The 72,089-nt window shown below is 47.4% G+C and overlaps 2 protein-coding genes across 2 annotated transcripts; both read right to left on the minus strand.

Moving 5' to 3' along the window:
• Positions 1–3,963: 3,963 nt before the first annotated feature.
• Positions 3,964–17,233, minus strand: LOC118777147 (integral membrane protein DGCR2/IDD-like). Its single transcript, XM_036527906.1, has 11 exons — positions 16,841–17,233; positions 14,050–14,082; positions 12,252–12,374; positions 10,429–10,515; positions 9,863–10,073; positions 7,275–7,351; positions 6,979–7,161; positions 6,112–6,315; positions 5,209–5,361; positions 4,889–5,125; positions 3,964–4,399 (listed from the first exon to the last, which is right to left on the minus strand). Exons 1-11 carry the CDS (start codon positions 16,920–16,922, stop codon positions 4,134–4,136), a joined length of 1,656 nt encoding a protein of 551 aa, XP_036383799.1. The 5' UTR covers positions 16,923–17,233; the 3' UTR covers positions 3,964–4,133.
• A 19,325-nt stretch (positions 17,234–36,558) lies between these two features.
• Positions 36,559–38,379, minus strand: LOC118777150 (apelin receptor A). The gene has a single exon (XM_036527909.1). It carries the CDS (start codon positions 38,168–38,170, stop codon positions 37,091–37,093), a length of 1,080 nt encoding a protein of 359 aa, XP_036383802.1. The 5' UTR covers positions 38,171–38,379; the 3' UTR covers positions 36,559–37,090.
• Between the last annotated feature and the right edge of the window lie 33,710 nt (positions 38,380–72,089).

Here is a 72,089-nt window from a genome sequence, read left to right on the forward strand (position 1 = left end):
TATCAATTGTTGTGCCAGATTTGCACCCTTCCTCTAATTCACACCAAGTCTGAGTATTGGTGTGGTGCAGTTTTCCTTTTGTTTTCCACGCTCTTTGAAGTGGCTGTTGAAGATTTATCCATGTACAAAATCCGCTGCTGCTAAATTTGCTCCCTCTTTCAAACAGCACATAACAAAAACAAAACACAGAATCACATCATCCTGCAGCTGGAGACTGCTTCCCATTCAGGTGCTCATAAAAAAGTGAAACACGGACAGGAAGAGGAAGAGAGACAACCGTCTCTGGGCCTGTTTCCAGCCTTAACTCAGGGTAGGATTTTGTGGTCCTGCCTGTTCTTTTGTTTTCCCTTTCAATGGACACCACGCAGGTAGCTGGACATTTGCCATGGTTTGCTATAAGTTACAGTGTACCAAACTGCAAACAACTTGTGGCGGAGGCTCTGGTGGCTGTTGGAGCTGGGAAGACAGAGCTGGCCCAAGAGGAGATGCCAAGAATGGGTATGTAATTTGCTGCCTTAGATTTAGGAGGTCTGCTTCATGCAAGTGCATCCAATGTATCACTGGTAAAGACAATGCCTTTGCCAAACACACATTATCTACACCCTGAGATGATGAACTTATAAGAAGAAATTCCAATGAATAGGGAGTCATTGTGTTGTGGGGCAGCAGTGTAGCATAGTGGTTAAGAAGCAGGACTTGTAACCAAAAGGTTGTCAGTTTGATTCCCCATGCTGCTGTACCCTTGGGCAAGGTTGATTCCCCACTGCTGCTGTACCCTTGGGCAAGGTACTTAACCCAAATTTTCCTCAGTAAATTATCCAGCTGCATAAATGGATAACATTGTACCCAACCTGTACCCAGAGCATCTGCTAAATACCAATAATGTAATGTGTTGTGAATTGTGGCACAGTAATGTTGCTATGGTAGCACTCTTCTGAGAATGATGCAGACATAGCCAAAAAAAGGTTAAGTTAAAACAGCAAAAAGCAAAGTCTTTCTCATTGTTTGTAGCAGTGTGTACATTGTCACAGATTGAGTGTAGCCAACTTCTACTTCATGCAAATAGGTCACTGTTCAGAAAACTGTTCCTATGTCGCCACCTTGTGGTATAAAATGAGTACAGCATCTGCCTGTATCAGTAGAATCCTTGTCAGAATGTTTGTACCAATATGTACCACATTACAGGTTCAGTTTAACTGCTTTATACCTGATGCAAATATGTTGACTGTTCACAAAACTGTTCCTATGGCGACACTCTGTAGCACTGAATGAGGAGAGCATCTGTCTGTATCAGTATTTAACTCCTCACCTGTAAGAGCCGAGGCATCATGAAATTAGCCCTGTGCACTGAGCCTCCTACTGGTTGCGCTGCCTTTGAATAAGACAGCTGAAAAAGTTCATTATGAGGCTTAGCCAAATATTACCTGTGGGGAAAGACATTGTTGACTTTCAGCACTGCTCTGGCAACCTGGGCATGGTGGAGACATGCATTCTGTCAAGTGCTACTGTGCTTCAGTGATGAATAAAAAAATATTTTTTATTGTTAAATCATCATAATTTATAATAATATATAATAAAAATATAATAATATTATTTATAATTATGTATTAATTATAGACTAAATATTTAACCTGGAGAAAACTTTCACCCATGTTTATTTAAATCCCCAAATCGAAAAAAATACATTTGAGTTTACATTCCCAGTTTTCTGTATTTTCCTTGACTTACACTCATAAATGCGCTCTGGCAACACTGAATATCAAAGCCTTCCCAAATCAATTTTTGCAGTGGCCAGTCTGTATCAACCTGAGAGCCGAGTAAACCCAAACCGGTGTTGTTCTTCATAAAATTTATTTGGCATTTGATTACATGTACAGCTACTTCAACAGAAAAAAAAACAATGCAGTACTTCCATGGGAGAAGCAGTAGTAATAACGATAATGGAAACAGAATGAGAAGAGTCTAATTCACAGAGACAGATTAAAATGCATCAAATGTTGATTTATACATAGAACTTAATATCAAAATCGTTTATTTGTACACAACCACAGCTTATGTTCATCACAAATTAACTACTTATAAAACTTTTTTTTTTTTTTGAAAATCCAGCAGTTGGGGGGAGTGGAGCATCAGTTTAACATCTACAGAAACCGTTAGACAAGCAGCAGTGGCTAAAACCCAGGTAGACGTGACCCTCTGAAAGGTGTCATTTGAAGCAACCGGCAAGTGTCTTTCTGTTATAAAAATGCTGGTTCTGCCTGTCCAAATGACAACATGCAAACGACTTGAGACCACAAAAACAGACACCTCCCCCCCCAATCCAAAACAAAACGCATGAACCTCCCCCCAAAGACATACCCACAATAACAATACTGTATGATTTTTTTTCTTTTTCATTTAATGATTCTTGAGTGAACGTGACTGTCCTGCTGCTCTACAGAATGGCTATATGCAGAAAAATTGAAATCGAGCAAACCGAAAAGCCTGATAGATATCTGAGAAGCGCTATCGTGAAGAGGACATGTTCTGCTATGCAGCCGTACACAGCCACAGTACACAGCAGGGCTCCTCTGAGGGCCAGTGAATCACAGTGAGCGCTGCAAGCATCCCATGAGCTGACAAGGCCTACTGTGTGACCAAAAAAAAAGAAATAAGAAAAAAAAGCCTTCCTTTCCCAGTAGTCTTTGAACTACCCATTCCATTGAAGCACTACAACTTCAAAGTTCAATCACACCTTTTAAAGGGATGTGGTGTGAAAGCACTCAAAAGTAAAGCTTTAAGCAAGTATGCCCTATGCAAGCAGGTGTAGAAACCATGTAGAAAAACCAAACACTGATATGGTAGAAGTGCAATAGTTATAGTGATGCATTTGATGTTGAGTTCTTAGTGTTATACATTTATATTTTTCTTGTACATAATCAGTTCTAAAAGGTGTTAATGTCCATTTATTTCAAGACAAACAAGAAACACTGAGAATCCACAGTCATGTGCAAAATGTGTTTACATTTGCCATGAAAATGAAACCCTAAAACAGATAAAGCAAACAAATTCTGTGCAAAAACAGGAAAAAAAGGACCCATGGAAACAAAACAACTGATATTGACCCACCTTTCCAAATAAATACTAACAATTCATACAATGGGAAAATTTCACAAAATGGATTATTTTTACGCTGATTCAATTAAATTCCATTAGGGGTATAAAAATATTGAGATGGAAACACTCCTATATTCAACAAAAGGTTCTTCCATACTTGTTTTTTTTCATTATTTTCTATCCCTGACATTTAGATGGCAAGCATATTGTGCATAACATTTTACTTAGGTGTCTCTCACCACACAGAGCAAATATAATGTTCAACTTCCAAACATCTGCATTACCATCGGTACCATTTAATAGTTCTGTAGAGTGTGACTTCTTTCTCCAAAAACATCTAGGTGGACAAAAAGCTCATGACGGTACTGTTGGTGCTGGAGAGATCTGAAATTAAAAAGAGTTATTCACTGTAATTCAGTGAATTTGACAAAGAGAGACAGAGAAACACTGAAACTATTTTGCCCATCAGCTTGGTTTGCGACCTTGAATGCAGGAAGTTAAGTGCAGAGCAAAGACCCCATGTTTGTAGAAAGAAAAAAGCATTGTTGCTCCCTGACTTCAGAGCTTCAAAACCTTCCTCAAACGAGGGGTTTGAAGTACTCTGAATTTTGAGCCCTAATACAATTTTCTATCAAGTCTTCTATCGAGGCTCGAGTTAACCTTACTTTTACCGCATCAAGACGATCTGGTCTTTGATGCCAGCGTTTGCTTATATACATACATTAACAAGATAGTCGCTCGCCTCGATAGTCGCTCTGCCGGCCCCCTCTAAAGATAAAATAACGCCTGATAAAATATTTACACGAGGACAAACGTGAAAATGATGTTCAAGTCAAACAAAAGAATGACCAACAAAAACAGTGTTGCTTTTTTTTTTTTTTTTTAAACCAAAGCTTCTTTAAACTTGTCTAGTGTACAGCGTAGTGCCAGCAGCTCCTCCCACTTTTTTTTTTTTCCTGTTGGACTGTTAAAAAAAAAAAAAGAAAGAAAAAAGCACGCTGTGTAACTTCTCCTCCCCCACGCCGCCCGTGTTTGCTCTATACAATGGTGCTGAGTGAGGAGCTGCTGGTGCAGCCTGCCACAGTAGTCTCTGTCATGGTGCTGTCGGTGGGCGTGTCCGGGGCCACCAGGAGCGTGGTACTGTCGATGGAGTCTTCGTGCTCCACCGAGGACTGCTCCAGCGGGGCCTCCTCTTCCTCCTCATCCTCCTCATCCTCTTCCTCCTCCGGGACCGGCTGCTGGGGGGGGCCGCCCTCCTGCGTGACCGGCTGGCCGCTGTCTGTCGTCAGAGAGCTGTTCCTTCCTTTGGAGGGATGGAGAGCACGGGGTAGGGGGTTAAGTGAAAACAGAAACAGAAAAAAAACAAAAAAAAAAAAAGAACACAAATGGTAAAACTGAAAGGCGCAAGGATTCTCAAAAGTGCTAAATGGGAAAATTTCTCAACATCTGTATTTTATAGTACTGTTACAGGGCATTTATTACATTACATTTAGCAGACAGTCTTATTCAGAACAACTTACGTAGGTTACAATTTTTATGTTTTCCATATATACAGCTGGATATTTACTTTGGTGATTCAGGGTTAAGTACCTGGCCCCAGGGTACAAGAGCAGTGCCCCAGCCAGGAATCAAACCAGCAACCTTCTCGTTACAAGCCCTGGTCTTTACCTATATGCTACACTGCTGCTTTTTTCATTTCATAAATACATGCCATGGCTGACCAGAGAAATTATTATAATTATTATCATCATCATCATCATCATCAACATACACTCTTTAACTTGTGACATACCTAAGTCCACATAGAGGATGGTGTCTGGGTTGATAGAGGCCTCGTATGGGGGCGGAGGGTCGTCGGGGTGGTGGATATCTGGGTACTTGTAGGCGGCGTAGGGAGGAGGGGGCTCGTGGAAATGGAACGCTCCGCCTTCTCCGTCATCGGACAGGTGCAGGGGGGTCAGGCCCGTGCCGAATCCGTCCGGCCCGTAGTCGAACCCGGGCACCCTGCGGCCCAGGTTGAAGTGGTGCACTGCGGAGGAGAAAGAGGAGCGAACGGTAACGCCGAGCGAGCGCAGAGGACCCGATTGCGTGACTCTGCGGGTGAGCGCTTACGGTTGCCGCCGATGAGGGTCTCGATGCGCTCGCGCCGCCGCTGCCTCAGCCGGTGCACCATGAACAGCAGCAGCGACAGGATGAGGAAGGAAGAGATGCAGCTGACGATCAGACGCATCCCACTGGCCATGGAGTCAAACAGGGTGTTCCCATCTGAGAGGAAGCACCATAGATATCAGCACAAGGACATCGGCACCACAGACATCCGCACAATGCAAGAACAGATCAGACCTGCAACTGTTCTCATCTCAGAGAAAGCACCATAGACATCAGCACAAGGACATGAGCACCACAGACATCCGCACAATGCAAGAACAGACCAGACCTACAACTGTTCTCATCTGAGAGAAAGCACCATAGACATCCGCACAATGCAAGAACAGATCAGACCTACAACTGTTCTCATCTCAGAGAAAGCACCATAGACATCAGCACAAGGACATCAGCACCACAGACATCCGCACAATGCAAGAACAGACCTACAGCTGTTCCCATTTAAGAGAAAGCACCATAGACATCAGCACAATGCAAGAACAGACCAGGCCTACGGCTGTCTGAAAGGAAACACCCCACACCCCACCACACTACAAGAACAGACAAGGCTGTCTTAGAGAAAATACCAAAGATATCATCATTCTGCAAAAACAGACATGCTCGGTGTCACAGAGCTGCGTCAGAGCTTTCTGAGAATGTGTAAATTTTATCCCCCAAAGGCAAAGCCACTTAGCAAGGTCAGGGAATTGTGACAAGCATTAAAAACACTGAGTCACATTCAATTCCACACTGAAATGTGGAGTGGGGTGAAGTTAAGTCCTATCCATAATAAAAAAAAAAAAAGAAATGAAATCCCGGTGAGCCGGCCTGAGGGGGCGCTGTGGGAGCGGAGCGGGGCAGGTCCCGTACCTGGGTCCAGGCAGGTGAACTTGCAGCACTCTTTGGGGTCCTTGCGGAAGTGCTGGCACCCCTGCGGCCTCTCGCACAGCGCCGCCACGCACATCTCCGGCTCGCCGTCGTGGCACGTGCAGCTCAGGCAGGGGTCGTCGCCCTTCGGGGTGAAGTAGTACCCCTCGTTCACCACGTTGTCCTTGATGTCCACGCATGTCTGCCCTGCGGTGCCGAGGAGGGGTTGCATTACAATACGGGATTACAGGAGCCTTCATGTGCATGCATGCAAACACGTGTGTACACTCTCACACTCACACACACACACACACACACACACACACACACACACACACTCACACTCACACTCACACTCACACTCACACTCACACTCACACTCACACTCACACAGATGCATGCGCACACGTACACACACGCACACACACTCACACACACACGCATGCACGCGCACACGTACCTACACACACACTCACACACTCTCACACACACACACATGAACGCGCACACGTACACACACACTCCCACACACAAACACACACACACACACACACTCACACACATGCATGCACGTGCACATGTATACACACACACAAACACACACACACACGTACACATGTACACACACGCGCACACACACACACACACACACACACACACACATACCAGCAGGAGGTAAATCTGCCAGTAAGTCAAGCATTGTAAACGGTACACATTGTTGTGTGATGTGCTAAGGGTTTGGACCTGCCCCCCAAAAAGGCTGCAGGTTAATGCAAGACTAAGTAAGACAACGTAAATTGCACATCAGCTCAAGTAAGATATGGGCGTCTACTAAACACACATAAAGCAGACTGGAGTGACAGAACATACTTCTTTTGCAGAGGAAGGGAAACTTCTTGTAGCAGTTCTCTGCGTGCCAGCTGTGAAGGCCGCGCTCGTTCATGGTCTTAATCTGAAATCGCTGCAGCTGAGCGCAGAAGACGTTCTCCTGGGTGGGCATGGCTTCCCCGAAGTTCGTCAGGCCCTCCGGGGGCAGGAACACCTGCATGGATCCTGTTCAGGAGAAAAGTGAAGAGCCTTCGGCTTACACACGGGTCAGCCTTTCTTCTTTAGGACTGAAGCGGCTCGGCCACTGTTCGCATCCAGGACGGCGTATAATCACTCACCTTTATAGGCCACCTCCCACCTGCCTTCCAGGGAATGGTTCTGATTGGTTATAACGTACTGATAGCCAACCCAGAACCTGCAAAAAAAAAAAAATAAATAAACATCACACATCATTACACAGTGTTTGTATGTTATGAAATTCAATATGACATTTAATATGACATCGTGCTCACTAGGATTTTCTCATATTATTAAAAATTATATGTAAATCATTATTATAAATTGCACAGTGGTTGTGGTTGGTTGGTTGAAAACCTCAATAACTTTTCAAAACTATATGTAAGTGCTAATAGTCCATTTATTTCGGTTTTGGATGTAACCCAAGAGGATTGGGACTTCGCGACTGTCCTGTATATTTTAATGTATCTGGAGTAAAATACATGCAGCAAACTGTAAACTTCACAGTTCCTCGATAGTTAGACTGCCTAAATGACAATAACATCTCTGTTATCAAGCCTAGATACAAAGACACAGAAGAAGAACAATGCTGAAGTGATAAGGAAGTTTCCGTGCTATTGTAATTTGAAGGCCAAGTACTTCCTTAAATTCAGCTTCCACGGAGATGATGAACTCTACATGCTAAACTTCTGCGCGATTACACGCAATGCTTTGAGGGAACTAAGTCAGTAAATGGCAAATGGAAAATGGCAATTGTAAAAATCTACAGGCATCAACACCAGGCCCAAAAAACACAAATGTTTTAAATAACTGTCCTGTAATTCTGTTCTATTCTACATTACAGTCTTACTTTAAAGCAATTCACACCCATTACTTATGAGTCAGACATGCAGCGAAGCCAAAGGGGGGGGGGGGGGGGGGGGGGGTGAATACACAGTTTGTTTTCACTGTTCATGTCACATTTCCTCTGTACTCGAAGGATGTTTTTGCAGAACTACTTGCTGGGTTTCTCGAAGGAGCTTGTTCCTTATGACAAAAACATCTTCATCTAGAGCCTACTCTATGGCCATACGGGGCAGCTTGTTTAGGTTAAAATATCTGCAGCGAAACTCTTAATTCGGCAGAATTTATTTTTGAAGGGCCTAGCACAGCCAACATATCTCTTAGCTCATTCAGAGTGAGGCTGTTTGAAGTCTGCTGAAGTCCTAAATACGGTTGAAGCGTAAGGTATTTCAATGTTTCCCTGGCTAACATGAATTTGAGTTTGTTTCTAGGAGATCTTGAACTTTAAAAAAAATACACCAGTATGACTCTACAACTGCTTCTTCGTGCCAATAAATTATGATTTTTTTTTAGATCAACGCGCAAGACAAGGCATGCTCAAGGAGTCAGCTTTAAGCTGGAATATCTTTGCTGTTGTGTTCACTGCAGGACTACATTCAGGCAAAAGTAAGGACCGTGGTGCAGGCTCTGATAAGGAGCATGTAGTGTTGTTTTGGGCGTAATAACATGACATAACAGGAACTATCTCAGGTGTGATCTCAGTTCAGGTCTGCAGGTGAAATTACTGGCAGTCCTTTCAATTATTATCGCTTGCATTTTTCCTCTCCTGTGCTGACTGACTCTAAAAACGCTTCCAGGAGTGTGTCTTGATCAGTATGGAAATGCATTACTTGCTACGTTTCAAAGCCTTCTGGGACTCGCCACTAATCGCAGCATTTAATGCGTTAAGAATGGGAAAACTTCATAAAGGCGGCTGGCCGAGTCAAGCGCTGGGCACATGCGGACGCTGCCGTTCCACGGAATTACAACGAACACACGACCTTCTGTTGACTGAAAAGCGCGATCTGAAACCGCGTCATCCACTCCTGTGCGTCTGCTGAATCTGCAGGACGAGATGTCCGCACACAGCCGCCGTGTAATCCTCCCCTGAACAGCGCTTCAGATGACCCGCACCGAGACCCCGAGCAGACTCAAACAGGGAATGATAATGTTCTTAAACACAGGAAAAGCTCGTTTGAAACAGGATGTATCCCGGATGCCGCGCGCGCGCACACACACACACACACACACACACACACACACACTCACACGCACGCACGCACGCACACACACACACTCACACTCACACACACACACACACACACACACACACACACACACACACACACACACACACACTCACACACTCACACACACACACACACACTCACACACACACTCGCACACACACGCACACACACACTCACACACACACACACACACACACACACACACACACACACTCACACACTCACACACTCACACACACACACACACACACACACACACACACACTCGCACACACACTCGCACACACACTCGCACACACACACTCACACACACTCACACACACTCGCACACACACTCGCACACACACTCGCACACACACACACACACACACACACACACACACACTCACACACACACACACACACACACACACACTCGCACACACACTCGCACACACACTCGCACACACACACTCACACACACACTCACACACACACACACACACACACACACACACACACACACACACACACACTCACTCACACACTCACACACTCACACACTCACTCACACACACACACACACACACACACTCACACACACACACACACTCACACACACACTCACACACACTCACTTGCACTGGTCTTTGCGCTCGCACACTTTCTCGTCAAAGTCCACCTCGATCTTCAGGATGAACTGGAGCTCCTCGTTGGTGACGAAGGTGGCCAGGGAGCCGTTGACCCTCTGGCACGTCTCCACCGCCTGCCAGTAGTCCTCGTTGTTCAGGTACACCTTGTAGCAGCTGGCCGTCTTCTCGTAGTGATGCCACCCAGTGGGGCACTTCTCTGAGGAGAGGACAGGGAGCGATAAGGGATTAGTTCTCTAACTCTTAGCTTAACCACTGTGTGACACTTCTGAGTACAGTCTGAGAGGAGCAGAGAGAGGAGCAAAGAGAGGAGCAGGGAGAGGAGCAGAGAGAGGAGCAGAGAGAGGAGCAGGGAGAGGAGCAGGGAGAGGAGCAGAGAGAGGAGCAGGGAGAGGAGCAGAGAGAGGAGCAGGGAGAGGAACAGAGAGAGGAGCAGAGAGAGGAGCAGAGAGAGGAGCAGAGAGAGGAGCAGGGAGAGGAACAGAGAGAGGAGCAGGGAGAGGAGCAGAGAGAGGAGCAGAGAGAGGAACAGAGAGAGGAGCGGTCCGTCTTACTGTTGAAGCGCACAGGCTGAGCCACACCCATGATGTCCTCCACCTGATCAAAGCCGTTGCCGTAGTGAAACCTCTCCTCCTTCATGGCTGTGGCAGGGCCAGAGGAGACAGCGCGTTAACGTTGAGAAAGAAAAACAAAAAACAGCCTGTTCTCTAATCTCACGTCACCTCTGCAACGGGGACCGTGTACCAGAGAGGTGCAGTCTCTGTGATGAACACTCACGTTTAACTCTTTCGTATTACAGTGTAACGGTATTAATGCACCGAGACTTTAGTCATGACACTGACACTTTCCTTAATGTAGCACCTCTGTATTTTCAATATGGCACTGCATATTGTAGGACTGAGGGATGCACTGGCACCTTCCTGCAGACGTGCTGACATCTTCTGTAGTTTCATATGGTCCTATTATGTTCATATATGCACATCAGTATACAAGGTGCTCTGCGTAATGGTGTCTGAAGTGCTGTTTCACCTGCATTACGGACGATCTTTGTACCACCGCTTATGTTCCTCCACCTGATTAAATGCAGTCTGTGAGTCACTCTGTGTTCGAACATCTACTGAATGACTGAATAGAAGTGAACTGAAACTGGAAACACACTGCAGATGGCTAATGGAAATGGAGATCCATCTCTGATAGATGATTAAGATTTTCTATTTATCAGTTATGTTTACAGCTCTAAGACATTTCTGCATCTTATACCGAACTTAGTTTGGGATTATTTTGCTCACCCCACTATATTATTTTTTAAATGTTAATTACTGTCAACAAAAACGTCATGTCTCACTACGCACCAGTAAGCACTGCGTGACAGTTTACCCCGTCTGAAAATGCTATCATTACCCATGTCCCTGTCTGGCGCATAACAGGCGCCTGTAATATTACTCCATTTGTTTAGCGGGTTGAGATACACATATAATCAAGGCAGGTGTGGGAGTGCGTGAGCAAATGCCTGCCGGGGTGCGTGCCATTTAAGGGCTTCCCCGGGTCCTAATGACCGATGACAGACACAGCAGATTACCCTTAATGACCTTACCGCAGACATTTATTCTGATTGATCGCCGTGGCTCAGGCTAAAATAAATTAAAGGCTCTTACGCAACGGCTTTCATCAAAGACCCGATGTTAACGCCTGCTCGCTCCTTATCGCCGCGTTACTGTCCTGCTCGACTGCGAACCTGGTCCCGCAGCCACAATCGTTCACGCATCTGGTTTGTTTGCTGAAATATCTGCATGTCCTTGGGAGAGGCAGAAGCTTGCTGATAAGGCCGAGCTGTTTTACAAGAGCAGCAATGCAATGCATTCTAAATCAGCGGGGCTGTCAAAAATGATTAAGCAGCATTACGCTCTCAATCACAGGGGCTGGCAGGGATTATTGAACAGCACTACCGTCGCTCAGTGGTATTAATACTGGTGACTCCTTATATGGGTTTTTTTTTTTTTTTGCTTGTGTTGTACTCTGCCTCACTTGTAAGTCGCTTTGGACAAAAGCGTCTGCCAAATGAATAAATGTAAATACTCAGGGAGCAGGTGTCTGCACTGTCGGACGATCGGTTGGAAATTTGAGAACGGCAAAAGCCCTGCGGTGGCAGTGCAGTTTGACCCCTGTGGCCTGCAGAAAAGTGAAGGTAAAGGGGGGGAGGTGAAGGTGTGGCGTGGCATGGGGCAGCGTGGCGTGGGGCAGCTTGGCGTGGGGCAGCGTGGGGCAGCGTGGCATGGCGTGATGTGGCGTGCCGTGGGGCAGCATGGCGTGATGTGGCGTGCCGCGGGGCAGCATGGCGTGATGTGCCGTGCTGCGGGGCGGCGTGGCGGTTACTCACGGGGGCAGTCCATCTCGTCGCTCTTGTCTTCGCAGGCGGTCCAGCCGTCGCACTGCCAGGACATGGGGATGCACTGCATCTTCCCGCTGCGGCATGCGAACTGCCCCGGGTTACACCGCAGCTCTGAAACGCAGCACGGTACAGGAAATGAGCGCCTTGAAGGGGGCCATTCACAGTGTTTCTGCTCTGCCTTTCACCCGACTGCCAGTGCTGCTGCGTGGCATAAACCTGCCTCGTGGCAGCTCTGTTTGGAGAGGGTCGTGCTGTTAATGTTCAACCTTCTGCACCTCACTTTTATATTACCCACCAGATGTCTGACTGGTTAATGTCCTGTCCACTTCACATGCCTCTGGGTAAAGGCAGACAGCAAAGCAGACAATGGAGACATATAGGCATCGTGATTGGACTGTGAGGGGTCATCCAATCATGGGCGTGCGATTACTATTGTGACACAGGGAATTCCCTTCCAGATGGAGAGAATGTATATGTCTGCTGGAGGTCTGCTTTGACTGGTTAAGATGCTGTGCAGCGCGCAGATGCCCTCCCCCCTCCATCAGCACCCTGTGCAGCAGAGACTTCCACGACTCAAAGCCTGTGAGAGCACACACATCTACCAGACCGCTCTCACACTGCCACACAATGCACTGATCCTCTGCTTCAGACGCACAAACTCAGGGCCTGTCTGACAAGCACGAACACGCTTGCGAAATATCTTCCTCGTGGTGGCAAACTGTTTTACACCAGGGCTCTGTTATTCTGTAACTCCAAGCAGCAGAAACTCAAGATTCTATCATAAGAGAAACCTTTGCATAACAGGAGCAGTACAATAAATAAAAAAGAGGTTTCAGGCAAGCACACGGCTTTCAAGCTGACCGGTTGATGACTTGGCGCTATGGTCCAGAGCACATCCAGAGTCAGCATTTGAAAGGTGCAAAACATTAACTGAATGGGTAAACGCTGATTCAATTTTCACACAAATCTTTTTTTGAAAATGAAATAGTTGCAGTTGTGGACAAGGAGTTACAAATGGAAAAAGAGAACCAAGAAAAAAAGGAAGTCATTTCTGCTGTTTCAGCCATTCTGGCTTGCGATGATCATAAAATACTTTGTTCAAGTCATAAAAAAACCACCAGTCATAGCTGTACACCAACTACTTATAAGATGACGACTTGTCATAATTTCGTTTAAAATATTAACACAGACATGTTATAAACACAAATCACACAAACCACTAATACTATGGGGTACAAGAAGTGTTTTCATATGACACCACAAATGTCGACCTGGTGTGTAGATAAAAAGTTGGTGGTTCATATGTGTGTTTGTATAACACAGAAGAAAAAACTCTCCCAAACTTCAACTGCCACAAGCATTCAGGAATTAAGACATCTACATGGAAGGGTAAATCTATCTGACTCTTACTTCACTTCGGAAAATGAAACATATAATTCACTCCAACTTAAAAAAAAAAACATTAGTTTCTTTTATGTAGAAATGTATCTGTAATATTATGTAAGAAACACTTTTCTTACATTTTCTTGTGTGTAGCCTTATGAAAACAGAGGAGTAAGGTGTGTATGTTTTGTGTGATAGAGTGTCCGCATGTGACATTTTGAAACTGCGACCTTCGTTCACTCTGGTGAGTGAGGTAAGCGTCAGAAAACTTGCAAGTGCAAAAGGAGGAAACGCGTTGGAGTTGAGATGGATCAAAGCACAACGTGGGTTTGCTTTACATAACGGGGCCTCTGATTCACATTCAAGTGCCTTCGGCCTCAAACAGTGAAGAGACAGTGCTTACCTGACAGCAATCGTGCCAGAGCTAGCCTTGGACCTGAAACGATAGGAGATACACCCTGTGTGATTTACAATACGTAAACCCCCGAGTACATACAAAGATTAGTCTCAATGCCATCCACCTGTGTCCCACTGCCACAGCTGACAGCTGAAGAAAGCAAATGCTTTATAAAGTATAACCAGTGTGAAATCCCAGCTAAAAGACAAACATCTATTTAATGTAAGACCATTATGGTAATACCTTTCAAACACACCTGAAATTTCAGTTTACCGAATGAAACAAAGAGCATTTTCTCAAAGAGAAAAAAACCCTACTAACTTAAAATGGAGGCTACAGAAACTGAGTTGGCACTGTCTACAGAGCCTGTTTTTACACTCTGAAGCTTGGGTAGGGTTCTGCAATGTTTCTGTGCATTAAGGGGCACCTATCTGCCATCTGTATGGAATACATGGAAAAAAAGAATAACAAAGAAATAAAAAGAATGTCCCGCATAATGATGTAAGTGGGCCCTTATGTGAGCTCAGAGTCACAGTTCTGCTTTGACAGTTCTCCCAAAGAAGGAAGCAGTCCATGGCCAGCAAATAACTCCGTTTACATTACACTACTGCTTAGCAGACACGCTCATCCATAGCTCACAACTTTTACATGTTGTCCATGTGAGGTTACCGCTGCCTAAAGGCACATGAGCAGTGGCCCATCAGGGAATCAAATCAGCAAACTTTGGGTTACAAGCAATGCTCCTTACCACTGCACCACACTGTTGCCCTGCTACACAGGAGCCAAGGAGACCAACAGGCCATGACAGCAGGAGGGATGGACAACTAACACATAAGCCCAATTTGCTGCTAGCCTGCAGAATCCCAGAAGGCTGTCAGCATAAAAAGAGCAAGAACAACACACTAAAAAACTAAAAAACCCACAGCTAGAAAAAAAATCCCCTTTTTCACTCCAACACCACTTGACACTGCTGTCCTTGCTCTCATGAACATATATCTGTGCCTGGTATTTCAGCGTTATATAACCATCTGCACATGCTGCATGCTTCATATCACGAGCTACTGTTTAGAACCGTGACAGAAGTGGAGCAAAGTAAATGTTGTAGATGTACAAGAAAAGGCCATGAGTAAAAAACAAAAATAACCGTGCAAGAAAACGTAAATGAATTCCACACTGCAACTGGAGAAGCCCCTGTGTCTCTCTAATGCTGACACTGCTGGAGATTTACTCTCTCCAAACGGCTAGACGCTAAAACCTGCAGACCGTGGCCTTTTGACATGCCAACACCTGTTACCACGCCAGGCCTAATCTATCTGAGGCCAGAGGGGAGAGAATCCCCCTGGTTGAACAAGCCTCTAACTACGCTGTTTTGTTTTAACAACAGACAACTCAAAGAAATGGGTTCCTTTAAAAATGGGTCAGAATAACTTCCTCATTTAGGACAATAATTTCAACGCATTTGGTTTACTCTATTATCTTGCCCTTTGGAATTTGTCTAACGTTACGCACCGTCCCCAAAATATCAATCACACCGGAAAAGACAGCTACCGTTAAAATGCATAAACTAAGCATAAAAATGCATAAAATACACATAAATGTCGCATCATTCAAACATCTGCTTTGTGGAAAATACATTTTACATGCGTCTTTTCAACCAGCATGAGAAACGTCAAACTCGCTAGTGGTTGACTATGGTGGTTTCTGTTTGTGCGGATCAACAAATCATTGGCCTTTAGGCGTATCATTGGCTGTAGGTATCAATGTCAACAGACTCGCCCCTTCCTCACAAAGTTGTTTTGATCTAGCAAGGCGGCTAGAATTATGTTCAATCAACTCCAAACCCTACCTTCGAGGACTGCATGAATTATTGCTTCGATCCTCGTCCTCAGCGTTATTAGTATGAAGGCTTGCCGTGATCACTGCTGGTTAATCACCTGCACAAAAACGCTAGCTAGGTAATATCTGGGGGAAATCAAATATATAAATATTAGCTTGCACGGGTGTCAAAAGCACCAGATTCAGCAGCTAGCTAGCTGCTGAACTGAAGTTAGCCAAGTGGATAACTAGCTGTCTATGCTATACATAACGATGGATAGAACTGGGTTAACTAGCCAACAACTGTCCACAGCACATATCTCTATCCAAAAAGAGACAGCTAGTAAGAGCAAAATTTGCAACATACCACCATTAACACTACAAAACTTTTCGTTATGCTTAGGGGCCTGACCAAAGTATCTGAGCTTGCAAATCGAAAAGTAGCTAAGTAACGTTAAGATACATGTAGTAATCTTAGTTTTCTGTCTAGCTATAGATACCCAAATCACCTAGTCCATATAAACAGCCAGTTAGCAAAGATAGTACATGACAGTAATGTGCAAAGGATGGGAACAAATTCACTCTCTGACAACTTTACCGCTACGACTAGCTGAAAGGCTAGACATTAGAGCTAACGTTAACCGCAGCTGTTGTCGGCCGGGGCCGGGTAAAGGCCTTCGTGCTGCGATTTCGCCTCCGCCGGTCACCCAAACTAGCACCACAGCTAGCCGGCTAGCTAAAGCTAATCCTCTCAACATTTCACTTCCGACCTGACATACTGTTGTGTTTAGCAAGCCCACCCCATAGCCAGCTAACACGGTCACAATCTGGGCACGCCGCAAGACAAATAAAACGCACTGATATCTGAACTTAACTGGGAGTCTGGCCACTCTGCACAGATTGACTCAGAAACGTTAGACTGCAAAAAATATGAATAATGTTTTTTTTTTAGCCACGCAGTAATGCTCTCCTCTTCACGTACCTGTCCGTGGTGGGTCTGTCAGAGTCAAGGCGAAGAGAAGAGAGAGAAAGGCGAAACTGCTGCTGTCAGCTTTCGGCAACATTTATCAGCCATTCATCATAACCCTAACGTTATGTAGAAATAAAACAAACTGGCCCAGAGTCGAAACCAACCCTCTCCTCTGTCTCAAAACGGGAAACAGTCCGTATTTTTAGGAGGCAGAAATGTAGCTAGCGCAGTAATTTGTCGCGTCGAAATATCATATCCACTTGCTACATAGCTATGCTAGCTAGAATTCTGTAAATTGTTGATTATTCCTCTGGGCAGAATTGTAATAGCTAGCAACGTCGCTATTACAAGTCTATAACCTGTCCCACTATCCAACCAGCTCTGTGTATTTCAGACTCTGGGCTATACAAGATGGCTTCCTCATCCCCGCACGATTGCAAACAGGCCACTCAGCCTATCGGCTCCAAGGTTAGAGGCGGGGTTTTCGTTACAGTCCGGAAAAATGAAAATGCGCACTTAGTAGTACAGCCGCAAACTGGGATCTGCGCAAATGTGCAGTCACATTTGAAACAATGCTGCAGAGAAGTGTAGAATTCTGATGCACATTTCTGCTGCGTAATTATTAAACATGTATTATTAGACAGCTAGCTAGGTCTGTAATGAACGTTTTCACCTGGGGTCTTGGAATCTGCATCTTTAAGCTTTGCAAGGCATCTCCACCTTCATAAAGATAGGAAAAAAGAAAAAAAAACTTACAAGTACTTGGCACTTGCTCAGAGACAGATTTTTAGACACTGTTGTATCTGGTTTGATTTATGTTATTCATTTTACAAAATGTCAAATAAGCAATTAGAGGTCAGATTGTGTAAAACAATAATCATAATAATTGCATGTTTTACTAGAGCAAAACATATTACATTTTAACATCACCAGTGGAAGAGAAAAATATAATTAAAGGCTTTTCGTATTCCTTAGGAACCCAGTTTGGAAACTGCTGTCATCTGGGAGCATTTGGAAATGTAAATGGAATGGAAAATGGAAGTATTATGCCACATTAGTTTAGTTCTATTAGTTTAAACATGGGGTGTGCACATTAACTCCTACACACACACACACACACACACACACATGCTCAAAAACAGCAGTGTGTGCATTACTGCATAAACACATACACACATGTCTTTGCAGGAAGCAGTACCACAGTACTTATAGTTGCTATTAGGTAAATGAGGTTGAAATGGGCAAGGCAAATCAGACCAAATACCCTTGACCATCAATGTTACAGGTCCTTAAATCAGACATTACAATGGAGGAAAGTTTAAAGCAAAATTAATAATTGATAGAAGACATTACTTAAAATATTTAAAGTATGGAATCTACATTTTAAGTCAAACTGTCAAATAAATTTCTTTTCCCCATGTTTTGTTAGAAGTGGGATAAGAGGTGTCAAAAGATTGTCCCTTGTGAATCCCTCATACAAGGATTATCAAGGGAGCTCACATAAGCCTAGTCAGTTATTATTATTATCAAAAAATGGATCAAATTAACTGACCACAGCAAAACTTTCTTTCATGATGGCAAAAAGGAGATCCTTGGGCTGACTCTTTGTGTTTTGCCAACACTGAATGCCATTAGAAAGGGTTGGCAGTGTAGCAACACATATTACCACAAAAAGGCATTATTTACTTCTCTTTTAAGATGAAAGATGACTCAGAATTCAGGTAATTCAATTAATTTCTAAAAAAACATGGTTTAAAACATATCCTGAATATTGTTGACTATATGTATCAGGCCAGACTTTCAAGTACCCTCTGACCTATAAGCTGACTCTTTTCCTGTTCTTCTTACAAAGTTAGCCACAATACATGTTTGTCATATCTATATCTGTAACTGTGTACAACTAGTGAGAACAAAAATAGTACGTTTTATACCTGGAAACTTTTGCCATTGTTCAAGCCACCTCTTACAGGAAAGTTCAGCTGGTGGAGATGTACAAAAACATATTTAACCCTTCTGGTGTGATTAACTGTTTGAGTTATACTCATTGCGTACACCGCAATGTTATTCCTACTAACATTATACAAAGGGCTGCAGCAGTGTAGCATAGTGGAAAGGTGCAGGGCTCATAACTGAGAGGATGCTGGATTAATTCCCTACTGGGACACTGCTGTTGTACCTTTGGGCAAGGTCCTTAACCCACAATTGCCCGAGTAAGAATACAACTGTATAAATGAATAACGTGTAAAAACTGTTACGTATGTAAGAGTGAGGGAATGCTCATATACAATGCTTAGATTATGTATTAAATTTCATACACTATTTATAATACTTTTTATTTTCTATTTTAAGTAGCCCATTGACTATGACAAAATAAAGGGTTAAGAAAAAACTGGCTATGGTGAATTTGGTTCAACCACAGCTAGCATAATTCCATTACCGTGTGGATAAGAGCATCTGTTAAATTACAGTAATGTAATGTAATGAAAGGTGTCCAACACAGCATTTTGGGAAAGTGTGGGGCGCCTTATTAGGTCTCATCAGTGTGGTAGTCCTGACTTTCTGCTACAGTCCCATGCAATAACACACCCTTTCCCAGCAATGAAAGATGAGTCAATCCAATTAATGATTGACGGATAGGAAGTAATCGGATTGCTTCAGGAGCAAGGGATTAGAGGCAGAGGGAGACACAGGGAGAGAGAAATGAGGAGAGTGATATTGATTCGTTGTTGATGATAGTGGGGTGTCAGAGTCCGCCGGTTATTGCTGTGCCTCAGCACTTAATTAAGTGCTCCTGCTGATCTACAGAGGGCTTTATCCCTTGGGCTATGGCAGGTAGCACTGTACTGGGCTGCTTGGGGCCTGTGTGTCCCTCTCCCTGCAATACTGACATCTTTACTGGGTCTGTCATCTGAGTAAACTGAGGGAGGATTGAGGGAGTTTTATAAAAGAATATGGCTCTTTCTTGATACTATTTCTCACAGCACAGTGGGAGGTGTGTCTCCATCACAAACTTACCTATACTGCAGTGAGTGGTACGCGTTTGGGTCACTGTTTTTAAAGTGCACTCTGTATGTTAATATTTTTAATATTTTGAATGCAAGTAATTAGTGTCCTAATTCAGTCCTGCATGTGTTGTTTTGGAGTTTGTCCTGCAGTTTCAATCCAGTTGGCCAAATTCTACATGCAGAATCTCAGTGGGGTGGTCTTGTAAAATCCTGGTTTGTGATGGGACCCCACACTTCACTGCCAGAGAACCACTGGCTGTGTAACCCTTGAAAATGTTTAGCCAAATGTTGGATTGAGGGTGGGCCTGGTTACGTTGGGTGGCCTCTCTTGATAAAATAACAAAAATGGCCTCTTTTAAAGGGTTCGGAACACAGACTGGTTGTTAGGTTTAACAATATGGGAGCACTCATGTGTAATTCTTAAATTATACATTAAACTCGAGCAACAAAAACAAACCGTTATTCACCTTTGTCGCGCTGTTTAACATTTATCATACACTGTTTATTGTAGTTTTATTTTCCATTTATAGTAGCCCGCTGGCTATGATAAAATAAGGAGTTAAATACTGGCTACGACACAATCCGTTCAAACGCAACAGGCACAATTCCGTGTAGCTCCTTAACTATCAAGTTGTATGCTACTTTGCAACATGTTCAACACGTTAGAAATAATCGCACGTATATCTTGTTTTTTTAGGTGCAGGAACGTAAGGTTTTTATAGGTCATGAACAGAGTTTAAATTTTTTAGAAATTCCTAAAATTACGCTTCAGCGCCAAACAAATTTCAACTGCGCACACCGCAGATTAAAGTTCGTTGTGACCACACACCATACGGCTTGTGCTCTAACATCAAATCCCCCGGAATCTACCGGTAGACAACTTCAGTTCCCGATTAATTTCTCCCTGGCAACTGCTAAAGGTTGTAGTTCTTAGATCCGAACAGCAGGCAGCAGTGTCTCCCGCTGTGAGAGCATATTGTTTCTTTCGACCTGACTGGCAGCTCCAGGCTACAACGGCCCCTTTGATTCAAAGCAAACAAATAACATAACGGGCATGACAAATGTCAGAGGTAACTTAAGGAATGCGATCTGGCTCACATCTGCTAGAAGCCCCAACCTCAACGGGAAAAAAGTTTTGTTAGAGAAGGAAGACAAAAAAATATATAATATATAAAAATATATATTCCCTTGTCCTAGCGGCAATATCAAAGGCAAGTAATGAAACAATTAAGACAAATTTGTCTCAATATATTTCTTTTATTATTGTCGTTGCCTTGATTGATTATTTTTAAATGAAAGTAACATGTTGCTGGGGAGCAGCTGCAGGTTTAGCCTTTTTTCTATCCATCATCACCACTGCTTCTCCTCACTCTAACCCCCCCCCCCAGCTCTATAGCTTTGACGTCTTGCCATGGCTCTGTACTGGAGGTTCTTTCATGGGGGCACCTGTCAGGAAGGGGGGGGTGGGGGGGGTGAGGGGGTAGGGGGGTATGGTGGCGGTTGGTTGTTGTTGCAGGCGGTGGATTCACTACATGGGCCAGATGAATCAGGAGAATGGGGGTGTTCTCTCTGGGGGTGGGGGGGGGGGGGGGGCTTTGGGCTGGTGGGGGTCTGAGGGAGGAAGGAGATGAGGCGGGATTGGTTTGCCTTACATAGCCTGCACCATTCACCATTGAAGCATCCCTGCATCAGCGCAGCAATGGGCCCCATTCATGCGTGCCTTACCCGTGATCGGAGGATGCCGGGTCAGGCACCCCCAGCACGTGGGAACGCTGTCTGAGGCAAGCCATGGTGGTCTGTGGATGACAGATGTTGGGAAGCATAACACTGAGGTTACCCCCCATAACCTGCCCGTAACTCTGACCTGTAACGTTGATGTTTGTGGTATCATCTATCTCAATCATGTTTAACAGTTTCGTCTCTTTTTTTGAATCTGTACACTGAAAGCCATTTTCATCCTCATCTGAATGTCTGTGCTTTTGGTCTTCATATGCACACCAGTGTGAATCTGTCTTATTTATCAATGAACTTGCACGTGTGTGTCTTGAGTTTGGATCAAAGAAGTGCTGAATTCTGAACCAAAGGGTCTGAACCCCAGGTGGGGTATTAAAATTGCTCCCTTGTGTAACATACTCAACATTAACTGGGGTAGCAGTATAGTGTTTTGGTAAGGTGCAGAGCTTATAACCAAAAGGTTGCTGGTTCCATTCTCCGCTGGGGAACTGCTGCTGTACCCTTGGGGAGGGTACTTAACCCAGAATTAAATTTCCAGCTGTATAAATGGATAACATGTACAAACTGTAACCTATGTAAGGGTGCTCTGGATAATAGCATCTGCAAAATGACAGTGATGCAATGTAATTGCCTCTGTGAAAACCCAACGGTAAATCTGTAAACATTGCAAATCTCAGCAAGGGGGCACTGCTCACAGAGGAGATAATGTGACACGTGCAATGAAATCTAAATGGACTTTGACTTCAGCTCTGTCTTTTTTTTTCACCCCTCCTCATTCTATCCCTGTCTGTGGGGGATGCGAGATTAAGTGATGCTCGGAGCCCGTGAATGTGCCCAGCTGAACTGGCACGCAGCAGGGGGAGATGACAGGAGTTGCATTTAGGTCTCTAACCGGGAGCGGCGTGCGTGGAGTGAAAGCAGTGGCCCCCTCACAATGGAGGGGATAGAGGAGGCTGTAAAGGGGGCCTTTGTGGCCACCGCCCGGGATGAGCCTTCCACGCCCGAATCCGGAGGGATACGTGCCCGGCCCATTCAGGCCCCGCCAAATTGTCCGCTGTCATCGGAAGCAACGTGTCTCACTTAACGATACCCTGGCCAAGGACCATGCAAATTGGTTTGTGCATGCCTAGGTTTTTATATTCCTCCAGATGATGGTGAAGAGGCCTTTTTTGCATGGTGTATACATGAGGGTTTCAGATTTGAAGGCTGCAGTTCCTTCATCTTTTCTCCATGTCTCTTTGCAACAGCTCTCCTCCAACAACGTAAAAGGACAATATAAGTACACAAGTGTCCCTGGATACGAGTCCTGAGGGAAGGTTAAATCACTGCTTTCATTACACTGTTAGCAGATGCTCTTATCCAGACCAATTTACTTAGGTTACAGTTTTTTTTTTTTTACATGTCACCCATTTATACAGCTGGATGTTTGCTGAGACAATTCTGGGTTAAGTACCTTACCCAAGGACACAGCAGCAGTGCTCCAGTGTGGAGTCAAATTGGCAACCTTTCGGTTACGCATCCTGCTCCTTACCACTAGGCTACACTGCCTTCCTGCAGTCATTAAGCTCTCTATCAGTCCCCATCAGCGGTGCCTGCTGCTTAATTCGGCATCGCACTGAGGTTATCTTCTCTGTCCTTCAGATCCTTTATGAAGCGGTTCCAAGTGCTCAGCATCCCACCTGGGATGGAGAGTGACAATGACGCCTGTCTGGGACAATACAGGGCACTGCCCCTCAAAGGCAGGATATCCTGGAATAGGAGCCTCCTGCTCCTCCTGGCTCTATCCTGTCTACCAGGGTGATCCTCCCTGGACGCTCACCCAGCACCATGAAGGATGGAAGGGGTGCAGCAGTGGGGCCAGGCTATTCTAAGACGCTCCGGGTCATTTGTTAACTCACAAAGTCTGACCTGAGGCACGCTGCCAGAGAGTATCTCGGCCATCCATCTGTATTGTTTAGCCCCTGGAAGACGTTGTCAACAGACACGTATATGGACACACGCTGGCATCCACAGCCACTTGACTTTGTGTTGTTACTTAAGGCTAAGCCAAACCAAAGTGCAAGAAAGAGTGTGGTATTGGAGCATCAAGCACACGGCCACTGTGTGCTGCCTTTTGCTCTTGATGACCCATTGAGGAGAGAAGATGATGAATCATTCACTTAAACTTTTCCACTGTATGACATCTAAGTTGCACATACGCACGAGAAAAACCAAAACTACAAATTGCACATCTGCTTCCCTCTTAAGGACAACTATACTACTACACATGATAGAAGGTGCTAACCTCACTGACCAGCTTTGTGTCAGGTCTGCTTCGTTCAGGTAGCTTTGCCATACACACCGCTGGTAGCCAAGGCTAGAGACATGCTCGTGTGTGTACATAAGCGTACAGTACAGTACAGTACATATTAACTCTCTGAAAGAATTTAGTCAGGGAAAGGTAGCTGGAACAAAGCTAGTTTACGCAGTGACCCTCCAGGAACCAGGTGTCTGACACCCCTACACCCCTGGTATAATTTTTCATGTGTTGGGCCCAACTTGTGATGTGGCTTCATGGTCATGGAAGCTTTCATGGTCCATGCTTCATTGAGGATTTATGCGCAAAACAGTCCTTTTATCACGTAACTACTTGGCTGTAAAAATCTGTTTTTTTTTCCCCTCCAAGTCATGTGATTTCATCTGTCCTCCTGATGGGGGTGAATGGGGATCTGCCTAGCCCAGTGCCAAATTAATGTTGATTCTTTACTGCTGGACATCTGTACATCCTACTGCTCATGTAACGCACACACACTGAATTAGCTTCATAAAAGGACCCCACAATCGAGGGTGGTGTATTCAGATTATGCGTTTCTCATTTGTGCAGAACAAAGGGCCCTTGGGGCTCTGACAACTTGCATCACTAATGGCCACACCCCCCATAACAAATGGGAAATCAAGGCAGGTTAACAGCTCTCGCAGGAAACTCAATGTTTAATCCATTAGTGGGACAATGCAGGAGGAAGTCTGTCGATCTGCGCCCCGCCCTCCGTGTTAATAGCCCCCATGGGCATGCGCCGCTGCTCCTGAAGGAATACACGTAGTCCTCGCTCGTTGCACACAGACGAACAGACGGACGGACAGACCGGGGTTGCTTGTTTTGTGTTGCACCAAGAGAAGAGTGGCATAAGAGAACCGCTTTGTGGTTCAGTGAGTTGGAGGTGATTATTGTCATTTAGCAGACACTCTAGTGCAGAACGACTTCTATTGGTTACAATTGTATCCATTTATTCAGCTGGATATCTACTGAGGTAATCTGTGTGTAAAATACCTTGCCCAAGGGTGCAACACCAGTGACCTAGCAGGGATTTCAACCAGCAACCTTTGGGTTATGAGTGCTGCTCCCTACCACTATGCTACACTACTGTCTCCGCATTAATACACCACCATTTTACAAAGAAACTGAAAAATTCCTTGTACAGCTATGATCCGAGTAAGGATTTGGATTCAATTGCACAATTGAGAGTGTGGAAATGTATGACGTCATATGTGGGATAGCGTGAGTGAATAGTCACAAACATGACTGGTGGATGGTGTGGATCATGCAGAGAGGAAGGCAAGGCGACGTGCAAAAATAACTCGAGGAACCTGTGCGCTTGTGCGCAGGCTATAGGTAGCCTGAGAGCGTACATAATGTCAGCAGCTGAATGGATAAGGAACAGGTGTGTGAGGAATTTAGAATTTCCATCCTTATTATTTATCTCTTTTCCAGAGAGCTACCCTTATCCCGGGTGACATTCAGTACAGTTTCACACCTGCCAATGTCTTTAGCCCCCATACACAGCTTTAGCTGTTGCTGGAACAGTTTCGGCACCTGCAGGTGTTCTTCCTTCCTCCCACAGCTCTGATTTAAGCCCCACCATGACTGTATTTCAAATATAAAATACAGTGCGTATAAATGCGCAAAACACAGCTGGAGAACTTCTCTACGAGGTACTACTCTTTATCTTTTGTGACGTTCCAGCCATTTTTTAAAAGTCCCGCCGCAGTCTCTTCCCCTCAGTCCAAACGGACTGGACTGGAGCTGGTTCAGTGGGTAGGGCAGTGTATGCCACAGAACCGGTCTGAAGGAGCCGTCTGTATGAATGACTGGGGGGGAGCAGAGACTGCCATTTCGATCTATTCATATGCTCATATGACAGTCAGCGAGCTACCCGCCCTTCAACTACCCCGACAGGCTGAAAGATCACTTTACCAATGCCACATCCATGCAGACAAAAGGGGGCTGCTGACAGTATACATGCAGGGATTGTAAATGTTCACGCTCGATGCGTCACACCTCCATGCAGGTGTGACGGGTTATTGGGGGGGATGGGTCCTACAGGAACAGGACAGAACAGGTGAAGTCAGCCCCATCCCCGCACACAGTTTTCCAGAAATTTCTTGGTCTTGAATATTATTACATTACATGCATTTACGTTGCACAATATTATGTTTATTTCACTGTTTCTTTTAGCAGCACTTACTAAAATTCCTTATACCTCTGTTTTTTTAAATAAACCTATTTTTTTTCTGGTCAGCGTAAGGTCAGAAATGAGAGCATCTCCAATCAAAATGTAATGATAATCACACATTAATAATTATGTGTGACATACACAAATATAAAGTGACCTTCTGTTTGGAGAGATAGGCTGTGCCATAACAAACAAGGAGCACGATTGTGGATCACAAACAACAGCATTGTAAAAAGTATTGCATTTGCTGTACTTTCTTTTTTCAAAGCGCTGTATTTTCTTTTTCTATATGTGTGTAGTGCATGTTCATGTTAATTTAATTTTGTCTGTTGTGAAAATGTATGTTACATTACTACAGGGGAAAAGTCAGTATTTCTGTGAGAAAGAACTGCAAGGATGTTATTTTTTTATTAATGTCCTTACAATATTTATTAATATTCCATTCAGTTTATTTGAACTCACCAAGCACACACTAAGGCTGTGACCCATACATGGCTGCTTTCAGATGCTTGGTACCTCCCAGCAAACCCTTTCCCTGAGTCTCCTTTTCCCATAAAGCTTGGTCCTACTTTTTAGCCAAGGGAGGGCTGGATTAGCACTAACCATGCACCCCTCTCTGCAGACCCTGCATGGTGTTCTGAAGCTAAGAATGTAATACTAGCTAAGATTCTACTGATCTACACTATTGTGATAGTGATGATCATGACTTTTTCCTCACAAAGGAGAAAGTTACCCTTCTGGTGTTTTTTTTTTCTGAAGCACATTGTTCACAAAACCACTTCACTACAGACCAAGTGGCATCCAAATGTCTCCTTATAGCAGAGGCCAGAGACACTGCACTAAAACCACAGGGAAATGGTAAAGGGTTGTCCAAGCACTCATCAGCCTGGTTTCTGAGCGCTGCAGGATGTGTTGAGTGTGTGAGAGAGTATATTACTGTGGGAGTGTATTGGCTGACCTCTCTCCATTGTAATGCACGCTGGCCAATGTTTTCCCATTAGCTCAGGTTAGTGCGACTCTGAGGGCAGTCTTTGTCTGCTTTACGGTCCCATCCTGTGCCTACAGCCCAATGCTCTAGGAACACAATCAGGATGGGCTTTACAGTTAGAGAAACAATCAGCGAAATTATCTGATTACCACACAATCATATGTATCATTTAGCAGCTACTTCGTTCGCACTGTCTATACTTCAATTACCATGCTTCCCATTTTATTAACTGTGCATACTCATCGTGCATTGAATCCTTTTACATGTTATCATGTTAACAATGCAGGGTTAACAATGTTAACAATGTGAGGGTTTTTTTCTGGCAGCCAACTGAAAAATAACATTCTTCCTGCTTTGCTATAATATTGTTGCAGTGCTCTAAGAGGTAGCGCTATGGGACTGCCGAGCGCTAGCTGGGTGACGGGCTGTATACTGTGAACACTTCCTGACCCCCGAGTCCTTCTCTGCGAGGTTCATTAGCGAGCATCACCAGGCCACAGGAGACACAATCAGCAGAACAGAGGAGGGAAATGACACAGCAGTTGTGACTTAATACATTGTTGGAGAAAGAATGGGTTTTGAAGAGAACCAGTTCCCACATGGACAATGAGCAATCCCAAGAGGCAGCACTCTTAACACTGTCGTCTGGTAGGACCCGCCCCTTCTCAGCCATCTCCTAAAAAAAAAAAAAAAGAAATTCTCAGACCTATTTTTGGATGGAAACTGCTCTCCCAGTGGTCAAGCAGATTTTTGTGTGTGGGTTTTTTCACGCCCCCCCCAGAAAGGGAGTGATGGTAAAGTGGCAGCAAACAAACAGCAACATAAAAAAAGGCTTCTCCTTTTCAAAGACAGGAGCGGGGGGGGGGTGGCCTGTGCTATGCCTATGTTATTGATCCGCAATTATAATCTACATCAAATAATATCACCTATCCTCCGCCCCCACCCCCCCACCCTCAGAGACGTGATAATAAGTGCTTAATTGGGTCCACAGGGTCTCAATGGGTCCTGCCTTTTGCCACGGCTGACCCAGTGGGTTGCCAGATGCAGAGTCAACGTTTGCGCAGTGGTCATAAGAGGATTACGGGTCGGCCATGACAGAGGGGCCCAGAGTTGCCAACGGGCCTGTAGGGTCTGCCCTTTGATCCTGGGGAGATTGGAAGCAGCCAGGTGGATTAACATAACCCCCCAACCCCCACACCCTCCCACACACAAACCCCAACCCCCAACCCCCAACCCCCACCCACAATGTACCCCAGAGCATATATTCATCGATTGGGAGAAGGAAGAGGGCTTATTTAAATTTTTATTTTTAAAAACCATTAGGGCCTTGTCCCCCTTTCATGTGCTGTCTCTGTTTTTGTTCTTACTCTTGCCTTAAGTTAACCCCTCTCTCTTGAAAAAAAAAGAAAAGAAAAGAGAGACAGTCTTGGATTTCAAGGAGAACCCTGCAGAGACTCCCAGCTGCATCCCACAGACAGTTATTAGACAGGAATGCTGGTGGCGTCTTGGGATCACGGGCATAACGGTGGCGGTGTGCAGAGAGAGAGACAGAGATGTTTGCCCAGGTTCACAGCAAGGTTCTGCGCTGTGCGACCAGACCCTCTTTGCCCACAGCGGGCCGGCCGCGTTTCACTCCACCCGAGGACGAACCCTGCTGCGTGGGTATTGCACATTAGCCTCTGCCCAGTGAGGCCCAGGCTCACTGCAAACCGCAGCCAAACTGATTTTCCAGCCCATGGCAAGGGTGTACACCGCGAAATCACTGCAAAATGATCGAGTTCTGGCTCTAAATCTTTGCTACGGCCTCTTGGGGTGTGTGTGTGTGTGTGTGTTTGGGGGGGGGGGGTTATTAGGGAATTCAATCCTTCTCAGTACAGCTATGTTTTCACATAAGGATTCTCACCTTTTTTGCTGGCTTTCCGCTTATGAGGCATTTCTCAGTGTGCTAGTGCTCAGCATGACATTACATTACATTACATTACATTAAATTCATTTAGCAGATGCTCTTATCCAGAGCGACCTCGAGCACAATAGAAGAGAAGCAAATGCATTCAAGTTGAATGAGCAAGAGCGCCAGACCAGGCTAACAAACACCCAGACCAGCGAGTGTGAGCATAACGCTATTCAAACCCTACCACAAGTTAACTTGTGCTAACCTGATTAGACAGCCTAGAAACAAAGGGAAGACAAGTACACACACTTAGCATACTTCACTAGATCACAGAACATGCTAACATGCTGCAATACTACAGCAAACGACAAGGCTTGGATAGCTGGACGGTAGATAGCGACAGGCTTGGACAGCCCATTTGAAGTGTGGCAAACGTTGTATAACCCGAAGCGATTACACACTCCAGCGTCGACACCACTCATTACGGCGGGGATCAGAGGGGAGAGGCAGCACGTTAAAAAACATCAAAGCCCCCCTCACGGGGTGGGGGGGGGGGGCCCTGTTAAGGTGGGGCCGCAAATGATACGCTGCGCTGATCGAGGGCCCGGCGCCAAGCCAAGCATTGCGATTTTTAAAAGCCCCCCCCCAGCTCCCCTGCCAAAAAAAAAGGACGAAAGAACAAGAAATAAAGTATCCGTGACATGTACAGTGGCACATTTCTGCTGTGCTGTGGTCTGCGGTCATGGTCTAATCTGACCAGCTGTGGATACTGTACGCAAGCTGCGTCAGATAATCTGCGGTCGAGTCAGACAATCTCACGCGCGCGCAGACAAGCCGGGGGAGCCACGACTACGCACCGCGTCCTTTCCTGCTCCGCTCCTCCGTCACACAGTAAATCTGGAGTGGAGCCGGCGCTTCTGGTGAATAAGAGGCTCTGCTGTCTAGACTCACACGGAGCCCTCACAGACATATTAAGTTATTAGCGGTGTTGTGTCAGTTGTAATCCTCCGCAGGGATAGGGTTGCCCCACGTGGACAATGTAGGACGCTTGACAGGACCGACTTGTTTTGATTGTCTTGTTCTTGACGATGCTGAACGGTGCAATGTTGTCAGTGGTCTAGATTGATGAGGTTTGACACTATTTATTTTGGGTGGGGGGGGGGGGGTGGAAGTTTGTTCACATGTTACGATTTCAGACCTCATTTATCTCCTTTAATTGCTGTTGTGAGTTTGCAAAGAGCTTGCTTCAATTGTTGGCGATATTTGCTTAGTGAGCTTGGACGCTTGAACCATACCCTGGTCTAACACACTAATTTAGTAGTGTGCCAGGTCCTATGAGTGATGATACCAATTTCTGATGATTCTTGTTCAGTGTCAGGTTCACAGGCAGTGACGGACTGCCAGCACTGCATGAAAAATAAGCATTCAACAAGTAATGTGCACACAAAAACATTACAGCTCAGCATCAGTATCCTATGGGCAGTAAGCATGGCTGTGCAAGTCATGAGGTGGTGACACATAGCTTGATTATGCAATGTCAAGACTCGTGTCATTTGTGTCCTATCACTTCTCTGTGTCTGTAGTAGCCCACACATAATGAGTGTCAGATTCCCCCTCAGCACTCTGGCTTGCAGTTTTCAAAGATCCCAATACGTGGACTTTTCACCACAGGATTAGGGTCTTTTGGCCCCCACTCTCTGGTGACAGGGTGGAAGAAAGATACTTTGAACAGGACAGCTCTCCTGCCAGCTCTGACTTAGCTGGACATCCTACCCTCTAACTACAGTTCACCTGAGAATTAATTTGACACAGGATGGGAACCTTTTCATTAACAGAGACTGCTTATCTTCATTTTTCTGTCTGTCTCCACTTCCTGAGTGGGAACAAACTGTGTCCCGCGTCACAGGTGGGATGGTGACTAATTGAAATTGTGCCCCTGCATCCAAAGGCGACACCCCCCCAGTCTCTTTGATGTTCTGGGGGGGGGGGTTGTCTGTGTGTGTTTGTGGACACACACACACACTAAATGAGCCTACCCCTCACCTCTCTAGCCTCCTCACAGGTCAGACTGCTGTCAGCTCTCATCAGCTGGCACACTTGACTTCTTTCGAAGCATAATACATTGCTGTTCTAATGGGACCTATCTGTTTTCCCGGAGCGGACCTTTCTGAAATTAAAGAATGCAAGACGCTCGGCCTGTCTGCCTGCCTACCACTTTGTCTGTCACTGTGTGCGCTGATGGGTTCACAAGGTCAGACCCAAAACGGAAGAGGAAGAGCCGAGACGGAGACGTGGATTTACTTAGAAAGCGTGCTATAGGCCTGCGTGCACGTCTGTGTGTGTGTCTGAGTGTGTGCATGTGTGTGCGTGGATGTATTTTTGTATGCGTGCATGGGAACGCATGCGTGTACATGTGTGTACCTTCTGGATTGCGTAGCCTCTGACCCCGTGTGTTTACGCTCACATGTGCCTGATCCGGTGCTGGTGTTTGTACTTGTCGGTACATTCGCGTGTGCACGTCTGATGTTTGAAATCCAACGTGTGCTCTGGAGTGTACTGTTTATGCACACTCTGTGTGCAGTGCATGTATGTGTGTGTGTATGCCCATGTGTGGGGGTGTGTATGCATGCTGGTCAAACAGGTGGAGGGGTGAATGGAGGGGAAAGTGGGGCCGGTGGTGGACACTTGAGGAATGTGACCGCACTGTTTATACACTCACTCATACACCTGTGAGTGTGTGAGTGTACGAGTGTGTGTGTTCAGGCACGTGAATATATAAAATGAGAGCGTGTGAGACAGCAGGGAGATCTGAGGGGGGTCTGGGTGGGGTGGGTTGCTGCAGTTGTGCTTTGGGTCAGCTCCTGGGTGTTCAGATGCCCCATTTGGATGAGGAGCGCGGTCCTGCTGTTGACGCCGGCACTTGACGACAGACACCTATGCCTGGGTGGCCCAGGATGCTTGTGTGGGGAGGGGGGCAGCTGTGGGATACCCCCCCCCCCTCCCTCCCACAGAACATCCTTCATAACAAGCCCACAGTGGTGGTGGTAGAGGGAGTGTGGGTAGGTGGGGCAGCTGTCGAAACCCCTCCCGCAGAAGCCCTCCCTCATGGCAGGGTCTGATACCTATCGCGTCTTTGCGTGGGAACCGGCAGCAGAACACTGAATCTGAGCCCGGGCCCATCTGATTAAGCCACTTACCTATACACTTATCTCATTTATCCACTGCCCTATCTTTAGCTCTGAGTGAGTGCTTCAAACCGCGCTCTTAATCACTGAGAAAAGGGGTACATACGCCCTCTATGAGGACAGCAGCCCAGAACTTTTTCCCCTGCTCACAAGGAGGGGGAGCTGATGGGCAGCTGTGAGCTCTGTGAGTGCTGTGTGTTTTGTGAGTGTTGTGGCTGTAGCGCTGTTCCGTTACATCTGTTGCATTTGGGTCTCATTTTCTTCCTGGCCTCAGTAAAGAGCAGAGGTTAAATATAAACGGATTCATACGTTTGCTCACACGCATGTATGCCTGATGCCCCTGCGTGCTCATACATGCATGCACAAACCCACGAAAACACGTGCAAACACACACACACACACACACACAGACAATGAAAGCTCCCCACATTTAAATAGCTTATGGGTTACAGAGCTGTCAGAAGTAAGAAGGAAACAAAGAAAGCCAGCTGAGAGTATGAGGTGACTTCCTGCTGTGAAATGCCTTGGTCCTCATCACTAAAAACTGCATGTAACTCCCTGTTGCCATTTCAGGTCCAGTTTCAAGCACTTGCCATCCTGACTAATTACATTACATTATATTACATTACTACAGTATCATTCGGCAGACACTCTTATCCAGAGCGACTAACATAGGTTACAGTTTTATCCATTTTTACAGCTGGATATTTCTTGAGGCAATTGTGAGTGAAATACCTTTCTCAAGGGTACAACAGCAGTGCCCCAGTAGGGAATCGAACCAGCAACCTTTGGGTTACTAGCCCCGCTCCTTTCCACTATGCTACACTGCTGCCCCCACGGCTGACTCATTGAATTCTGCCTGCTGATAAGGCAATTTTAAATTTAGTTGTTATACATTTTGTCTCACATGATATGTATGCACACCAGTTATTTTTCCATTTTAAGAGTACATTAATATTTCATATTTTTATCATCAAACTCTGAGTAGGAGATGAGGAGACTAGGCTTCAAAACAACTAATTGGTCATAAAGAAAGTTTAATTTTTTTCTTAAAATGTAAAAAAAAATAAAAATACAGTGTTTGTGTGCCTTTGTGAAAGACAACACATAATACCACTAAAAGGCATGGTTTACTTCAGAGGGTACTTTCAAGTACCCTCTGACCTATAAGCTGACTCAAGCTTTTCCTGTCCTTCTGACAAAGTCAGCCACAATACATGTTTGTCATTTCTATATCTGTAACTGTGTACAACTAATGAGAACAAAAAATAGTACCTTTTATACCTGGAAACTGTTGCCATTGTTCAAGCCACCTCTTACAGGAAAGTTTCAGCTGGTGGAGATGTACAAAAACATATTTAACCCTTCTGGTGTGATTAACTGTTTGAGTTACACTCATTGCGTACAATGCAATGATATTCCTACTAACATTAAAAAAGGGGCTACAGCAGTGTAGAATAGTGGTAAGGAGCAGGGCTCATAACAAAAGGTTACTGGTTTGATTCCCTGCTGGGACACTGCTGCTGTACCCTTCTGCAAGGTACCCTAACCCTAACCCTAACCCTACAATTGCCTCATTAAATATCGAGCTGTATAAATGATTAACATGTACAAATCACATGCTAAATGCACATGCACATTTAGTAATATAATGTAATTAATAAAATTACACATCTTAATAATTTTCCTCATAAATGTAACTGACACGGTATGAATAAATACTCTGAGTGTTCATGGTGTACTGTCTCACCTGGTGTCCACATGGACACAAACACACACACACACACACACACACACACACACAAACAAAACACTCAGTGTCCTCCTTGTTCTGTCAAGACACAATGCTTGTGTGGGTTCCACTGCTGGTGCAACATTCATCTGGAAGACTGAGTGCTTCCACAGTCCCTTATTAAGCAAGAAATGGTAGTTACATTAATAAAAGTATCTTTAGTTTCAAGTTAAATATGAGGCTTAAGATTCAAACATTCAGCGTAGTCAGTCCTCGTCAGTGAAGTGGTGTTATCTTACCTTTATGCATCTAACACTAATCTGTCACCTGCAGATCTGAAGCTTTGTTTTTAAGATGCAGTGTGAAATTAGAGTGCATTGCACTTCTATCAAAATGCATGCTAACAATGAAACAGTCACATTGCCTTACAGTCTCACATTCTGTTATCTCTGGCTATATTGTCTACATTACATGCTTGGAGGGTAGCAACAGCCCAATACCGACTGGGGATACTTTGGCCTGTCTGTCTCTGACATCACACTTCCCTTTCTCTTCTCTCCTGGCAGCGGATAAACCTTTCCACTGAGTTTATCAGTGTCTGTCTCCCCACATGTCTGCAGAGTACCCCCCCCCCCTCACCCCCAACCCCACCCCACCGAACGAGACAAATATTGACTTGTGCTCGGGGCGAAACGCTAGCAATTGTCCTGGGATTAGTGTCCTCCCCCCGCAGATTATGTCCAACAGAGCTCATTACTGCCGAATCAAAGCGCTCTTGAAAAGAGGCACACACAGGTAATGGCCCTGTATTCATTCAGCAATCAGGTGTTTGCTTGCAAATTGCTCACTGAACAAATGTTCTGCTCTGCTGCATCTCTGGTCCAGAGGAAAGAAAGGAAAAAAAAAAACACTGTCCATTAACTGGAGGGGGCTGCCTGTGAACTTGTAGGATTAGAAGGAGGGGGCGAGGGGGGGATGGCTCAGGTCGGCCCCTTCTGTCACCGAGACAGACGAATCAGCAAACAGTCCCAATGAGCAAAAACAAAAGAGGGACCGTTGGGATGTCAGCGAGGCGATCAGGCCCGGGCTGACTGATCTCACTGCACAGGCCAAGAGCGCTGGGGGCTGAATATTTCACGCTTGCAGTCAGTGAGCTGGGGGGAGAAGCCTCTCATAACAAATGCACGCTCATCTTCTTCATTTATAAAAGTTATGTAAAATGTTACGGGACTGCAGTCACACGGGCCTCCCTGACTTTGGCACTTGCACGTGCTAGAACATCCTTTTGGGAACCCCATTTCCCCAGAACATTAACAGGTTGCACCATGCCGCTGCTGGGAAGTCTGGGCCGGGACGTGTTTTTTTGGCGGGGTGTGAGGATATTTATTTTCCAATGCGAGGGGCTTACTTATGTGATGTCATGCCTGCCGGCTTCCCCTCTCTTCCCACTGCGCTGCTCTTTGAACCTCCGCTCGCATTTGGAAGGGGTGTTTAAGTCGGGAACAAAAACATAGCTGCGTGTACAAATAAAACACACCCCCCCCACCCCCTTCCCTGAACCTCGACACCTCCTTGTGGTTTAATTTTAATGAAGTCTGTGTGCCGTCCTAAGAGAAGATTTCACCCACCTCCCCTCCAATGTAACATGTCGGCGAGGATGCTTTGCCACACGTTTGCGTGGGCTAATGAAGCCACAGATGTTTACGAGCTCAAAGAGAACATTTTGTGCCTTGCATTATTGCTGGGCCACAGCATCAGAAATCGCACTCATGTGTCAGACAGCCACATTACGGCCAGGCCAAAAGGAGCAGATTAAATGCAGACTCCCAAGAGGAGACTGTGCTGAGGAGCTGAGGCAACTACACATGCGAGCGTTCACTCTGTGTGTATGTGTGTGTGTGTGTGTGTGTGTGTGTGTGTGTGTGTGTGTGTGTGTGTGTTTGAGCCTGGCCTGAGACCACTGACCAAACTCACAGAGGCATTCAACCGCAGTTTAAAACAAAATTGCACAACCAAATGCAAAAACAGCAGGTTTATTTTATAAAACACATTTTTTTATTTACAAAACAATGCAATAAGTGTATCATACAGTAGTTAGTTACAGACATGTCATAAATGAAACACGAGTAATTCATGAAATTCCTGCCCCCCACCCCTCTTCCTCATACAAACAAACAAACACGCACACACACACCTTCAGTAACCTCAGTGCCCAGTATCCCCACTGCCGGGACGGCCGCCTCTTAACAGAGAGACCACCCCTACCCCCTTCCCTCCCTCCCACCTCCCCGAAAACATTTGTCAGCTGCCATCTGCCTGTCTGCCCCCTGTCTCCTCCTTCAAACTATTTATCAAGCTGCAACACCTTTACTCCACTTACACTCCAGCTCCCCCCCCCCCCCAACCCCACAGCGCCCTGCCCCGGCAGTGACAAAACACAGATAAGTTTTACATTTTCATTACAAGCGCAAGCTGAGATATGGGTGCACAGGCTTCTTTTCCCCTTTAAATTTCTTCTTTAAACAAGTGCTAAAAAAATTACTAGATCGACAACAACAACACGATAAAGAAAGTATGAAAATACTGTACATTTTATCTTTGCCAGTGTAATTAAAGGTGGAACAAGCTACATGTTCATGTGCCGCCAAAAAACCCCCCTTTCCACCCCGAAACCCCCCCCCCCACCCCACCACACCCCGCCTGCCCCTGCAGTTTCACCACTGTCCGTCTTTTAAAACATCTGAAGAGAGAAGCAAGGAAATAAAAGTCCTTTCTTTCAAGGAAAAAAAAATTGTTTACCTCTGTCAAAAAGGTATGCACAGCTATCAGCAGCTATGGGCTCAGCCAGCTGGCCCCAGCTCTTGGAACGTGAGGAGAAAGGGGGGAGAAAGGGGGGGGTCACCTCAAGAGGGTCCGAGCATTGAGGGAGTGTAGGGGTCTCCAGCACGGTGCGTCCCCCAGGCTAACCCCAACGCTCCCCCACCCCCTCTCCCCATTAGCATCAGTTGCATTGTTAATGGGACGTTTGCACACCTATCTACACACATGCAAAAAATTTCAGCTCAGTTCATTTCACCTCACGGGTCCTTAAGTTGCTGTCTTCCATCTCCACACATGTAAAAAAAAAAAAAAAAAGTCCCTTCAAAAGTCCCTCCTTTACCTGACGGAAGGTGGGCGGCAGCCTGGGTCGAGCTTGCGGGGGGCCACCCCTTCTTGCCCTCCCCACGCTGCCCCCCCTCACACCTTGGTGGCCAGCGACTGCACCTCGGACTTCTGCGTCTGGGCGCTGAGGGTGGAGGACATGGAGCTCATCTGGCCGTGCATGGCCTTCTTCAGGTTGAGCAGGCAGAGGCACTGGGAGCGGAAGCGCAGGTCGAAGAAGGCGTAGAGGAAGGGGTTGAGGCAGCTGTTGACGTAGGCCAGGCAGGTGGCGTAGGGGTGGGCCAGGAGCAGGAAGCGCAGGAAGTCGCAGGTGCTGGGCGCCAGGTCCAGGTAGGAGAGGGCGTCCATGCTCTTCAGCACGTGGAAGGGCGTCCAGCAGATTGCGAAGACCACCACCAGGGTGGTGATGATCTTCAGCAGACGCCGCTTCTTCTGGTCCTCCTTGCGCAGGTTGTTGAAGTGGCGGGTGACGGTGCAGCCGATGAAGCAGTAGAAGACGGTCATGGCCAGGAAGGGCAGCAGGAAGCCCAGTGCCGAGGAGGAGAGGCTGAGCCCGGCGATCCACAGCGACTCGTGCTGCTGGCTGGGCGACACCAGGCTGAAGTCCATGCCGCAGGTGGTGCGGTTGCTGTTGGGGTCCTGCACGGTGGTGCGGAACAGCAGCGTGGGCACGGCCAGCAGGCAGGACAGCAGCCAGATGGCGCCCAGCGAGGCCAGCATGGTGCTGCGGGACCGCAGCCGGCTGCTGGACAGGGAGTGAACGATGGCCAGGTAGCGGTCGAAGCTCAGGCAGGTGAGGCAGAAGACGCTGGCGTACATGTTGACCAGCACCACGTAGCTGCTCACCTTGCACAGGGCCGCGCCGAAGGGCCAGTGGTAGCCCAGCGCCGTGTAGACTGCCCACAGTGGCAGCGTCACCACGAAGGTCAGGTCGGCCAGGGCCAGGTTGCCGATGTAGACGTCGGCTGCCCGGCGCTTGGATTTGGACTTCCAGACGGTGAAGATGACCACGCCGTTGCCCGAGAGACCCAGGATGAAGATGAGCATGTACAGCACCGGGATGAGGGAGTAGGAGGGCTCCCACTCGGAATAGTCACACATGGTATCGTTGTCATCATAGTAGTCATTGGCATCATATTCCTCAATGGAATCCATGCTGGAAGCTGACTTTTCTTGAATTTGGAAAAACAATGGAATAAAAAAAATTTAAATCCACTTCTCCAGTGCAATGTTTTTTCTCCTCCAGTCCAATGCAACGTAGCTTGCCCAGACCAAGCAAACCAAGCGAGACCGTAAAAACTAAATTTAATATAAACGGGAGCACGCAAAAAAATTCATAACCCTCCTGCCGCTGAACCGCAGACACGGGCAGCTCACCAACTACTGCGCGCGTCTGTCTGAGTTTATGGCGCAGGACAGTCTGCCTTTTTAAACTCGCAGTCCTCCACACCCCCTTTTCCCCTCCCAGGACCAGTCCCCCCTCCCCCATCAATCACCTCCTCTAACCCACGCCCCATTTCTCTCTCTCTCTCACACCACAAATTTACACATCCAAACTCCCCTGCTTTTTCTGTCAGATCGTTGAACTCTTATTTTGTGATAGGGGAAAAAAAATTATGGGTCCCCAAAGATTCGATCGAGCCACCCCCGCAAGTTTTATTTTATTGTTTAAATAAACATGATTAGCCGATGAATCATCTAACCCTGTCAACACCTTGTGTATTAACTGTTTTTTGTAGAAAACTTGTAGAAATGTCAGTATTTAGGATAGAAGGATAACACGTATGTTTACATGATTTACACGACTTTCAAAATAGCACACTGGACCCTGTCGAGATGGATTACATCATGAGAGATGTTTTGTCTCACTTTCAACAGTAATATGTAAGATAATAGTTCTTTTGAAGTTCGGAGTGAACTAATGTCAGAGAAATATTTTAAACACGATGCTGTCCCGCTGATATGTGTCTGAATGAACGATCTCCGTTTTTACAGCCGTGTCAAAGACCCCCAAAAACTTAAACAAATGGCATCTAATTCGGGTTTTACCTAAATCGCTTGGTTTTGCCGAAAAGGCACTGCAGGCAAGCAAATTGTGTAGCCTTCCGGTGCCTAATTTCTGTCCTCACAGGAAGTCTCCCTAACTCGTCACGGCTACTTCAAAATATTTAAACGGTGAAATTTATTTGGACCACATATTATGGTTATTTTTCATACAGCTACAAGCCCGGACAAGCATGCGGCTGATTTGCAGACCCGACAGACCCTCCGGACGTAAATTATAATGTTAAAGCAATGGCGCTAACTGTCGCTGCTTCGTGAGTCCACATACCTGCCCGACTCAAACATTGCAACTGTAAGTGATATTACATCAATTTAAATACTGTTACCCCCCCTAGAGAAGCATATAAAATATGTTTTAAGACTGCCGCTCATGGAAACACATTAAACAATTTAAAGCTGAATAAAAACATACCTACATTTACGAATGAGCACAACCCCTTGTCATAATTCATGTGGTAATGCAATTTAATTTTCGGACAAAAAACATATATATCAAAATTCCCTAAGGATAACACGGGCACACATATACGATAAATGATATATGGTAGATTTCATAGTGAAAACTGTAATCAAACACAATTAAGAAAACATGAACTTTATGCAGTGTATTTTACACGTGAGTCGAGATGTTGGTCATTGTACACCATGTTATAAAATCATTTTATTGAGAGATATCAGAATGGAAAAATCAACAGCTCGGACAACGATAAATATAATTTGTTTTAGGTCAACTGAATTTTAATGTAGCGAAAACTGTTTCTAGTCAATTATTTTTTTTTAGCGTGTTCCAATAAAAGGTATTTGTCGTTGATGCAAATATATTCTGATGAATACATATACTATATACAACTTTAGTTTATACTTGTCATAAATATACTTTGCACTAATGAACTGAAAACTAGCAGACAAGACATCGAGTGTTAGCAAATTATCGCACCTGGAGATTAAAATCCCTGTAAAAAGAAAAACAAAGGGAAGCGTCACTTTTGATTTTAACAATCAATTACTGCATCTTTGATCGTTCATTAAGGTAGTTATGTACTTGTACTTGCATCGTTGGCTTTAAAGTGCAATTAAAATACTCATTTAGTGGGGTTTCAGAGCCTCCAAAAGCCTGAATCATGGTGACTATATATATGTATATATATATATATATATATATATATATATATATATATATATATATATATATATATATGTAATACATTTCAACAATTTCTTAGGTAAAGAGCCAAGGAAAACATCCTGTCCAAGATGAAATATATGTTGAGCTAACCGAAGAGAACATAGTGTAATTTTTTTTCACAAACTACTTTTATAAAGCTGATTATCGCCGTCGCTTAATACTCTCCATAATTACTTTTAAAAGATAAACTTTTATTTACCTCAGTTAATCAAGTAGTTAAAGACCGTTTGATGTTGCTGTCTCCCCCCCCTCGACTACATCGGGGTTAATGTCCTGCAGCGCAGACAGCGACCCACGCATTGTAACCCGACATCGGGGCAGCGCTCGCGGGAGGGGGCGCTGTGGCGAGATTTATGCCGCTTCAACGCCATCTGTCCGGCAGTAGAAAACTGTGCAGCAGAAAATTGATTAAAAGGCCATTCCATAATATTAACAGTCAGCAATTTCCCAAAAGTTTCTAGTGGTAATTTCTTTCAGCATTTTTAAGATAAATGATAGATGTTTTTTTCCACAAAGGATAGAAACAAACTGAAACAAAGAGAAGGAGTGACCACTGACTTCGTATAGGGCTGGTGTTATACAGTGCGATACGTGAATCAGTGCAATATGTCATTATTGTTTTATTAGCAGGTCATTCAGTGCGTGTAATGAGTATATATAAGAGAGGGACAGGTATCCGCCTGGGGGTGGTAATGAATGGGCTTAGCTTGCCCTTGCTGCCCTGTGCTGTTGCTGTTGGCTGCTGTTGGTCAATATCGGAGCCCAATAATGTGCTAAGCAGATCTCGCGTTGCTCGGTGAAAAACAAAGCCTTCCTTCCTGCCTAAATTGGAGGCCGGCGGAGCGCCAGCAGGACGTCCTGCCTCCCAGAGGAGCCCTCAGACCCGTGTGGGGGACGTCCTCTGACGACACCAAAACTTTTGGGGTCCCTGGATGAGTGCAGAGTCGGGGTACTGGTGGCACTGTCGGTGTTAGGGGGGGGTGTGGGAGCCAGTGCTTGGCACAGGAGGCTGTGCTGTGCGCATTTCTTGATTGATTAATAATAATTGTATACTTTATTGATCCCCATGGGGAAATTTGTCCTCTGCATTTAACCCATCCTATACACCGTGAGCAGTGAGCACACACACAACAGGAGCCCACTAGGAGCACACACACTAGTAGTGAGCGCACACACACACACATTAGGAGCTAGGAGCAGTGGGCAGCCGCAGTGCGGCGCCCGGGGACCAACTCCAGTTCTTTTGCCAGTGCCTTGATCAAGGGCACTGACAGGAGTATTAATCCTAACATGCATGTCTTTTGATGGTGGGAGGAAACTGGAGTGCCTGGCAGAAACCCACACAAACACAGAGAGAACATGCAAACTCCACACAGACAGGACCTGGGACAGCTGGGATTCGAACCCAGGACCTTGTTGATGTGAGGCAACAGTGCTAACCACTGAGTCACCATTGATTCCAGCTCTACCTGGCCTGCCTTCGTTCAGAGACACCTGACAGACATCGGTTTCAGTCCAAAGCATTACGGTAATGGCCTAGGCTAATGCCCCATGTCTTGCCCTAGGGTCAAACTCTGCAAATCAACATACCACGCAGGAGCAAGAGATAAAGACACTCCCTAGATGAAGATCAGGTCAATCCAGTGGTTTGCATCGCAGGCAAATCGGCCGTTGACTTGTGTGGCCAGTTCCCATTCACCAACCGCCCCGTGCTTTGTAAAAAAAGGGGTGTGCGTCAGCATCACAATATCAGAGTCATACCTTTGTGAGATCAGTGTCGGGGGGTTTGGGGGGGGCAATTATCAGTGACACAGGCTCCACCGAACCCCATCCCCCTAAATCCCAAAGAAAAGAGGGCACAGAGAGAGAGAAGGGGGGGGGGCGGGTCTGCGTACAAAGGGACAGACTGAAGGCTATGCGGACACAGACGGTCGGGCTCACTCTGCACCCCAATCCATCGCTCAGCGGCGGGGTACCAGTGGCGCCTCGGGGCCGCCCTGTGCAGACAAAACTACCATTCAGCCCCCGGCCGAGTATCCCAGCACCCCCCCCCCGGCCTACAGGTTTGACGTTACTTGTTTTTCCCTGCAGGGCTGTGCATTCAGTAGCTGTCAAGCAGGAAAAGCTGGCAGGTTGAATTAAACAACGCTCCCTCTTGCTTTACGATTAAAAACTACAACATTTATTTTTAAAGTTTATTTATTTTTATAGTTTGGGTTACATTTGTGAGAGAATGTGCCCGGCTAACAGAGAACCCCCAGGTCTGACCGGCTCTCTGCCCCTCCCACACACACCCTCTGCTGACACACACAGAAATGAAGAAAATACTGCACAGATGTATGCATGGATAGACACACATACACGTACAAACAGCCAATGAAACAGACATCACACATGAATACATACAGACACATGCAGACACACACATAAATGAGCAGGAGCACACACACACACCTACACACACACACACACACACACACACACACACACCTAGGCTCCACATCTATCTCTCTCCCCAGGGGAGAGGATTGCCTGCCTGCTGCTTCCTGCCCCAGAAATCCGTTAGATAAATAAATAGTCAAATTTAAAAAACAAATCGGGGCAGATAAGAGACAGATGGTCAGATCAGCCAGACATCTGAGAGACATCTTTTCTCAAAAGACTCCCACTTTGGAGCTCACATATACTTTAAATTCACAGCAAAGTGCTACATGGACTTACAAAACTGCCTCATGGCACAGCATGGGTTAATTTCATAGTGCTCTGCAGGATAATTAGTCCTGCAGGGCCTTTTTTGTAAGGGTGTATCTGTTCTGCTGTTTGGTTCAGTTGCTACAGTGTCATTTTGTTAGATAGGTTTTTATGACACTAATGAGCGTTTGACATCAGGTTGATGCTATAAACCTGCGAAACGGGGGAACGAAATGTTTTTTTTCTCTCTCCCTTTTTGGCGTTGTTTTGCTCTGGAGGGTGGAGTTTACGGCTGGACCACACATGTGAGAGCAGGTTTATTCATGACCCTAAAGCAGCTGTGTATCCTTTTGATCTGGCGTTAGACGAGCCCGCTGCAGTGGCGGAGTGCGAGGGAGGGTCCTACAGAAAGGTCCCGCTTCGACATCCCAGCCTGCTTTGCGGCTGGACCCTCTGAGGAGAGAAGCAGAGGAGCCGGGGGGGGGGGGGGGGTTCTGGGATCTTGAGGGATCTGCGCCGGGCCCCATTCCTCATTTTGACACTTTTTAGCAGCATGTTAACTGCGCTTTTATACATCAACGCGGCCGGGCATCGGCCTTTGTTTTCCTTACTGTAGTAAATTAAAATTGGAGGTTGTCCAAAGTTCAGGCTCACCATTACTTTGGAAAAGCTCTGGTGTTGAGCCCCTTGCGGCACGCCAATCCGCGAGGTTCTGGCCCGCTCCCATAGCGCGACGGAATGTGACCCGGCGGGGAAAATGACAGATCTGAGGCATGCCGGACTGCGGACCGTGGCTGCACGGCGAGGGGGGGGATACGAACAATGCATCCACGCTCTGTAACGTGGGTTATTTTTAACGGCTGACCCGACCCCCGCGCTGCCATTGTGCTGGTGGCTGAGATGACAGCTCTTATCCCCCCCACACCCGGGTTCACGTCGTCCCTGTGGTCCCGTTTTACAATGGAGGCTGGGAGGCACTGTGGGTTCAGACAGGGCTGTGGCACACATAGGGTTACATCACCACTCTGTGTGGCACAACTGTGAAAACGCTCCAATGGGAGAGGAGTAAAACTGAGGGTCAGCTGATTCAACAGACCGGGACAGTGCTACAATATCAGTGCTCCAGCACAGAAATTATTGCATAAAGCACAGTGATTTTAATCTTAACATTATATTATACAGTAAACATACTATTTGCTATATAATTTGTGATGCTATTATTATATGAAAAATATATTGTTACTCAGATGTGTGTATGCAGGGCCACATTGAAGAAAGTATACCTTTACGTAAAATACAAATGCCAAGTCCTTGGCAGTCCACGTTGGTTCCTCACATTGTTTAGACTTCAGTTTGATTTGTGTGACTGTGCCTCAAAAACAGTGTAATTTTATTACTTGTCCTGTATGTGTGTGTCAGGATCTGATGGTTCCCACAACAGAAAGGGACAGGCGATGCGAGACGTGTTTTACATTTATAGGGTATTTTTTTACTGACACGTCGCAGCAATAGAACATTGCTCACAAGCCTCGTCAGGCCTTGTGCAAACAGCTGGTCACAAGTTCATCAAATGAAGCCTCATAAAACCGCTGGAGTGACACACAGACACATGCACACACAGGCACACACACACACACACAGACACACACACAGACGCAGCGTTATTTCTGAGAGGTGGCAGAGGAGAGGGTAGGTGATAAGGGGTGAAACGGCCTGCAGGCTGTTTGAAGTGTAAAGATGTCAGAGAGCAGCTTCGTTGCTCTGACTGATTTGATTTGCAGGTCGGGGTGCCCCGATCTGATCCCTCAAACACACGACTCCGAGCCTAGGGACATGGCGCGAGGCGGCTGAGGTCACAGCCCGGCGTTATCTGAAAGCCCCTGAGAGCAGGTCAGCGGTGAGGTGAGACGGTGGCACAGGGGTGACCGTCAAATGCCTGTCTGATTCTGTGGAAAGTGGAGAGAGTTCCGTGCAGAATGCCTGCAGCTAATTCCATCTGTATGTGCACCTCACTAAACCCAAATGCCTCCAGGGAAAGACATGGATATGTGGAATATATGGAATATATTGAATATTTGGAGTGTATATAAAGTGCCTTGCAAAAGTACTCGGACCCTTGACCAAGTTTGCTGAATTACATACTTCACCTTTTTATTTTTCTTTAAAATATTTTCAAAAATAAAACCAATGTCACCTTAAAATAATTAACTTTGAGGTTCAGTGTTTTTAAATAAAATACCATGGAAAATTAAATTTCAACGTGTTGTTTCTAATTCACTAAAATGTGAGAATTTGACAAGGGTCTGAATACTTTAGCAAGGCTCTGTATACAGTTTCTGCAGTTGTCCATAGCTTATTTGGTCATACCATTCTGTATCTTTATCATTAACTTTTTTTTTTCTTGATGCTGTGGCTTCAAACATTTTTGGTCATGTAAACCATTCCTATTTTTCCTCTGACACTTAAAAGTACGGATGAAAGACCTCTTAGAAGCTGTGGCCTCTAAGGGGGGGCGGCGAATGTTCACCTCACTAGAGAAGACATGACACCATAAAGCCCACACAGACACACTCACTCAGCCCAATAAAGCCTGGGGATGGGGGGGCCGGGGGGGGTCTCCTCCAGGCCTGCTGTCTGCTGTAAACGGGGGCCGTCCTGACGATTGGCACAAGGCCGCTAAGCGCCGGGGCCACCGTGTCGGACGAGGTCACACCTCCGTGCCCCCCCGCCACGCGCTCCTCACAGACCTGTGAGGAGACGGTCCCTGCGTAGCGGGAGAGACGGAGGCACTCAACCGTGGAAGATTTGGGCGAGGGGGGTTTGGGGGGGGGGTTGTCCCTGGTGTCTCTCCGGCCTCCCTCGCTGGCTCTTCCATGTTTGTGCACTGATGATTCTTCTGTGTGTGATCATTGTGTTTCCACACCAACAGATGCTTATCACAGTGTTTTTTTTGCTTAAATAGGCCACATTCCATCATAGTCAGTGGTGTTTTCCTCACCACCCCCACTGACGCCACATGGCTTTTTCCCAGCTGTGTGATTGGCCAGTTTGTTTTTACTTCTGTCACTTGACAACTCCTAGCCTGGTAGGCTTAAAATCAATTATTACTCATGGTCCAACACAAAGTCCTGGCCTGATATTGTTTGTGTTACACTCTCTGGCATTAGGAAAAAAGTCATTGCCCTCCTAAACAGACTGTCTCAGAATAAAAAAGAATAAAGGAGGACAAACAATGTAAGCTATGTCACTCTGAGTAAGAATATCTGCTGTGCAAAATGTTATGTAATTCAGAATGATGTCAATTGTCACAGGTGTCGTCACTCCTGATGTGTGAACTGTGTGCACCCCTAAATTAACATCTGACAGGACATTGAAATGCTCATGTGGATGCATTAACTGAGATTTCCGCTCCAGTGGAGCCCGCAGTCCTCTGTGGCACCCAAGAGACATGATAGCATGCACCTTCAATAAATATCTGAGTGCATACGGTGAAGTCCAGAAAGCAGTTCTAAGCTTGTAGCACTTCTTGCGAGGTCCTTGTTGTTTCTGATCTGGGGAACGGACTGAGGTTTTGCCAATGCAGCTTGCTAAAGAAAGGGGTCAAGGTGTGTGGCTTCCTGGGATGGAGACCTCTGCTAATTAGGTGGATGAAGTCAGTGGTTATAGAAAATCCCTATCCTGTTCCCAGACCTGTCCTGCTCTGACCCCGGTGCACGCCGCTGTGGGGTGTGGAGAGCTGCGCACAGTTATTAAAAAGCTCGCCTCCTGATAAGATTAGCCCATTGTTTTCTCGCTGGGCTCGCTCACTGCGGGCCACTTAAACACATTTCCTGGGCGACGCTCCAGCTTACACATGGGATTTTTTCGCCTTTTGTGCTGCGGTGAGGTAAAAAGAAAGGAAACGTGCGTCTCCGCGGCAGGCAGGAAGAGAGGTTGGGACATTTGACACTGCTGCACAGGGTTTGCTATAAAACGTTCAGCTCTCAGTGCAAAGGGTAATAGGTAAGCAAAATATGCATGATAGATAACCTTGAATGTAGCATAGTGGTAAGGAGCAAGACTTGTAACCGAAAGGTTGCCGGTTCAGTTCCCTGCTGGGGCACTGCTGCTGTATCCTTGAGCAAGGTATTTAACTCATTGCCTCAGTAAATATCCAGCCGTATGGACGGCTAACATGTAAACTGTAACCTATGTAAATAGCTCTGGATAAGAGTGTCTGCTAAATGCCAATAATGTAATGTGCAGAAGGCAACAGAATATGCAATGCAGTAGATATAGTGCTCAGATACATCTGTCATATTTCACTGGAAATTTGCACAAACTTTCCATTGTTCATACTTCATAAAAATTGTGTCACATTGATATCCAACCCCATTTCTTCAGCCATTTACATGGACAGGGAAAATATATTTATAATTTTATGAGAAATGACAAACCTTACACATTCTGAGACCCCATCCCATTGCATGAAATGACTTGAGTAACTACAAAGACATTTTTTTCTAGAATTATTCAAAACAGAAGGTGTGAAGCACGCATTTCCCTCTTCATTTCTTGTGAAAATTGGGGCTCCACTGACTCATTTTTCATTCATATGCTCACTCATTCAGCAGCAGTTAACGATCTCCTATTCACATGAGCAACAGAAGCCCCCCGCCCTGTCCACGCCTCTGATTTTGACACACACAGGTGAAAGGGTCAACCCTGTCTGACGCTGTCTGTATTGTGGATTGCACTGACATGGACTTACGTCACAGAAATTCACGTTGTTTATTTACATGCATATTATATCAAACCTGACGCAAATTTTGTTTGATAGTTTGACAATGACACCCAATGACACTGAATAAACCTGTTCAGTGGCCCTTTCCTGGGAACCATGACAACCCCACTTGGCTGGGGCAATTCTGAGGACTGTGGGAGTAGCCCTCCTGTGGTAAATGCCCTCACTGAGCTGGAGTTTTCCTTCAACTATGCTTACAGCAATATCCAATGTTTCTGATTGCACTTTAAACATGCCACATTTTTTGGTAAACTGAGATAGTCCATAAGGTGCCCTCATCCATTTCTTATTACACTGCTACTTACCCATGTCCACAGCTGAACATTGAATTCAGAGGAACTGCACTGCTGAAGAGGACAACATGAGTGGCACAGCAGAGAATGGAACCTGCAACCTCCCAAGTCATAAGGCCTGTTCCCTGACCTCTTCCCTGATGGCCCGGACGGTGATGCTAACAACTGATGGCAGTTTAAAGTGCAATCCCTCGTGTGTGTGCCTCAGATGTGTTCAGATAGATGTGGCCTTTTATGGATGTCGTCTCGTCTATGTGTGGTGCTGTGGAGGAAGATCCTGGGGCACCATTCTCAGCTGTCTGTTAGCCTCTGTGTACCAGTGAGATTCAGGCCCTCAATCAGAGCTGAGGGCCAATGGCACTCCCCCAGAACAATAGGTGCTGGTGATTGGAACCCAAACAATGCCACTTCTGCTTCTCCCGACCGAAACGGACGGAGGCGAAAGAGGGAGATTTCATTATTGTTGTTGTTATTGCTGTCGCCATGGTGAGCATTAGCCTGTTTATTTATCTGTTTCTTATCTATCTTCCCAGCATGCAGCTGCCAAGAGAAGCAAAAAAAAGGAAACTCCGAGCAGCCGATCTCTCGTGCGCTCTCTCTCCTTCATGTTATTTCAAAGTTCCAGTCAGTCACACGTGGGTACCTGCACAGTACACCAGACTTAATTCCAATATTTGCCCGGCTATAGGCACGGATTTGGCAAAATCACAAGGTCCGGCCGCTCTCACGCGACCACTTTGTTTTTCAGTTTACTCACCGTAAAGAAAAAACAGAGGATAAGGGTCTCTCTGCTGAGCGCATTAATCACTTTAATTCCTTTTATGGGTCCGGACCCGCACCGCTGCTCCAATCAAGGGCGGGATGGCCACACATCCACAGAGGCTTCCCCCCGTCTCCCTGTCTCCTGCGCTTAGATCCCGAGTGTCAGGGGAGGGACGAGGGGGTCACAAGGTGTTTCCCCTCTGTCTCCACTTAGGGCCCGCGCCACCCTTCCCTAAACAACACCCCTCGTCAATGGAGAAAACAGCAGGCCGGGCAGGATGTGCTATAATAGCGCGGCTTGGTCCTCCGACCAATAAATTTCACTCAGACTTCTGTTTATAGGTCACTCTAGGTACTGTAGGAAATTTGTTTAGAGGGAAGAAAAAATACGATTCTGTTTTTGTTTTTGGTGAGTTAGCAATGTAAATAATGTTTTGTTATTTTTTTTTAATGAAAATCTTCTTTGGGCATCCTTTGGGTCTTTTGTTTGCACAGTTTGGTAAAAATAGATGCTCGGCTTCCTGAGCTTAGAGGAGGTGTCATAGGGCTTTGGGCTCCGAGTGTCTTCAGTCATGTGTATGAAAGGCTGAAACAATACAGTTCACCCTGTAGAGAGCTACCCATATGGGATTTAGATAATGCAGAACGCTGATGCATCCCTCCTCTCAAACCTTCACAACACACAAAGCAACTGGTTGGCGTAAATATGGTGCAATGGGACACAATGCTTGTTACACCACCTATTACCAAAATGACCTAATGACAAATGATAGGCTCCTTAATATTGGGATGATCTGATATGAAAATGGTCAAAACCAGTCTGATCTGTGTGACGTGGTCCTGGGCAGAGTTATTTTTGGGATATGGAACCAATGATCCTGAGCCTCATTGAGACTGCTACATTTTGATTGGAATAAGCTGATTGGATGATATATCAGGGTTGGTCTGGCATTCATAGTTGCCCATTATCATTTATGTTTATCTTTGGATTTCTTTTCTTCACATACCCATGAGAATGACGGACAAGAGAAACAGCTGGCTGTGCTCAGGTCTTCATAAGTGATCTGTTAATCAGATCAGCCAAATCAATCACTCAGCATGAATTCATTTAATGTTTCAGTGAGCAGTTTGTTCTGCATCAGAGAGATATATAAATAATATACAGTAAACGATAGTGATTGTATCACTTCAGTTGGTCCCTGGGTGTCTGGTCAGTGTAACGGGTGTCATGTCTCAGTGTTCTGTTCTGGACTTCTCACAGTTCCAAGGGACATTCTAGACTTTCCCGCAATTCCAGGTTTCCACATCATACCACATTGGACCGAATCATCTCACCGTACTGGAACCCAAAAAGGAAGACTATGAATTTTCAGTTGGAAATCAGCTGCTTCTGGCCTCTTTTCAAGAAAACTGAAGCCTCAGAGAGGAACCTGCAACATCTACAATCTGAATCCAACCCAATGCATTTATAATTGTGATTCTCTGTGGTTCCACTCTCTCTCACATAATGGATTTGGAATGGTCTCCTGCAGGGCACATAGTGGGCTATCTCAACAAGTCCACTCAAGGGCTTGGAGAATGGAGGCGGGAGGAAGGAAACCAGAGAGAAAACACAAGAAACAAAAACGAGAAGAGGGAGAGAGAAAACGAGAAAAAAGGGGAGGGGGGAGGGGAGTAGGAAAATAAAGGTGAAGAGAGGCCGGAAACAGCGATTTTTCCCCCCCTTTCAGAGGAGCGGCTCTGAGCAGATAATGAGGGGGATTAAAGATTGGGGGCTGCTGGGTTATGCGGCGCTGCATAGACACCAGACGGGGGTCAAAGGTCAGCGCTTATTCCCCCCGGGGAGAGAAGGGAATCCGGCCCCAAAGCACCCCCCCCCTCCTGCACCCCCCCCACCTCTGCTCACTCATCAGAGGATGGCCTGCTGTTTGGTTAGCCTGGCGGCATTAACCTGCTCCGCTACCCCGGGATCCAAAAGGCCCGGCCCATCCCTGAGCACTCAATGGTTCACGGAAAAGAACAATAACGGTCTGACCCTTCTTCTCCAAACAGCGTCTGCGGTCGGCTCAGGCACTCTCTCCAATGTGCTGCTCAGATGTGCAGGCTGCATGGCTGAGGGTTTCTCGTGCACTGGGAGCACAGATCCATCACTCCAATTTCATGATGACCTAAGCAGCTTTAAATCACACAGTGTCGCGCTGTAACGCGGCGTGGCTAGATTATAATCAAAAGAAAACTAATTCAGCTCCAGACCGATGTGTCCCTGCACGCTCATTATTCCTAATCTCCCTTTTAAGAGGAAACCACATCAAATGCGAGGGGTTGGGCCCGGGGTAGGAGCGCTGGGGAGCGGGAAAGAGGCGTCGACCCGAATCCAGACCGGCGTTTCCCTCCGCAGACGGGTCGGGCTCGGACACACGGGAGTCCCTGCTGTAACCAGAGCCAGGTCCCCCGATTACGGCCCTGGTGATTACAGCGCAGAGACTCAGACTCTCCACAAACAAGCCCTTATCTCTGCCCGGAACCTTCGGCCCGTCACTCGATACCTTCGGTACGGATAGGAGCTCTGAAAACGCAAGCCCCCCATCCCAGCCTCCTCCCCTCGGAACCTCCATCCGGACAATCCCCAGAACGTTGAAGTCTGGCCGAAGCGTAAAAGAAAAAACACCGCCCAAGTCTCAGGCCCTCTGGACCAGGCTGATACACCCCAGCCTGTGTTTTCACTCATCCTTCATTGTTATTTTATTCGACTTTGCATATGATAGTATTCTAGGGAGAAGTGAAGAGGAAGTAAGAAGGGCTTGGGGAATCCGACTGCATTTATGGACATCAAGAGTAATTCTCAGAATTGGCAAAACACAACTTACATGAGGTTTCTAGTTCCCATGATGTTCAGAGCTGAGAAGGTTGTAATTGTCACAGAGGGGTCGTTCAGTGATTGTAAAATATTACTGCTTAAAAATATGTGTTGTATACAGTACCAGTCAAAAGTTTGGACACACCTGATTAAGGTAGCGGGAAACATGCATTCAAAGACGTTTTGATCTAAAGACTTATGCTTAAATGCTTGAAATTTGTTTGTTAGACAAATAAAAATTGTGAAATTGATATTTATTTCCTTTTATTTCTTTCCAAAAAAAATTTCATTTTTTAAAAATAGTTTTTGGCTGTTTTGGAGAATCTAAAATATAATATAGCTTTGATTTGTATATAACACCTTTTTGGGCACTGTATAATTCCATTTGTATTATTTCATAGTTTTGATGTCTATTATTCTACAATGTGGAAAACAACAAAAGAAAGAAAAGTGTGTTCAAAGTTTTAAGTTTTACTATGCATTGTATATTAGAATGAGAACAGATGCTGGTGTGTTTTTGAAGCCCTGTTATTTAGATATGGCAAATTTCTGATTTCTGTTTAGTAAACAAATAATGAATGAATCATAAAAATATTAGTGCCTTGTGAGAAGGGCAAAGCTTTCCCAAATGATCTTGAATTTTGAATGAATTCACCCTCCAGAGTCAGGGCGCCAGGGGACTGCTCAGTAAACTTTTCACAGCTTGTACTTTTCAGCCTTGTACTTTTTAGTTACCCTGTATGCTGCAGTTAAAGTGCTCCAGCACGGAAGAGCCTGAGATTAGAACGCTATGTTTTCATTCTGATAAAAGCGTTCCACCGACTTCTGTTGAACAGAAGACACTGCGAATGCAGCGGCCTGCAGGGCCCTACAGGAGCTCCACAGAGTGAGTGCAAAAATCTGCATGTTTTTGGCACTCAGACTCTATGGGAGGGTGAGGTTAAATTCTGGCAAACTGATGTATTCCACCCAGGCAAGTGGCCTACATAAATAACATACCAGCCCTTCACCACAGTCTGAATAAAATGGCTGTGAAATGATGTTAAAATATCTTTTTTCTGACAGGTGGGCCACTTCCAAAATATCACTATTTACAGTGCCAGAATCAGGACTTTATTGTAGCTGTAAACTTTCTGCCAAACGAAGCATTGCCTTCCAGGCATTCCAGCTGGACATAAGAAGCAGAGATCTATGTTATGCTTCCGTCATTTTAAAGGAGCAGGTTCGGATGCCTCAGGTGGGTTATCTGATACGGACAGCCAAGACTGTATGGCAGATCCGTGTTGAAATTAACCCAAGGGCGAACGAAGAAAACTCAGTGTGCTTTTGACCATATGCTGATATATGCAGAATATGTGCTCGTATTACATTACATTATTGCCATTTAGAAGATGCTCTTATCCAGAGTGACTTATATAGGTTACAGTTTTTTTACATGTTACTCATTTATACAGCTGGATACTTACTGAGGCAATTCTGGGTACCTTGCCCAGGGGTACAACAGTAGTGGCCCGGCGGAAAATCGAACCAGCAAGCTTTTGGTTACGAGTACTGCTCCTTACCACTATGCTACACTTCATATGCGTTCCCTTCTGTCCTTCTGCAAGAGTGTGGCAGAGCACATGTGCTTATTAGCACGCAGTAATGAATGAACAAATGACCCACATCGAAAGCCCAGAACTGGAGGCGGGTTGCAGTGTGGGGTGGTGGGTGGGGGGCACAGTATGTCTCGCCCAGGGTCAATGCCAGGCTGGAGCTGACTCACGGGCCCGTCCCACACTGTGCACCGCAAGCGGGTGCCAGGGCTTCATTCATAAACACGCCGCCACTTCGAGGGGGTGGGGGGGGGGGGGGTATAGAGAGAGACCAAACAATAAAATTAATCACAGCCACCGCAGCACTTACTCAGTGACTTTGATGTGCGCTTTTCGCACAGAGGGAAAGAGGGAGTAAAAACATCAGCAGCTGAGTGCTAATTGTTTTTACATCTGCACAGACGGCTGTCTTCCTCCACTCCTTTAAAGCGGACCGAGTGTGCATGTATACATGTCCAGGATACGTGCCGAGTGCATATATCTTTTTTTTTGCACACCACTTCCTCCCAGTCCGTTTCCTTTAATCAGAGAGGTGCGAGGGCTCCCCCCTTTCTCTCTCTCTGATTGCTGGAGCAGACCTGCCTCAATCCCCCTAAGCCTCTCCTCACACTGAGCGTCAGAGCCGAGAGGACTTCCTGTCACGCTTAGCGGCTCCCAGATCGTTTGATTACCGTCATTATTCTCCACGATTATTATTATTATTACAAAGCCAGGCTCGGCTCTTCTAACTGACAGGAGCTGGAGGATGTGGAGGGTCACAATAAACCGTGATGGAGAGGCCGGAGCAGCGACACAGGGGCCTTCTGTGTAAACACGAAGCCGCTCGAGTGCTGAAAAACTGCTCGTGAAAAGGACCCAGCAGGCGGTGGAGTTGAAGCGATATATTTGGGATTTCACGGTCCCATAAAAGGAAACGGGCCCCCCTGTTAGAACACAAAAGGTCGGAATGAAGGGCCCTCGAAAAGCCATTTGTGTTTGTTTGTTTTGCCTGTTGTCGGGAAAAGCGGCGTTCACAAATGAGCGTTAAACGACGCCAAATTGTCCCAAAGTCAATGTCAAAGCCACATATCCCAGTGAGGGGTGGTGAGGGGGGGTCTTAATGACCTCTCACACGAGACAGGCACTTCGCAATAATATTTAGATAAACTTGCTGCCTTTCCTCTTTTCCCGAAGGGAAGCCTCCTCTACACAAATTGGACGTTTTGACAGAGAGAGAAGCAAATGAGAACATGGAGAGCTGCCAGAGACGCATTGACAAACACGTCACGCGTGCAGTTTGAGTGGACGCTGAAAGAGAGAAGTGGAAATGCTACTGTGAGGTAAAGCCAGGAGCACGCTTACAGTAGACAGGCAGTGTTGTCTTGCAGGATGGCGAGCTTGATTGAAAGATGTGGTCGTGGTTAATAGAACCAAAGGAGTGTAACAGAGAGAGAGACAGACAGACAGACAGAGACAGAGAGACGCAGAGATAGAGAGACGAGAGAGAGACACAGAGAGAGACAGAGAGATAGAGACAGACAGAGACAAAGAGAGGGAGAGAGAGAGATAGACAGAGAGAGAGGGAGAGAGAGAGAGACAGACAGACAGATTCAAGGATGGCATGTGTGCATGGTTGGCTTGGGCACCCCATAATCTGGCTCTCCTCTGTGCCATCCCAGCTGGCTCCGCTGGAAGCCGACCCTGACAGCTGCGGAGCACCCTCCACCCACCCACCCCTTGCACCCCCACCTCGCCTCGTGCCCCTCGTGCCCCTCGCTCCCCTTGCACCCCCACCTCGCCTCGCGCCCCTTGTGCCCCTCGGCATTTGATCGTGACCTGCCTTCCAAAAGAACACCCGCTGCAATTTCATAGAGGGGAAGTCTGCCCACATAAAAATACTGTAATGATGGCAGACCAGAGCCAGGCCAGCGGATTGACTTTATTGGATTTCGTGGGGTGGAGGGGGAGGGTTGTGGGTACATGGGATCATGGGGGCCGATTTTGAAGGTTTGCTTTAAAGGATAATTTTGGGTGGGGGGGTGCACAGTCATAATACCATTGTTCATACCCCAAAGAGCATTAGAATCACAGTTAGAAATGATGTCTTATTGAATCTCCTCATCTATAAGGGATTACTGGCATTCAGTGGCTTTACCAATAAAAACATGGTCATGGCGGTAGATCAGTGCTTCAGTGAGTTCATTAGGCATCATTAAGTGTATCATATAGCCTTGGGGCATCTGCTGGTCCAGAATGCAATGGGAGAAGGAACCCTGTGGAGCGAGTCTAGCTGGACTACATGAGGGACATTTCATAATGCAGTAAAACCACAAATCCTAGAGTTACCATCTCCATCACCCCAGGCAGGTGGGTGTGCTGAACAATATCCTTCCACTGAGCGCAGGTGGAGGCAGCATGCTGTCTGCCTGCACCACTCAAGGTTGACCAGTCTCTGCCATGCGAAGACCATGTTTTTACATTCTCCCTCGAACCCCCGCGGAGGTTTCCAGTCCTGGGAAAGATCCGATTGGAGGGAACACCAAACAGGAAAATGGGGTCCCGCACTGGCCAGTCCTGACCACAATTTTTTTTTTGCTTCTCCACATATGGGCCTTGGCGAGGAAGGCTTAGAGGGCCCATCCTGCCTTTGTGTGGCCCTGCTGGAGGCGGTGCCACCACACAACAAACCCCGCCACACCCTCCCACCCTCGCTGTTGCCCTGGCTCCTGCTCCACTGGGAAAACACAGGGGATGAACCCGCCTGTCAGTCACAGAAGCCAGCCAATCAATGAGGTCGGAATGCAACCGTCTCATAATTTACTGTGTCCGGCACACCAGAGTTCGAGTTTTAGAAGTCTTCCGATGAACACACACTCTTCTTTGCAGACTGTACTTTTGGGAATGTTTTTTGTTGAATTGAGTAGAGTCCTAACCAGCACTAAGGGAGGTGTGAGGTGTAGAGGACAGGTTGAAACCTGCCTTTTCCCTTCTCTGAAGCTTATATGGCCCTCTGGCCAGGTTTTGAGCCCCTTAACGTTACTTTACAGAGGAAATTGAAAGCAATGGGATATTACCCCTTACAGGCTCTGAAACGATGTGTCATTGACCTCTGACTGCATAGCATAAATTCATAGAATATACCTTCAGCTCATTATGCTTCCACTAATGTATTTTCTGTTTCCAGAAAACTGAGCTTCCACCTGTTTCCCCGAACTTTCAATTGCTGTAGAGGCCTGAACTAAGTGCACCATCTCAGCTGTTAAATTACATTACATTTATATTACATTATTTAGCAGACGCTCTTATCCAGAGCAACTTACATAGGTTACAGTTTGCAATGTTATCCATTTATACAGCTGGATATTTGGAAATTGTGGGTTAAGTACCTTGCCCAAGAGTACAGCAGCAGTGCCCCAGTGGACCAGTGAACCGGCAACCTTTTGGGTTCTGCTCCTTAACCACTATGCTATGCTGCTGCCCTTATGGCCAATGTTCCATCGCAGTCAGACACGGTGAAAAGACCATCCCACGTGGTAATAGATAGATTAGGAAACATGAGAAGAAAGGCTGTGATAAGACAGTCAAAAGCTTTTCTTAAAACCCACGGAAGACTGACAGCCGCATCCATCAGAAATGGGGCCCTGGTGGTCGCAGCATTGAGGCTGACCCCCGGAGATTGAGTAGAAAGGCGATGAGGCGGGTGACTGGATGCTCTGCTGTCAGGAGACTCCACAGAGGGGCTCGCCCCAAGACGCTCACGGCGGACCCTTCCTGGTAATCCCTGCGCTGGCGGGGACAGGGGGCAGGTTCTGACCGGCCCAAAGTCAAACAGTCCTTGGAGCATTCCGGAACGTCGGATCAGTGGCTGCATCCCTTTGTTCCATTCATAGCCGGTGTGAATAACCACCTCGTCCCCCCCCCCGCCCCCCCCCAGTCCTCACAGGCTGATGGGATTTGAGGGGATTTCTGTCACACAAGAGATATGTCACCTGTCAGCGCAGGGGAGAAAGCCTCGGGCCAAAAAAATAAACAGGCTTTAATAAGGAGAATGAACCGGCAGCTTTTCAGTTGGGTCTCCTTTGACAAACACGCTCGCTCTGTATTTCTGAAGCTCTGACCCTAACACCACTCTGCCCCCCCCCCCCCCCCCCCCCCCACACCACCCTTCTTGTATGTTATTAGCCGGGCTGTCAGGGAGGGCTTTGTAGATGGAGGGTGGACCCCTGGCCTCTCTGAACTGGGTGTGCAGGGGTCTGGGGATCTGCATCCTTGAAAGTTTCTTGCCGCTTTGTCTGAGATGCCTGTTGTTTTCTCTCTCTCCCTCTCAGGGTTCCTGGCCGACGCGGCCTCTGGAGAGCGGCCGGCTTCCGCAGACACAATGGGGAGATGTTTCCTCCCGCACGTATGTCTGCCAGTGATTAGTGCCCATCCATCAACAGCCATCCCCCTCACTCTGTGGGGGAGTGCAGCGGGGCCCGGTCCAAGTGGGCCAAACACCCCCGCCCCCCTTTCCCCTGTCCCCCACCGCCGTGTGCCCTGGCCCCCAAAAAACCCAAAGCAGCCTCAACCCCCCCCACAAGCAACACAGAGCAGCATGGCGAGACACTGCCGAGAAAAAGGGTGGTAACGCAAAGAAGGAAAACAAACAAGGATCGGAGTGGTGCCAAGAGCTATTTTCTCCCCTCTTCTGAGCGGTCTCTCAGGAGCAGTCGCGGCTGCTCTTATCTCGTCTCCTTCTCTTATGATGGCCCTGATTTAAGGAGAGCGGGGCTGGAACGAGGCCTCTTGCTGACGCAGCTCCCACTCTGAAGCGAGCCCGCTGCTGGCGTGCCAAGTTCGGCTCCGACGCGGTCAAAAATAACCAAGGAAAAACATACTCAGGGACTGTCTCTCCGCGTCAGACGCAAGCACAAAAACGGTCTCACAGATCAGGATTCTTACTGCTGCATGGAGGGCTTGCCGTGCTCTGCAATTGGCTCTTCGGGGGGAGCATTGCGTCCAGATTTCCCCAAAGAAACGGACCCCGGTTACCTCCCACGGTATTAACCCTCATGAGCTGAAACCCACTCCCAAACCCACCTCACTCCCATGAATGATTACACGCCACGGGAAATGGCTGTCACCTCTGGGCATCGTCGCCACAATGACAGGAGGGGCACAGCCAGCGGCGTCCTTTCCCACTGTAGTTTTTCTGCTCTTGTGTTGCCCTCCACCCAAAACTATCCTTGCACTCCCCGCGGTGGGGCGTAAACAGGAGGCCACAGCACATTCTAGCTGCACAGGGAACGGAAACAGCAGCGGGTTCTAGAATCGCTGGTCAGCTGATCGCTGGGATTGTTGTTGGGTGTTGAGTCTGGGGGAGGGTGTTGAGTCTATTGCCCATTGTGTGCGGCTGTGTTTGTGGATGGCTGTGTGTTTTTTGCATGCGTATCTCTCCTGAACGTGTGTGTGTGTTCATATGTTTGTGTAAGTGAGCGAGGACCAGCGTGGTACCAGTAATCCTATCAGCAATAAATTACATTAAACAGCAATAAAAGTAGCTCATGCTTGACGCAACCAGCGAGGTCCATAAATTGCACACTCATTCCAATTTCCCTCTCCCTCCGTCTATGATTTCAACACAGGCTTTCTTTCAGTAATTCAGCATCCGTCAGCAGTTGTCGGTGAGCTGACTGGATCCGGGCCTCTCGCCGAGCTGGCTGGAGAAGCCTCTGGCCTGGATAGGGAGAGAGGGGAATGTCAGGCATGTGTCCAGGTGAGATGTGGAATGCTCCGACAAGGAGCCAGTAATTGGGTTTCAGATCAACGGGCTAGAATAATACCAACAGTAATGTTGACTGCAGAGAGGGAAAAACAGCGTGCCTGTAAGGGACCAGGAGTTAACTGACAGATGAGAATGTATGTCAGTGTGGTTATGTCTTGGCAAAAGAAAAACATCAAAAGACCGTTGATGCCAATCTCCATAGCAGCGCTTGTAAAACTAATCTAAAAAAAGGATTTAAAGCACAGAAACAATATCTCTTTTTTGTGTGTGGGCTGCGTATGTGTGCATGCATGTGTGCTATGAGTAGGGCTGTTATGTCAGTTACGACCTCAGCCCCATCCTCGCTGCAGTGTTTGGAAAATCTCATTTAAAGCATTTAAAGCACAGGAGATATTTTTGTGTGCTTATGGACTTTGTGTGCGTGTGTGTGCATTTGAGTCTGCGTAGGTCTTTTAAAAAGTGTCAATTACAGCCTATTCATCCGCAAGCAGGTGAACAAGCTGTTAGACTCTCACTGAGGCTTAAGAAGGGGAGTGGGGTCTGGGAGACAAGTTCTGACCCGCTGTCCCTCTGTCTCTTAGCGCCTATTCATAGTGGTGAAGCTGTCTGAGGGCAAAATTCCACAGAGAGTAGAAGCAAAATGTGTGTCCCTGACTACACACCCTTTGACACAGTGCTGAGAGCACTAACTGGACGATGCCAGTGTTCACAAGGTCATCCACTGGAGATCAGAGGGCCCTAAGTCACACTTGTCATTACTTACCAGATCTGTGAATGGGGCAATACAATAGGAGCTCACATGCCCAAACACAGGGCTGCTCCCTGGCACTTGTCCACCTCCTTAGCAGGGGAAGATATAGTAAGCTGTCTGCAAAGAAGCTGAGCCACCCAAATCGGAGTTTAGGGGGCTCAGACTTAGATTTCATTTCCTTTCCACCACAGGGGCTGGCTGTGGCTGTTCAAACACATCATAACGTACCTTTCAAAGTGGTGACAGCTCTCCTTGAAAAGCATAAAAGCTTTGCCATGGAGCTAAAGTCACTGTTAGCAATTTGAAGGCAATGAACACCAACATTTTTATCAAAAGATGGGTACATGTGAATTGAACTACCTTTTGGGTCACTTTTGGTCTACTCTCTACTACTGGAAGTATGTCTAGTGGAAGGGCTCCTTAGTTTATCTTCACACCGTTCCAAAAGTGTAGTTTTGCAGGTGAAACCATGCAAACTTTTTTTTTTCTTGCTTTTACACGGAGGAAAAGAGGCTGGCCTGTGGAACATTCACAGATGCTGTCCCACTAACAGCCCACTTTATGTCTCTCTCCCTATCAAGCGCCGAAGCTGTGAGCCCGACCGTCCAACGGTGCGGCGCTCCAGAGGTGAAGCGCGGTTCTGTCTTCCTGACCTTACCCTCTGCCTGTGGCAGCAGGGCACCATTTCCTGTTTGGCAGGAAGCCAGGCAGGAAAACAAGTTGGGGCGGGGACACTGAGAGTGACCCTGAGCCCTGGCGAGAACCAAACAACCTCACCGAGGGTTATTTAAGACTCCTGGGTCGGGGGGTGGGGGCTGTTGAAGCAGGCGTGTGTGTATGTGTCAGAGGAAGAAGGGACGCACTGTTCCAAACACTCCTATTAAGTAGAGGGAAATGAGGAACCGGCTTCAACAGATTTACGGTAACGCTGATCCGTTTCAGTGCTGGGATTACTCTATTGGACCCGTCGTGGAGGGGAAAACGCTGCGGTGCTCCTTTTACAATTTGGCAGAGGGAAGAGGCTACTGTTTTCTAGACCTGTGCCGGCCTCGGTCTCGTTGTTTGGGGAGGTTGAATGGGGCTCCGCTGTCGGCTGGAGATAAAGGGGGCGCTTAACTGCCTGGCGAAGTTGTCCCGCTGCAGCCCAGCTGCTGGCTGCGCGGATCATTAGCGATCCCTCTGAAGTGGGAGCCAGCTCACCCCCCCTCAACCCCCCACATTACAGAGCTCAAAGCCCGTTGATGTCTGCGCCGCTCGTGGGGTGGGTTACCATCTTACCCCTCCTCAGGGTCGGCGCCATGGGAGTGCTTAGGGGTGCGTCTGCACCCCCAGACGGACCAACGTCCCGATGTCTGCATAGTATTTACGTCATTTCAGATATGACGTTTTGTGCAAGTGCACCCCTCTGTATTTTTTTTGGGCGCTAAGTCTGCCCCTCCGTCATCTTTAAAACGCTCACTTTCGCCGAGGCCCGTGCGGCACAGCACAAATAAATTCCTGAGCCAAGAACAAAGTTAGCTTGGTATTCTCCAGGATTTGCTGTTCATAAAAATAGTAATAAAAGGAATGAAGGGGGGGTATATGTTTTTAAAAACTGGATTTAAGAGAGTGACCAACATTCTCATCAGAGAGCTCCACGGGACACGTTCCTAGAAAAAGACCGCAAGGTCTTTAAATATACGGCGCGGAGATGTGCGGTGAATTCCACACAATATCTGAAGCGAAATTAATTTACCGACATGGTTCAGGGTCATCACTCCTGTTCATTAATTGTGTGCGATTTAACGCCGGGTACGAGGAATCCGTCTATCTGGCTGCCAGGCCCCCTGATGCTGTCTCCCTCTCCCCTGTGGCACACACGGCCCAGAACAGTAGACCTGGCCCTCTCTCTCCAGCCCATTAATTCTGCTGTGCAAACAAATCAGCCTGACAAATCTCTGACTATAACCCGATCTGCTTTTCTCTCTCTCCCCCTAACCACCCCCCACACCCCCAGCCCCTCCGTCGCGCTATCCCCAGGGAAGAGAGTTTCGTCATGCCTGCCATTCCATCTCGCTTTCGGAATGCCCGTGGATTCCCAGAGATTCCACAGCTAACAAGGAGCAGACCGGAGAGGCAGGGAGGGAGAGATAGGAGTCTGCCCAGCGGGGCACGGTGCTTATCGGAGACACACCACGCGGGGCACACGTACACCAGCGATTACACACATAAACACACACACAGACTCTGACACATTCGCAGGGAGAGGCTCGGGGAAGGCACGCGCTTGCAATCAAATTAACGCGAATAACAGTCAGCGTGCCTGCCTTTCCCTGTCAGTTCAGACTTGTGCTCCCAGCGGCCCTCTCTCTCTCTCTCACTCACACACACACACACACACACACACACACACTGTCGGAATGGTGGTCCCTAAATAAGCAGAGTGTTTAACCATGCAGCCGGGAGCTCTGAATGTTGTCTTTGACTGGCGGGCCCTGCTTTGGGTTTCCCATCAGCTTTGCATTGTAGGCGTCCGGGAACACCAGAGTCCCCCAGCGTCACCCCTCAGAGTCCCCCAGTGTCACCCCTCTGAGATTTGGGGCCAGGCTCCAAGGAGTCCCACAGTGGGGTGAATTGTGCACATGCAACACTATGTTAATGAATCAGGGCAGGGTTACAGGCAGGACTTGAAAGAGGAGTGTGTATGTGTGAAGGATGCACCTGAATTATGTGAGGGCAACATTACATTACATTTACGTTATGGTAATGAGTCAGGACAGGGTTAGAGGGAGGAACTGACACATGTTTAGGATGTACCTGGGTTACATAAGGGCAACATAACTACAAAGTCTGCTGACACTGCTCGAAAAATTGCCATTCAGAAGCGCACAGGCCGTGCTCTGAGGTTCCGGAAGCCTGCTCCACAGGTGCTCCGAGGGGGGGGGGGTGCAGACGGGACGCAGGGCAGGACATCCTGAGTGATGTCGTGCACCTGATGGAAGCAGACACGCTCTGACGCACGCCGTGCTGTCCGGGACAGCCAGCCAGCGGCTGACTCAGCGGCCGGCCAGACCGCCGGTCCCGTGAGAAAAAAAACACACCGGGCGGAGTCCGATCGCAGCACCGATACAGAGGGGCTGTCTCTGCAACAACGGAGGGTCGTGAGCGTCGGCGGGATTTAGGACGTGCGAGATAAGCAGTGGCAGAATCAACACCCGTGGTCGCAGGTGTGTTGAGTTCTCATCCCAATCCTGACTTAATGAAATGAAAACAAGAGATAGACCGGGACTCCAAAGACCAGCCCCCCCCCACATACACACACTCCCCAACCACAGCTTTACAACTTTAATAGAGGATCATGCAGGGTATTAACTCAGCAAACCACAAATGAACTACCCTTACTATGGGTGTGCTACAACACCTCTAATACTGACTGAAATAATCCTCAAGGACCAACTGCTAAGAAATATGGGCAGCAGTGTAGCATAGAGGTAAGGAGCAAGGCTTGTAACCAAAAGCTTGCTGGTTCGATTCCCTGTTGGGGCACTGCTGCTGTACCCTTGGGCAAGGTACTTAATTGCCTGAGTATATATCCAGCTGTATAAATGGATAGCATGTAAAAAATATAAGTAAGTCGCACTGGATAAGAATATGACGATAATATAATGTAATGTAAATAGACTCAGCGCTCAGAGACGGAGCTTGAGCAAAGCTGAGAGGTGCGAGAGCGCATGATGCTTGCTGAAACAGTATCAGTCCTGTCAGCTGATAAACTGACAGAGGGCGTTGTGTTATTTGTGAAAGGTGTAATCTGTGAGCATGATGTTCCGGGAGCGGGGGGGGGGGGGGGGCGGATTGGAATGTGGGGGGCGCAGCCATACTAACCCGGTGCAGTGGGCCCTCCTTCAGCCGGAGGTACACAGGCTGACATGACAGCACCTACAGTGAGGGGTCAGCGGGGCATGAAGCAGTAATCCCATTAGAGCAAGGCCCCTGCTCCCCCCCACGTGCACACATACACACACACACACACCACATTCCCGCACATCGCTCCAGCTGCCAGGTCGGAGGGAATGTGAAAGCTGGGTTTTGGACACTTAACAGTTACGTTTAACAGGCCACATGTATGAGCGCATGAGTGCACATGTGAGTGTGTGTGTGTGTTTGTGTCAGGGTTTCCACTAGGATTTTTTCTTGCCGGTCCAGTGTCCGGAAAGAATTTATTTTACCGGACAAATCTGAAACTTTCCGGTCACGTTTCAATAATAGTTTTGTGTTACAAATACAAATATAATGTACACCTAGGTTGACAAAAGAATGACAACAACCTCAAATCAGTTTGACTATTTAATGAACAGAAATGATTAAGCAAAACGAACAGTAACGATTGAGCAAAACCTCAACGTTAGCCGCTAAAATGTAGGCTATTACAAAACATCTGTAACCTGTAACATCTGTAGCCTGTTTAAAAAAAGGCTAGGCCTACATGGCATCAAATGTAGCCTATAGGCTACCAGGCAACATTTTATTTTCTCCTTTTTTTCATTGCGGCAAAGTTCTCTGCTGCCAACTTGAAATCAAACATGTCCAATGTGTCTTTGCAGCTTGCAATGCGCATGTGCCACATCACTCTGCCCTCCTCCAGACGACTTTGCAGCACCATCCTACTTTGATTCTGCAGAAAGAAGCCCCTCTCTGCTGGCACGCTTGACACGGACAGAACACAAGCAATTTTAGCCAGTGTAGCTGTCAAAACACAAATGTCCTGTTTAGGGATAGCCTTCTTTATAGCTTCGTTTTGTATGAGCATTATTACCGGACATTTTGACCGGCAAGTTTACCTTTGGCACACAATGCCAAGGGGTTAGCACTCAGGGCTCCCTGGGGGTGGCCGCAGGAGGGCAGGTCAGAACCTGGTGGCCCTCTGAAAGCGATTAGCCCGTCGCACGGGTAAACACGGTGGTCTGCGCACACACACGCGGCACCGGCCAGCTCCCCGAGCTCCGCATTTACACACACACCCACTTCCTGTTTTCATAGGAAGAGAGAACCGGACCAGGGCTCGGGGATGAAGCAGGAGGAGTGGGGTGGGGGGGGGGGCGACGGGAGGAGGGGTGGGGGGGGTCTTCCCGAGAGGTTTCGGGGCAGAGCAAGATGATGGACAAACGGGTCAGATTTCAAGGGTTTGAACACACCCAGAGGTCGACCCCCGCCTCCCCTCGCAAAACATCCAGGGGCTTCGGGAAGAAAGGAGAGGCAAGAAGAAACATTCCAGAGGTGAGGCCTTGCAACCTTGCAGGAAGAGAAGCTCTGTGTTCCTGAGCCGGTGATGGAGGCTGTGGCGGCAGTGTAGCATAGTGGTTAAGGAGCAGGACTCGTGACCAAGGGGTTGCCGGTTCGACTCCCGACTGTTGTATCTGTTGGGCAAGGTACTTAACCCAGAATTGCCTCAGTAAATATCCAGCTATGGGTAACGTAAAAAGAATGTATCCTATGTGAGTTGCTCTGGATAAGAGCGTCTACGAAATGCCAATAATGTAAGGTAATGTAATGTAATGAAGGAGACTGGGGAGGATGTGTTGCCGCATTGCGAAACGGGGAAGTCAGACAGCAATGAGGCCGACAGGAGTGCGGTAGACCCTGCATGGCAGGCGCGTGGGCTGCAGATGGGGGTAGCACGCTTCCTGACACTGCGTATCTGTGCGTGAGTGTGCTCGTATGCAACAAAACAGCCTAGGTGTCCGAATACGCTGCACACGCACTCACACACACACAGATGCACACACGTGTCCTGTAGCACTCTGTCCTGACGCTGCCGGGCACGTTATCTGTGCTTGGGTTTGCTCTTATGTAACAGCGCAGCCTAGGTGTCCCACGGCCATCGGACGTATCTGTTCGCAGCGTGAGGCAAGAGGACAGACTTCAAAGCACCTTCCTGTGGGAAGCCTCCCTGTCAGTGCCTTTCCACTTTGCAGGGAAGGAACTGACACTTTTTCTGAGGGAAATGACACACTCACACACACACACAAAAACAGAGCACAGATAGTATAAGACATGATTCACTCTCTTTGGTTTTAACTGCACCCCTGGACTATAGGGAAAAGTGTTCACGTGGGTGAATCATCAGGCACTGCGAGAAAGCATGGGGTCTCTGCTCTTTGTACCAGCGGTGAGGAGGTTGGGGGGAGAGGGGTCTTGTGTGGTAGAGCAATGTCCCAAGTGATGACATCGAGCTAAAACAACATGAGTAAATTATCCCTGTGTACAGGAAGACAGGGGTTTGTGTGTTTGTGTGTGTGTCGGGGGTGGGGGTGGGGGTGGGGGGGGTGTACCTAAGTCTTTCAACACCACTGCTGTCATCGCACTCCCAGTTCCAATAACTTCCTGCGAGGCTCACGCGCTGACACACCAGGACTGTTGTCACCAGTCACCTTTTTAATTACGGATTCGGCAGAAACGACCTCCCCTGCCCACCGCCTGCTCAGCCCTCCTGAGGGAGAATCAGAACAAGCCATGTTCACCTCAGAACAGGACGGAAGAAACTCACAGGATTAATGGCCATGATGATCAGGAAAAGCTGTGAGCGTTTTTTTTCTGATGAAAGCAGGCATGTTTGTGTTGGAACCCAACATCCCGCAGTGGAGGGTAAAGGCCCTGCTTTATTGCTTTTACCATATAAAGGGCTGGACCGGGGGAAGGATGGAATTCAAATATTCTTCTCCTAAGTGAATAAATCTGGGATAATACCAGCCCGCTTCATGCACAGAGAGATGACCCAGTGTTTGGCAACAGTTTGCATGATAAATCATTACATTAAAAACACCAGGTGCTTCACGCTTGCATTTTATGATGAATGGGGTTTTAAAAGAATTCACGTAGGGGCTTTCTGGCTCGCGAATGTCCTCACCTTGAACTAAGGTGGACAGCGGGGGTGAGGGGAGGCAAGGTAGCCCCGTATCCCACGCCAAGATCTGGGCCGACGCCCGGTCCCACTAACGTAAGAGGCCTTGCTCCCCATGGTATTCTGTCTATCTGTCTCTCTCTTTCTCTCACACACACTCTGTCTCAGTCACAAACAGCACCAAGATGCCTCTCATTTGTAAGGCACCATGATAAAAAAAAAGAAAAAAACCTGTAACATCTCCAGCTCCGCTCAGAGGTGATGAATGGTTCCTCCCCGCGGTCGCCCGCACCTCTCCCATGACATCAGGGCCCGGGGAGAGGCAGGGAGAGGCAGGGAGAGGCAGGGAGCGGGGGGGGGGGGATACAGCTGGAGAGGATCCAGGCAACATCTGGGCCCAAGCTTGGTCCCATATGCCATGCAGCAGGCCTGGGATGAACGTGTGGAATGGCCCACCGTTCCTGATCCAGGCCTGGAGTTCACAGCGAACACGGTGTCATTCATGCCTTTATTTGAGCTACTGTTTTCTCACCGTGGGATCTATCCATCTCGCTGTGTGGAGCACTTTGTGTGCACCCACTGTGCCTTCTCCCAAAAGGTCAGAGTTCAGGTTGACTCAGTTTAGGGTGAGATTTAGCTGGATTTATGGGAGTTGCTACGTGGCCTGGCTTCTCAAATCCCCCCTGCGGTATCACATTACATAAGGGCTGAACGTAAAAGCGTTTCTTCCCAAATGAACTGACTTTGTGTAACGTCCCGAAGCAAAGTGGAGAAATTGGAGGCAAACGTCTCTTCGGCGGTACTTGGTGCTCTCCTCAGTGGTGCGGTGAGCAGCTCGGCCACTGTAATCTGAGAATTACTACCACCAGGCTGGAGTTTGACGTTAACTGAGTCGTGCAGGGGCCTTGTGTCACAGGCAGAAGCAATCCTTCAGGATGAAAGAAAGTCTGCCACGTCCGTCCAATCGGATTGCGGCACGCTGGCAGGGAGTGGCATGGCGGACCACGCTGCCTGGAGTATAATGAGCTTTTGTGCCTGGTGCCAAAACCCTTCCCGCCTGTATGTTTTTGCGATTAGACTCAGAGTCGGCGCTTCTGGGCTTGCGCTGGAACACTAATGTCGGGATTGAAAGATGGGCCTCTCTGAGAGCCGCCGGCCGTTCACAGCGCCCCCTGCTGACGCCCTCTTTGCGTTTCCACTTCCCAGAATGCCTGCGTATCCCTGCTCAAGCCATTCAGAAACATAGCCCTGCAGCAGCCGGTAGAGCGAGACGCTGACCTGAGGTAGTCTCTGTTCTTAATTACTGGCTTTAGGGAAGGGGAACAAAATGGACCTCCTTTCATCTAACCCCCGCTCACCTCTCTTCCCTGCAATTTGGAGCCGCCGCAGCAGCTGGTCTCTGGACCGGGTCTTTTTCAACCGGAACTGACAGCTTGCAGGCAGGGCCCGGTGTTTCGGTCAGCTCGTGAATCGAAAGGCACCTCCGCGGTGTCTTCTTCTCATCGGACCGCTCTTCAAAGGAAAGACGACCTGCGCGGGAGTCGGGCCAGCGATCCAGCCGAGCGCACCTGGGCCATCTGCCGAGGCCGAGATCCCAGATGAGGCTCCCGCCCCTGGACGAGAGCAGCGGAATCCGGCACAATGGGCAGCACAATAACAGGGTGGGTTAAGTCGTTATTGTGTTCGGAGAGTGGCCAGGGAATTGTCTGACAGGCTCATTGTTTAGTCTGACAGAGCTGAAGGACAGCTGACATGATGAGGATGCGGATGCTGCCGGATGTGAGAGTGTGTCTGTGTTTGTGTGTGTGTGTGAGTGTGAAAGTGTGTGTGCACGTCCGTGTGTGTGTGTACGTGTGTGTGTGTGTGTGTGTGTGTGTGTAGACAAGATTAAGCAGGGCCAATTAGAAACACAGCAGGTTACACCCTTCCACCCCTTCATCAGTTTCAAACGTTGCTAACTTTTCACTTTGCATCTCTGTAATTTTTTTTCCCTGGTCTCTCCAAAACTCCTCAAGACTCTCCAGCCAGGCAGTAATAATGGATGGCAGAGCGCGCCCCCGGGGGGAGCGCTCTCAGGAAACACCTTCTGCTTTATTATCTTTGCCGCTGTAATCACTGGCAGCGCCGCCACTCTTCCCTCCCTATTAATCTCCCCCCGCTGGTGCGGTCCGCACGCCATCCTGGCCCGGCTGCGCTTTCTCAGGCCTCAAAAACCGGCCCCCCCCCACCTCCCCGTCCCCCCCCGTCCCCCTCCCTTCCAGCCCACCCCCACCCTGTCTCCTCAGATAACGTTTCAGCTGGCTGCAGTCACGCATGGAGAAGCTGGGTCCTGCTGCACAGCAAGGCCGCTGCTCGGATTCTCTCCCCCTGCTGAAATGAGTCGACTAAGACGGCTAGCTCCCCTGTTCGCGCTAAAGTCGGTTCCCCTTTTTAGCTTCTCTCAAAGGCGGATTAAAGAGAGAGGCCAAATAAAACAGGCGGACCGACGAGGGCAATCAGCGCTAATGGGTTTGCGGGTTTCTCTGTAAACATCCTACCCAGCATCGCCGCGTTCACGCAGGGCACAGCCGTAAAATTTGCGACAGATAAACATGGTGTCGAGTCGCAAGCTCTGGGCTTCAGGTCGGCTCCGCCCCGGGACGGGGAAGGCAGTAATGACCCGCTCTGATGGTTCACCGGCGGAGCGAGGGCGGTTTGTCACGTAAATTGTGACTGAACGTCTGAAGGAAGGGCAGAGAGTCGCACAGATGCGTACGCTACCGCGTGTTGCCTAAACACTGACCAGATGTGTGCTGGGAACACAAACAGAGCCCTCTTTGATTCCAGTCAACCCCTTTTGTCATCGAGCGCAGACGGAAGCCATCGATTGGGAGTGTAACCGAAACCACACTTTAATTCAGCTTCTATAAACGGGGGGAGGGAGGTATTAAAACAATTAAACAATTAAATCCCACCAGCAGCAGCTTTAGTCACTGGGAGTGAAGGCAGCTGCAGCTGTTGGCCGTCTCAGGCTCAAACAGAGGGGCCTCTGAAGTGCCCACCTTCCAGAGGCACCTGGCCCACGACAGTATTAAGCTAAAATCATTTCCAGGCCGGCAGCAACGTGGCTGAAATGGTCCCTGAGATGGTTTCGCTTGATGCTGGTGTTAACAAGCCCACAGCTGAGCGCAGAGACCCCTCAGGTCCAGTGTCGTCGGGGGGTGAGGGGCGCCTGTCCGGTGCCGTCCCTGCCCTGAAGACACAACACTCTCCCTCCCCCAGACACGTGTGCCATGCTCACGTCTCCGCAACCTGCTGTAAATAAGGGGACAAAGGCAGGGTGTAACCTGACTCTGTGCAAGGGAAAAGGCTCATAGTGACAGGACAGCTCCCTCCGTTCTCCTGCCACACCATCCATGCGATTTTACACTGCTGTTCAGGGCTTCAGTTATTCAGAGGGGCTTCTTCTACATATATAGATATAAATATGTATAGAGAGAGAGAGAGAGAGAGAGACAGAGGGGAAAGAGGGAGCGAGAGAAGAAGAAAGAGCAAGGGAGAGGCAAAGTAGAGAGGGAGAGAGGGTGTGTGAGAGGGAGGGAAAGAGAAATAGAGGGAGGGGGGAGGGTGCAATAGAGAGGGAGGAAGAGAGAGAAAGCAGAGAGAAGGAAAGACAGAGCGAGAGACGTCACCTTCGATAGTCCGAGCCCCCCATCTGTTCTCCATAAAGACGAGCTTGCTGGGCTGTGGAGCGTACAGTACCCTGCCCTACTGGGGCTGTCTCAGCTGTCTGATTTATGAGCTGGCTGAGCTGGCTCCTCATCCCCCCCCCACATCCCCCCACCCCATACCCCCCTCCCATCCCAGCACATTACTCTCCATCTCCTCGCTGCGTCTGCCGTGACCAGGGCCCCACGGACGCCCACCTCCCCAGCCCTGCCCCCCCCCCCCCCCAGCCCCGCACCCCCCCACCAGGCTGCGCGTCAGTGTAGCGCAGGCACAGGGAGGGAGCGTCTCTATCGCCCGTGCCCACGCCGGCGGCGGGGCCGCAGATACGTCGTTACTCACCATTCAGATCCGCGTCCGCGGCCGAACGTCTCCGAACGGTGTTCCAGACAGCCGTCAAACCCGTCGAGAGGATTCACCCCGGGAGCTGCCCGATCTGTCGGTAGGAAGGCCGGTGAGGCTCTCTCCCCTGTGCTCAGGAATTCCACCCAGGCCCTGTGTGGAGATAGTGGTGGAGCCTACGGCCAGAAATGTGGCCGTTTCCACATTAGTTTGGAATGTCTGTGGGTCGTGTTATTGACCCCTCCGTGACCTGCCAGTGTGGAGCACTGACACTTTCCCCACAGTTAACACCCCCCATCCCCCCTGAGCCTCAATTTCGACATACGCAGTCAGGCTGCAGCAACTAGGACTTCATCAGCAATATTGCAACAGACGAGGGCACAAACTAGAATGAGAAACATCATGCTGATCCCCTGTTCCTCAGTCCAGGCCTATGTGCAATGCATGCTGGGTGGTATTGTAGTATACCTTTGTAGCGTAATGAACTTCTTTGCAATTTTTAGGGCCCCCTGAAAACATGGTGAATTAAATGGTTTTCAAAATGTCTTTGTGTGTGTGTGAGTGTGAATAAGTGTGTGATTGCATGTGTGTATATGTGCGTGCACATGCATGTCTGTGTGCATATGTGTTTAGCTGTGTGTGCATGTGTAAGAGTGTGAATGTATGTGTGTGCGCATGTGTGTGTGTACCTGCGTGTATATGTGTGTGTGTGTGTATGTGTGGGTGGCAGTGGAGGTATCCCACAGTGTAACAGGATCAGAGGATGGGGGTTCCATTCAGAAAACACCCCTTTCATTGTCTGATTTTCCAGATTGAATCGTGTGTGGGGGTATAGGGGTGGGGGGAGAGAGGAGGGCAAGGGGGCCACTGAAACAACCAGAAAAAAAAACAGCCCAACAATAGCAGGAAGTGAGTGTTGATCCAGAGGAGATACACAAAACACACTCATCTTACAGCAAGACCTCATTGGTTCGGGAAGGGGAGGGGGTCTCTGATTGCACTCCACTTCCTGTTTTCCTTCATGGCAACACCGGGCCCTGCTGTAGTCAGTGGTGCTCTGCCTGCCACCAACCCACTGGCACACTGACGATGCCTCTCAGTGTGTGTGTGTGTGTGTGTGTGTGTGTGAGAGAGAGAGAGAGAGAGAGACTCTTTAGTGTTACTCATCAATTCTTATTTCACAAGCTTCATCAGCATCTCTCTGAGAAGCAGGACACAGGACATCACTGATATGACATCTGGTGTAATAACTGTATGGCCAATCTCATGGCTGCAGCCAAACTTTCATTTCATGTTTTGTTTGTAGAATGCAAAAAATACCTATAATCTTACACTAATCCAAGCACATATGGATATACATATTCATACAGAATAATACATATAATCTAACACAATAATCTTTTGCTCATGCACTTTGTTTAA

Source organism: Megalops cyprinoides, chromosome 4, assembly GCF_013368585.1.
Source record: "Megalops cyprinoides isolate fMegCyp1 chromosome 4, fMegCyp1.pri, whole genome shotgun sequence".
NCBI lineage: Eukaryota > Metazoa > Chordata > Actinopteri > Elopiformes > Megalopidae > Megalops > Megalops cyprinoides.

Excerpts from the sequence above, each read along its gene's own strand:
- LOC118777147 (XM_036527906.1), bottom strand. The coding sequence starts at position 16,922 with ATGTTGCCGAAAGCTGACAGCAGCAGTTTCGCCTTTCTCTCTCTTCTC. Across the intron at positions 7,352-9,862 it reads GAGCGCAAAGACCAGTGCAA|GTTCTGGGTTGGCTATCAGT; the intron begins GTGAGTGTGTGT and ends TTTTTTTTGCAG. Across the intron at positions 7,162-7,274 it reads GTGGGAGGTGGCCTATAAAG|GATCCATGCAGGTGTTCCTG; the intron begins GTGAGTGATTAT and ends TCTCCTGAACAG.
- LOC118777150 (XM_036527909.1), bottom strand. The coding sequence starts at position 38,170 with ATGGATTCCATTGAGGAATATGATGCCAATGACTACTATGATGACAAC.